At 37.4% G+C, this 71,689-nt stretch overlaps 1 protein-coding gene and 1 pseudogene across 1 annotated transcript; both read left to right on the forward strand.

Annotated features, from left to right (window-relative positions):
* Positions 1–15,185: 15,185 nt before the first annotated feature.
* On the forward strand, positions 15,186–59,821 carry DNMT3L (DNA methyltransferase 3 like). Its single transcript, XM_044669225.1, has 14 exons — positions 15,186–15,198; positions 15,537–15,674; positions 16,647–16,736; positions 17,295–17,339; positions 19,815–19,894; positions 20,012–20,124; positions 22,252–22,426; positions 38,534–38,621; positions 39,522–39,610; positions 51,815–51,890; positions 53,799–53,906; positions 54,384–54,523; positions 56,301–56,386; positions 59,677–59,821. The coding sequence occupies exons 1-14, from the start codon at positions 15,186–15,188 to the stop codon at positions 59,819–59,821; spliced, it is 1,386 nt and encodes a 461-aa protein (XP_044525160.1).
* LOC123239581 lies at positions 35,491–36,134 on the forward strand (annotated as a pseudogene).
* Positions 59,822–71,689: the final 11,868 nt, after the last annotated feature.

Genomic DNA, 71,689 nt, shown 5'->3' on the forward strand with positions numbered 1-71,689 from the left:
CTAGACAATTAAGTAATAGAAGTAGATAGAATGATGAACCTGCAAATTAGAAAGACCCATCTTTCTTCAGACACTTGCTTACTAGCTACTGTTAGTCTGGATAAGTCTCTTTAACTTTCTCAAACCTCAGTTTTCTTATCTATAAAAGTGGGGATTATAGCATCTTTTGTTTCATAGGATTATTGTGAGAATCGACTGCTTTAATATATGTAAAAATGTTTATAAACCTTAAATGTTATTTGTGATATTTATTGTTATTATCATCAGTTTCCAATTAAACTTAGAATAAGAGAATTGCAAAATCTTAGAATGGGAAAGGATCTTGAAGGCCATATAGTTCAATTTAAACATAAATAGGAATACTTTATACAACTTTCTCAGTCTAGCAGGTGGTATAAGTGGAAGGTAGAGGGGAATGGTATTAAAATAGTGAAGCAAGGACTAGTTATTTATGGTTTTTAAAAAAATAATCTTACCTTTCATCTTAGAATCAATCCTGTGTATTGATTCTAAGGCAGAAGAGTGATAAGGGTTAAGCAATGAGAGTTAAGTGACTTGTCCAGGGTCACACAGCTAGGATGTTTCTGAATCCAAATTTTAAACCAGGACCTCCCTGCTCTGGCTTGCTCTTAATCCACCAAGCCACCTAGCTGCCTTCTTTTTTTTTAAACCCTTACCTTCTGTCTTAATCAGATACTGTATATTGGTTCCAAGGCAGAAAAGCAATAAAGGCTAGGCAATGAGGGTTAAGTGAGGTCTGGCTCTCAATCCACTGAGCCACCCAGTCTTAGTTACTTACTTTTGGCTATACTTTCTTGTTCTTTGCTCCTAGCCTCATTTTCTCTTTAGAGAGAAAAATGAGCTTGTACCAGTCATTGCCTCTGAAGAATTTATATTGCTCTGTTTCATTGTTTCTTAATATCTATATCTATCTATCTAGTCACCTATAACCTCCCAGCTGTATTTGAGTAATGAAACATATAGATCAACAATATAACAATAATACAACAGCAATATTTAACTAATTTGTCTTAAAACAAGGAAGAGAAACTAACCTTGTCTCAAGTTTCTTTTAAGTTTACTTTAATGTCTATGCCATGATTATAATATATTTATATTAAATATATAAGTTATAATACCTAAACCATAGTCTTTAACATATAAACCATGATTAATTGTTAAAATATTTATATAATGGTTGAATGTTGTATTGGGGTTGGGGGTCATTATGAACAAGAAGGTATGAGATTGAAAATTGCTATTATCTTCTAGAGCAAGATCATAAAATCTCTGGCTGAGAGCTCATAGTCAAAGGAAGGAAATTTTTTTTAATGGCCAGCACAGCACTCTCTGTCTGTCTATTTGCCCCTCTCCCTCTCTTTCTCCATAGAGATAGAGATAGAGATAGAGATAGAGATAGAGATAGAGATAGAGATAGAGATAGAGAGATATAAATCAACCACAGTGTTGCAAACTTACTAGTAAAGTAAGTCAGATATCAATCGTTACCCATGGCCTGGAGAAAACTACTACCTAGAAAAGAGTAACTGAGGTTGGCTAGAAAGTCCCACCCCATGGGAGAAATAGTTTGACCCAAACTAAGGGGCATATATGGGGGGAAGGGGGGGCAAGGCAAAATTGGGGGAGATGAGTAACAGTGACCAATACTTCTGACAACTCACTATCCTTTTAAGCCAAAAAAAAAAAAGGGAGAGAAAAACACTTTTACATAAAATTCTCAGATCTTCCAGGTGAGAAATACATACATAGAACTCCTAGACCTGTGATGGTAAACCTATGGCACATATGCCATGTAGAGTACTCTCTGTGAGCACTCAGCTGCCCACTTCCCTACTCCCTGCCAGAGTTCATGCCCCACCCCTCTGCCCAACAGTCCAATGAAAGGACACATGGAGGAAGGTAGGCAACTCACAGGTGGCAGAGCTGGAGAGGAGCAGAGCACTTGGGCCACTCCCCTCCTCCTCTCTACACTCCCTGAGGGCATTCCTCACTTTACCTACCTCTCTGCCCAGCAGCCCAATGGGAGCACTTCCTCCCTCCCCTGTGTGGGGTAAGGGGGCAGAGCAGGGCACGCCCTTCACTTGTGGACGGGGGTGGCAGGGAGGAGCACAGTGTTCTCAGGGCCAGGTGAGGCACAATACATGGTCTCTAAAAGGTTCACCATCACTGACCTAGACCCTTCATGTCATAAGAACACCTGATAGAAGGATTGCTACCGAGTTTTCAGCTAGAGGAAGCTGCTTTGACCTTTTACCTACATTTGCAGTAGTCAACACTACGGAAAGAGGGGACTTAGGAATTGGTTATGAAATTCCTTAATTTGAAATTAGTATTCCCTTTTTAAAAAGTGATCTTTTTCAAAGAAGAAAGACAAACCAAAAAAAAAAAAGTAGCAAAATGGCTTTGGAGTGAAGTTTTTCTTTTCTTGGAATGTTAATGCTACTGGAAGCATTGACTGAGAATATGAGAAAGATCTTAATTCATATCATGCTTATTAGGTGACATGCTGCAGAATGCCATCCTGTTTTAAAGGGGCACAGTAAGCTCACTTGGAGAAAAAATATTTGAACCCTGATTAGTTAATGCCACTGAAATTTGGCAAAAAGAAGAAATAATAAGAAAGGGTTCTTTCACTACAGTCACATGTCTGGGGGTGCTTGTGTTTTCTTTTTTCTTCTGTAAAGATATTATATTTTCCCAATTACACATAATAACAATTTTCTACATAAATTTTCTGACAATATGTGATCCAAATTATTTCCCTCTCATCCTTCCTTCCCTCCCTCTTCCCAGAGGTGGTAAGCAATTTGATTTGGGTTATACATGTATTATCATGAAAAACATTTCCATGTTGTCCATTTTTGTAAGAGAATACTCATAGAAAAACAAGCCCACCCCCCCAAACAAAAACCCAAATAAACTAAAGTGAAAAATTGTATGCCTTGATTTGCATTCTGATTCCAAAAGTTCTTTCTCTGGAGATGGATAGCATTCTTTGGCATAAGTCCTTCAGAATTGTCCTGGATCATTGTATTACTGAGAGTAGCAAAGTCTATCACATTTGATCATTCCACAGCATTGCTGTTATTGTGTACAATATTCTTCTAGTTCTGCTTATTTCGTTCTACATCAGTTCATATAGGTCTTTCCAGCTCTTTCTGAAATCACCCTTATGGCAGGATAGTATTCCATCATATACCACAATTTGTTCAGCCATTCCTCAATTGATGGACATCTCCTTCATTTCCAATTCTTTACCACCACAAAAAGAGCTGCTATAAATATTTTTGTACAAGTAGGCCCTTACCTCACCCTTAAAAAAAGTTATTTTAGCGTATAGAACTAGTAGAAGTACAGTAATCAATGCCTATATATGCATTGCTTTTATAGCTCTTTGGACATAGTTCCATATCACTCCCCCAGAATGGTTGGATCAGTTCAAAACTCCACCAACAATGCATCAGTGTCCCAATTTTGCCACATTCCCTTCAACAATTTATCACTTCACTGTAATATTGGCCAATTTGATAGGTGTGAAGTTGTACCTCAGAGTTGTTTTAATTTTCATTTCTCTAATCGAGAGTGATTTAGAACATTTTTCATATGATTATAGTTTTGATTTATTCATCTGAAAACTGCTTGTTAACATCCTTTGATCATTTGTCATTTGGGGAATGGCTTGTCTTCTTATAAATTTGACTTAATTCTCTAAGTATTTGAGAATTGAGTGAGATCTTTATCAGAGAAATTTCTTATAAAACTTATTTTTCCTAGTTTGTTGCTTTCTCTTGTGTTTTCTTGATGAGATTTCAGAGAACTCAGAAACTTGCTAATTCCCAACCTGAGGCATTACTTGTTCTTTAAGCTAAGAAAAAGTTCTTTTAGAAACTTGCCTTATATCCCTTCTGTAGAACGGTTTTTCAAATAATTGAAGACAATTACTATGTCTCCCTAAATCTTTTCTGATCCAGTCCTGAGCATGAGACACTGGCCTGGTTTGTGCCAGGTTTTGACCAAAACATGTGGTTTTGAGAATTATCTATATAATGGAGATAATGAAGCTAATGGAATTATAGGCTTTTATATTTGCCCTATTTAAAGCAAGCCCAAATGACTTAACTGAAGACAACAAAAAAAAACATAGAATGAGAAAAGGCATAACAATTTTAGGAATAGTTCCATTCCCTCCTCAAAAAAGAAATTGTGACAGCATCTGATATTTACAAAACTAAGAAAGCAGATGGACTCAGGAGGGCTGGGCGGTGACTTAGTTTATTGATTCATGGTGCGCAATTTATAGGGAAAATGGCTTAGACTAAGAAATTAGGTAAGCCTTTTTGCAGGAACAATGACTGGCAATGATTTACAAGATGGAAAAAATGGAAAAATGGATGTAGATTGCTTTAGTGGCTCTAAGCAGTGTTTTCTATAGGACAATAAATCATAGGTAACATGTCAATTCAACATGTCAATATATGAACCAGTTTTGTATAGAATATTTTATGTTCTTCTTATAGTAATCTTGCTTATTATTTTCTTGGCAGGACATCTAGTGTTTTGGGGAGAGGAAAATGTTTGCTTTTCTCATGTTGGGGAGCAGAAGTCTTACTGCTTCTAAGTTAATGGCTACCCAGAGACCTTGTAATCTGAGGTGCCCTGGGCTTGTTTCCACAGCCTTGCTGAGTGGAAAACCCCTGACTTCCTAACTATCCAGAAGTTTTATGTCCTGGGGTGCATTGGGCATGGAAGCCCCTGATCTTCTTATGCTGCTCCCACATCTGCTCCTTTTTTATTTAAATCAGACAAACGAAGCTGGTGTAAGTACATGCATGAAATCAGTTTTTGCTTTCTGAAGTGGATGCACTTGATGCCTGATTCTGTTAGTAATCAGTTCTTGGTTCCAATAAGTCAAGAAAATATTGACTTCTCCTTTACTTATAAGTCAAATTTGTTTAATTTTTCTAAGTGCCCATGCTTTTATGCTGCTTAGGATTATGTTCTGTTATGGAGTAAAATACTGGGCTTTGGTATGTATCTTTTCTTCTTAATGAAATCTGCAATAAGTGTTTGGTGTAAGATATTTGTACTAAGTCTTGCTAAGTGTGGATCTATTATGCTGTGCTATCTTCTGATGGAATGAATGTGAGGTGAGATTGAGCTAATAGAAGGGGGAATACACTTTGGAAACTTACATTTGATAAAGAAATAATTATACCTAATATCAGAGGGGGATTACATCATTGTTGGTTACATTTTTCAAGATAGCTGAATCACAATAGTAATAATTGGTTTGGGGTTAATACTTAAGATTGATCAGTCTTAGGGAGGCTTGTGTGGAAAATATAAGTAAGGTAATGGGGTCACCAGGGATATTATAAATAAACTAAGTGCTTTGTGGGAACACACTCTGGGATTTATGAGAGACTGGACCTGGACATTGAAGACTTGAACAGCCAAGCTGCTCCTAACTGACAAATGACAGTTAGCCAACTGTCGTTCTGGCCAGAGGCCTTGAATTCAACAGACAAGGTAACAGGATTTAACTGGGTTTAATTATGAACAACTAAAAGGAGGGATAGGAATGTCCACTCTAAAACCTTAACACCTAATAACAAAACCCACAGGGAAAGGGAAGGACTTATTACTACACTAACTTAGTTATCTAAACTAACAGGGCCCAAGGAGCTGTAAATGGAGTCTCTGGGTGACTGCCTCAGACCTGGAACCTGTCAGGCTTGAGTACGGCTAAGGGCTTTGTGGCTTTGGGATTCTCACTGCAATCCACTGATGATCTCTGGATACCAGGAGTCAAGGTGGTCTTAGGTACCAGGTTGTGAGGGAGTTCCTGAAACGCTGTCCACCAGATCTCAAACTTCTCCTTCTTCCTTTGGCACTGTAGATCTTGTCCTCTTTGCTAGATGCCACACCACACAAGATCCCAGGGGAAAATCAGGATGCAAGGTGTCCTTTTCCTCTGAGTGCTCCCAGGGCTCACCACAGTTTGTGTTAACCCCTAATGGAGTCCCTTCTCAGAGCCATGTCACTTCTTCCTGCTCCTTCATTCCAACCTGGAATTCCCAGCTCCAGCTCCTTCCTGCTAGGTACAACTTAATTCCTAATCACCAGCTAATCTAATCTTCCTCACAACACTTGCCACCTCCAGGGATTGCTCTGTCATGTGAACTGTTCTTCTGGTTTGCCTCCACATCAATGGGCTTTGGTGACTGGGTCTCAAGATCTATCTATCATCTCAGATAATCTGATAAGGACAGCTTAGTTGATTAGGAAGTAACTGGACACTGGAGATCTTTCCTTTAGCTCATAGCTGCTTCTCTGCTCTCTCTTGCAGCATGGAATTTATTATATATACTTCAAGACTCATTTCACACAAAAGAACCCCCTAAAACTTTGCGTTTGCGCAGAAACACAAATTATGTCACATCAAAGCACAATAAAGTTATAGTTTTACAAAGAATTTTCTTATGAAGATAATGCCGGATGAGAAAAAAGTCTCAAGGTTAAAGATGAGCCTCACTTTATCTAAAAGTTATTTTGCCTTAGCTTGCCACTCTGTGACCTTGGGACACCTGGAGCAATTAGAAAGATATGCAGCTTTACTCTGATGAGTGAAAGAAGGCTGGTAACTCATTAAGTGAGTGCTGGTTTACTAAGAACTTAAAGTTTTCCTAGAAGCTATAATGTTTTTCAGTAAGAAAAGGTGTGGGTCATAAAAGGGGTCAAAAGAATAGTCTCAGATTTTCATCTATTTAAGACTGTTTCTCTTATTGGCCTCCCACAACTGGGGTCTTGGAGCAGTCATCTGGGTTGTTTCATATTCGGCTGTTCCTGAGCCATTCTCTGCTACAGGTGTTCATTTCCTGTGTAAATAAAAACAAAACCTCCATCCCCAAATAATTCTGGGCTTTTGTTTGTTTGTTTGTTTTTGTAAATAGGTTACCCTAATTCATGTTCAATGATTATACAAATGAATTAACTTACAAGAGATTCATTGTAACTTCAATTGAAACAAAAAACTTAAGTAAGTAGTGGAACATATATGTTTGCTATATTCAAATTTTCAAATTTCTGGGGCTTCAATTATTATTTCACTTTGCCTTGATTATAACAATTTGCTTTGAAAGGAAAAGGCAGGGAAAAGATTATAACACTGTTTGACTTCAGGTAAGAGTTGGAGTTGTCCTTTCCTTTTTTTTTTTTTTTTTTTTTTTTTTTTTTAAACCCTTACCTTCCATCTTGGAGTCAATATTGTGTATTGGCTCCAAGGCTGAAGAGTGGTAAGGGTAGGCAATGGGGTTCAAGTGACTTGCCCAGGGTCACACAGCTGGGACATGTTTGAGGTCACATTTGAGCCTAGGACCTCCCATCTCTAGGTCTGACTCTCAATCCACTGAGCTATCCAGCTGCTCCTCCACTGAGCTACCCAGCTGCCCCCTTTCCTTTCCTTTTGAATGGTAGATACAGTCTAATGATATATTAGACAATATACCTGAATTCAAAACACAAAAACAATATTAGTTGCAAGTCCAGTGGTTTTTACCTTAAACAACAAATCTTACCAACTGTATCTTGGAGTTGAAAAGTTTCCAAAATTTACATACATAATGAAAAGTTTTAATTTTACAAGTCATGATAATCAATTTTTTTCCAATAATTTTCCCGTTTTTTCTAAGTTTCAGTGCTCACAAACAATGCTTAAACTATCTGGCAATTCTTCCCAATTTACATTATCTTTTGTACATCATCATAACCAATTTAACTTAAACTTTTGGTTTACAATACAAATCATATATCATTGCAAGTAAACACGATCAATTTCTAATAAATTGCTTCTACACATAGTTTACATTTAAACACATATTTTCAGTTTTTAATAGAATAATGTACATGTTTTGGTAACACTAAATATATAACAATTTTGTCAAAAATCCAATATTTTTGTACCTGTAAAATTTGCATGTTTTAACCGTGATATTAATTACTCTCAATGAATATTGATTTAATGCTTCAGAGCTTTCAAATGGATACCCCAAAATATTTTTAAATGCTTCACTTTTATACATAATTACTCATTAATAACTTTTATTTTAATGCATATTGATATTCAATGGCATTTCACAATAACAGATTACCAATTTCTTAATTTACCAATTCTTTTTGATGTTTTACATTTTTTACCATTTATTAGTAATATCTGCAGTTTCCCCCTTTTTTATTTTAAATTCGTACGCCAATTTTGGTGAATTAGGGAAGCATGCATTTTTGAACAATATTATGGATGCTATAAAGTTGCTATTAACTTTGTATTCATTTTTGCACTTTACAGAATTTGAGTTTGCACAAGTTTCTTAAGCAATTGGACAGTTGCGTGGTCACTATACCTCTCTGAGTCAGTGTTTCACTTTACGAGTGGCCATTCTATGTACTTTGTTCTTACACAAAATTACACTTTATCAAATCACATGTTAGTCCTTAGGTTATGAAGTTTTTCTCATACATTGCACATACTTTTAAAGTAACTTTTGTTTCCCAATCAAGTACAATGCTGCTTAAATTCCCAATTTATAATATACCAAATTCTTAATGCATATATTATTTTTAAATTTCCAATTTTTGAAAGCTTAATGTTTATTATATTTTATTTATTGCTTAATATAATAGTGTATATTTTAAAGTAACAATTTTACATGTTCACATGTCTACCCAAAATTTAGATCATACAAAATCTTCATATTACATCACATCTTTTAATAGGTTGATATTCGATTCTTATATACTTTATACTCATTTTTTACAATTCTCAAATTCAGTTTGGCAAGAATTTTTGGTAAATCTAATAGTTCAAAACTTTAATCATTATACATTGCAAGCCCTAATAGATAATTCTTTCACTATAGGTTTTGTACATTCCTGAATTTTGCTGAAATTCTATTTTTTACCTAGTGACTAAATATCACAATGAATGAACTTACATTGTACCATCAGTATCTATTCAAATCCTTAGCAAATATGTATTCTAATGGGTAGAGAAAGGGCCATGAGTTTTGGGAAAAGTGGGCTATGTTTTTTGGCTTCTCAAAACTACTTCCTGCTGAACTGGGGTGGCATAGATGACTCACTCTCGGCATATGATTTTCTCATGAACCAGTCTTTATCTAAAAGGATCTAATTTTGAAATGTAAGCCAATTGTATTGTTTTAATAATTTTTAATTAAGTTTTCACTAACATCAGTATGATTAATGGTAGGTTGAACTCACAGTTGTTTAAAGAAGCTTTTTCACTCTTGGGTTGTTTAGCTGGCTTCCTAAGATTGCATTCTAAAATTCTTAGTGATTTTCATGAAATATATCTCTCAGTATCTGTTGATAGAATTCAATGGTGGGATCAATTTGTCCCTTTTTCTGTCTTTTAGATTTCTACATGCCTTCTCTCATGGCCAGTGAGAAACGGAAGGAGAAATGTTTGGCAGATTAGTTTATTTAAGTCTTACTTTAATGAGAGCATAGAGTAAGATTTCTTTTTATTCAATCAATTAAATTTTGTTGAGTTTTAGGAGACTCAAAAGGTTTTACAATGTTGTTTCTGAATCTCTCAAACAGTCCCTGGTTTGTCTCCTTCATTTTTCCTGGGATAACAAAGGAGAGAAATAGAGGTAGCAAGATGTGTTGTGAGGAAGGTGCAAAGGACTTCTTTTATTTTCCCCAAAATTAACCCTCCCAGTGCACACATACAGACTACATATAACATAGATTCATGACACAGACATCACAGATTTATGGGACAAACATTTAACACAAGTCCCATCAGGGGGGGAAGCTGAAGTTTTTTCTGGTAGCTCCATAAGTCATCCACAGTGGGATGGTTTTCAAATCAAGGCTGGTGCTGCTTGAGGCAGCTTGGGAGAAATCTCTTATAGTTTTTTTCTTCCTGTTGGGGGAAAGTCATCTGAGGGGGAGCTACCTGTATCATTAGATGGGGCTGTGGTCAGCCCTTAGAAGGAAGGACCTGTCCCATTCTGTCAGTCATTGATTTACACTGATTTAACCAGTGGTATCCAAGAAAACGGCACCAGCAAATGGACTGGGAGAGAGCCTTGTTCTGTATATTTAAACAAATCCAAGAGTCCTTTTTGCTTTTTTGGAAGTAGGCCAATCTTTTGTATTGCCAAGGCAAATGCTACGCCCTGAATATGTGAGGGTCCTATGTCCCCACAAAGCTTTATATACTCATCTAAGGAGGCTTTATCTAAGTATCATTGGATGGCTGCCTTACAAAATGAATTAGCATGTTCAAAGATAAGTTGTCTGACTAAAAGTTTTTCTGCTACGGGGTCCTGAATAATTCTAAAGATTGTTTGCTTTAGTTGGGAAACAAATTCTAAAAAAGGTTCCTCTGGTCTTTGTCTGATCTTGCTTAGCTCCTGGGTCTTACTGGTGATGGGAAGTCTACACCAAGCTTGCAATGCAATGACTTTAATTTGCTGATATGCTAGTGAATTATAAGCCAACTGATTTTGAACTGCAACGTAAGCTCCTTGCCCGGTAAGCATGTCATAGGTAATTGCAAGCTGAGCATTCCTATTGTTTTCTGCCTGAATCTTTGCTTCATACTCATAGACAGACTTCCACAACAAATATTCTTCTCCTGATAGACAAGCTTTAGCTATCCTTTTCCAGTCTTTCAGGAGGAGAATGTTATTGGAAAGGGTCTCCACAGGCTGCTCTACTCCTGGGAAAGAGAAATATTATAGCATTTCATCATTTGTGACCTGATTTTTCTCTATGGTTAATTGTAATGGGAACCTCATAGACATTTTATCAGGGAAAGGGGCAGCAGAAGGAGGAGGACAATTGGTTGTCTTTCCTGGTGATTTTACCTTTGGTTCTGAGAGAAGTGATTCTATGCTACATTGATTCTGTTTTTCTTGGAGGATTTCCCAGAAAGTTTTCTGTAGAGCCGGGTTATTCTGCTGGAGTTTGGGAGTTTATGGTTGGGGTCTAATTTATAGTTGGGATCTAAATAGTCCCTCATCACTTTCATCTTCTCTCCCACTTCTTCCAAGGCTTCCATGACTTCTTCCCAAGTTTCTATGACATTTTCAAGCAATTTCTGTAATGGGGCATTGTTAACTTTTGTGCCTTTTGCTTGTAGCTTAGATTCCAAAAACTTCCAGAGCAAATCTTTCTTTTGATTTAGCTTGTCCCATGTTCTATTTCTATTTACTATGAGTCCTTCTGACCTAGTGAGCCTGCCTGGCTGTTAAACCTTCTTGGCTGTGACATGAGCATTGTGCAGAGATGGCAGGGACCCTGTACCCCTTAACTCAGGCTGTGAACAGGGGAATTCCCTTCCCCCTTCCTGCCCTCATGACTCCAGAGGCGAAGACTATTGTCCTTGGAATTCCTTTGAGATAGACAAAGAGATACACCTCCTCCATAACAAATTGTATATCTCAGACATCCATCTGTCCCCGAAACTATAAGGGTCACCCCCTATGTCTCCAGGCAGACCCCGATCAGATGACCAACACCCCCCCCACCGAATACCTGAGTGTTTACCACTCTAGAATCACATCCTCATCATGACACAGCATCACGTCCCCACAATTGTAAAAGTACATAATCCCCAGGATTGAGGGATTCAGGGGGAGCCCCCCATGGCTGCTCCACTCATGCTGTCTTGCTGGCCATTAATCCTATCTTACTAATAAATCTTTCTTTTTACTTTTAAGCTAAGCCTGGAGTCCTTTCATTCTTGAGAATGGTTTCCTTCCCGAACCCAGGGGTTCAGCAATTTGCACCCCTATAACAGCTGGACTCCTGATTAGTCCTTTTTACTTTTCCAATTTTTCCCCTGGTACTGGGGGAAGATTTTGTCTTACCTGTAATCCCTCAATGAAGGGTCCTCAATCCTCTGGGGGTCAGAATCTGTTTAGAAACCAGTTGTTAGGCCCACGGGGACCACCTGGTTGGGGGTCCTGAGAGGTAAGAATGCAGACAGACTCAGGAGGGCTAGGCAGTGACAGTTTATTGATTTGGGGTGCACAATCTATAGGGGAAATGATATAGGCCAAGAAATTAGGTAAGCCTTTTGCAGGAACAATGATTAGCAATGGATGTAGATTGCTTTAGTGGCTCTAAGCAGTGTTTTCTATAGGGCAATAAATCATAGGCAAAGTCAATTTGTTGTAGGGGGGCTTATGTGAACCCCTGGGGTTTGGGAAGGTTGCATTTTGCAAGAATGCAAGACTCCAAAACTTAGCTTAAAAGTAAAAGAGAGATTTATTAGTAATGTTGAATTTTGGCCAGCAAGACAGCATGAGTGGAACAACCTGGAGGGTTGCTCCCAGAATGCCTCAATTCTGGGGTTTTTATATTCTTTACTACATTGAGGACATGACTCTGGATCATGGGGTTGGGGGAGGTGTGCCAGAAGGCATGGAGGTGGTCCTCCTGATTTGGAGGACAAATGGATGAGGTGTTTCTCTTTGTCCATCTCAAGTCAGTGGGACAATCAAAGGAGCATAATCCTCTTAGGGTCAGATGTTCTGAGTTGGGAGTCAGGAAGGCTTGAGGGAGCAAAGGAATTTCCCTGCTAATAATTTGCTTGAGTTTCGGGGGGTACAATGCCCATGCCAAATTCAACATGTCAATGTATGAACCAGTTTTGTATAGAATATTTTATGTTCTTCTTACAGTACTCTTGCTTATTATTTTCTTGGCAGGACATCTAGTGTTTTGGGGAGAGGGAAATGTTTGCTTTTCTCATGTTGGGGAGCAGACTACATGTCTTACTGTTTCTAAGTTAATGGCTACCCAGAGACCTTGCAATCTGGGGTGCACTGGGCTTGTTTCCACAGCCTTGCTGTATGGAAAACCCCTGACTTCCTAACTACCCAGAAGTTTTATGTCTTGGGATGCATTGGGCATGGAAGCCCCTGATCTTCTTATGCTGCTCCCACAGGAAACATCTGGTGATGAAGACTCAAGCATAATCATCAAAAAGTCATTGAAAGAGGGGGCAGCTGGGTAGCTCAGTGGATTGAGAGCCAGGCCTAGAGACAGGAGGTCTATAGAGAGCCAGCGTCTACATGCAAAAAATGAGGGTTCTGAGTGGCGTTTACGGCGTCGGATTGATAAGACAGGAAAAAGAAAATGAGAACAACCAGACTAGTGGTTAGCCCATGCTGTTCTGAATTCTGCGGGCTTGGGAGTTTATTATATACTGATTTCAAACAAAGAACACAAAAAGAGTCACCGTTGTAAGGGGGTAATAAATCACACATAATCCATTGAAGTCTAAAGAATAAAGGTGCAAAGACAAATGGTCAAACTTCAACCACCAACTTAGTAGGGGATAATTCTGGGAGAGGAAATACCCCATGGAGATGCTCACCAATTGAAATCTGCATTTGGTCAAATGAAGTTCAGACTAAAGACGCCAGTTCCAATTTGAATATGCAATCTTATCTAAGTAACATTTGTTAGGATTTAGGTTTCTCAATTATCAAGGAAGGGAATCATCAACTCAGTAGATGCTGGTCTGCCACTTCAAAGCTCTCCAATAAGAATTCTAAGAAAGGTGGGGATCAAAAACTGAGTCAAAAGAGGAGCCTCAGATTTTTATCTTAGATGGCCCATTCTGTCTGTCCTGACATGCAGTGCAGAAAAATCATACACACAGTTTTACTTGCCGATGATTTTGTAATGGGATCCAGATAAAATATCTGTTACAGACTCTGTTTCTCTAAATAACTCCTAATAGCCTCTTGGAGGGATCAAGTTGATTTTGGATTAACCTACCTGCTGGTACCAGAGCTTTTTGGGGCTCAGGTGACCAGGACCAAACACAAAGACTGCCTCAGACTGGATTGGTCACGTAGGGAATCCAGATAACAGGCCCTAAATTTGATCCTATTTCTCCAATGGCTTTAATACATCGAACGGCTTCCCACAGAGGTCCTAGGTTCAAATCTGACCTCAGACACTTCCCAGCTGTGTGACCCTGGGCAAGTCACTTGACCCCCATTGCCTACCCTTACCACTCTTCTGCCTTGGAGCCAATACATAGTATTGATAAGGGTTTTAAAAAAAAGTCATTGAAAGAATAGGGAGTCAATAATGGTCTTATAAGAGGCTCTCCTAAGACTAGATATGTAATTAAACTAAGCTTTTGCTAGGACTCCTAGATCCACCTCTGTTCCCTGAAACTCTAGGTATTTTATAAGAAGGGAGGAAAGGAGGGGATTCTATGCAGAACCAGGGAGTTGCTAGTGTTAGGGATTCTCTTCACCAAGAGGAACAGGACTTCTTGGGAGAGGCATATCCAATGGCCATGGATCAAAGATAGAAGGCCAAATCGACAGCAAAGAAATACATTAGAATTCTAAGAAAGATTGTTAATAACAACTTTAGCTTTTTAGGGTACAAAATTTTGGGGGCTGCTGATAAAACACAGCCAATTAACAGCATTCTGTTAGATAAGTACTTTCTTGTAGACAAGTAGAATCTTTCAAGGAAAACGGCTAAAGCAAAGGAGAATCAACAAAAGGAAAAGTGTGAGGAGGGTTTCTGGATAAATATTTGCCATGCAGCTGACAGGAATTTATCAGAATGAGAAGACATTCTCTGTGAGTAGACATGATACAAGGGAAAGTAACCAAATACTTTTACAGTTGTGAAAGAAGTCCTTTTAGATAAAGCTGTGATGTCTCAAATCCAAGGACAAATAGTTGTTACAGCAGGGGATGGGATTGTCTGCTTTACCATGTTCTTCCATGATTTATTAATTATTTTCTCCTTACTTTCCAATATATTGGGCCACCAGGGGGTTGGGTTACTTCAACAATGTTAGCCAATTAAAATGTTATAAAATGATTTAAGTTGCTATTGTTTTATTTTATTTTTATTTTTTAAGGTTGCTATTATTATTATAGCAAGAAATTGGACATCTCTAGCCTGGAAGGTTTCAGATATGGCATATTTTAGATAAAGGAGGGAAGGGAGTGAAGAGTGAAGAAAAGGGGCAGGGCTAGGACATATCTGGCCTACATCAATCATTATCAAGAAAAAACAGTCTCAGTAAACAAATTTCAACACAACCTAATTGTATTTTCAAGTCCTCATTTCTCCACCTTTCCCTTAGGATGGCAGCAGACAGTAAGTGGGAGGGAAAGAAGGGAGATGGAAAGAAGAGAGACAGAAACATCAAGGAATTAATCCAACCAAATTTGATGCTGTTTTCATTCTGTTCCCTGCTAAAATAGCCATTTAAAGTAAGCCTCAAGCTATAAACTTCCTGAGCCCAAAATCTTCCTCGCCTGAAGCACAGGCGGACCCTGCTTCTGAGCAGCCGACCACACCCCTTTTCCCATAGGTCCGGCACTCTTTTTTTTTTTTATGACCACTTTACCCCATTAAACCTCTCTCATCCCTCCCCCATTCCCTTCTTTTATCTCATTGTTATAAGGGCATACCCACTTCTCCCAAGATTTTAGGGTTGCAGAGACTAGAGAGACATACCCTTAAAAGCATGGCCCACTCCCCCCCAGAAACGCTGAGTGACGTGATCCTAGTGGAGTCAGAGACAGATGTGGGGGAGCATCTGGAGGAGGATGGGCAACAGTGTGAAATAGGTAAGAAAATTGAAGGGGGCTTGTCTCTTGTTTCTGTAGCCTTTCATATCAGAATTGCAAAGGAAATTTGACTGAATCTCATTAAGACAATGGGAGGGCACTTTAGAGAAGGGAGCAGAGAGAAGCTGCATGGAAATCTAATTATACATTTATTATATATGATGTATTATGTAATACATATATAATGTACATGGCATATGTGAATATATATGTATATGTGATATATAAAATATGTGCTATTAGCATGAAATGTATATTATATATTTCATACATACGAAGTTTCTATTTCATATTAATTCTATATTTCATATGTGAATGAACTCTTATATTTCAAACATATGATATAACATTGTTTATATGATGTAATATGTATTTCATGCTAATAGCACATATTTACATATTCCTTTCAGGTTTGCTAAGCACTTTTCTTCACAATGATCTTAATGAGAAAACTTGGATTCCAAAGGTTTAGGATTTTTTATCTTAGATATTATGATATTCTATTAGATAGTACATGTATGTTAGATATTATGAAATGTTCTGCAATCTCCACCTTAGTTATAGAAAAAGTATGTGAATTCTTTTTTCTGACATTATGAAAAGACATGGGAAAAAGTGTCACAAAATATGTCAATAGTAATTGATGTGACATTGCTTACACCAAGCTTTTTTTCTCCCTGTCAAAGAGTTGAAACCACTTTCAGATTCACTGCCTTCTTCTGTTCTCACCTATCCATCCCTGTGTGAAAGGAGGTAAAACTAAAGCACCATGTCACAGATGGAGAAATGAGGTTAATGGAAGAGGTTGAGTAATTTGTTCAAGCAGTAATGACAGAAAGAGAGCCAAAATCCACACTTTTGACTCACTAGATTTAGGAGGAAAATAGATTTTTTAGGAACAAATAGTTGTCAAGTACTTGATTCTTATTGTGAATTTGTATTCTCTTGGTTCATTTCCATTTCTTGTCACAGTCATAGAACTTGAAGAAGAAAGAAGCTCTGAGGTGATTTCACTGGATTCTAGTGAAGAGTCATTTGGCTCATCACCAAGACCCAGCAAAGGTTTGACTTTGAAAAAGTCCCTATCATGGAATTCTTTGAAGACCTTTAGTCCTAGGGCCTGGATTATATGAACATCTCCAGTCACCAAAAACAGGAGCAGAGGGGGAAACTAGCTGGCTCAGTGGGTAGAGATCCAGGCCTGGATCAAGAGGTCCTGGGTTCAAATATGGACTCAAATAACTTCTTAGCTCTATGACCCTGGGCAAATCACTTAATCCCAACCTTCTAGCCTTTATGGCTCTTCTGCCTGGGAATCAGTACTTAGTAGTGATTCTAAGACAGAAGATAAGGGTTATAAAAATGAAACGAAACAGAAACAGAATGCACAAAGGCTTAATATTTCAGATTTGAGTATTTAATATCCTAAAACAGTAAAAGAGGAAATGGCTGTAATATGCTGTTTCTTTTTGTGAATAGATGGATACATGCACACATATACAAATATACATCTATTTCATCTTCAGAGACATGAGAAATTTTTAATGTAAATGTTTTAGCAGCTTGTGAAAAAATTAAGATGGGGAGGAACAGATTTCCATCACCTGTGTTTTCTTCCAGGTCTTATTGCATATGAAGTCATGGTTAACCAGAGAAATATAGAAGGTAAGTTTTCCCAAATCTTCAACACAATTAATAGACTATCATAATCCACAATTATGATAACTCACCATCCACATTCTGCAAAGCATAAGTAGTGTAGTATAGTGCATGGAGTGCTGTATTAGGAATAAAAAGACCTAGTTTCAAATCCTGGTTTGGTCACTCCCTGTGTGAATAAGTCCTTTAACCTTTTTAAAGTCTCAGTTTTCACATCTATAAAATGAGAGGATTAGATTATGTGATACCTTCTAGCTCTATGATCCAATGGTACCATAATTACTATGAAGTGAAGCAAGATTTATGCTTATATCTATATCTACAGACATGTTGATATAATAGGAACAAGTAGGTGGTGCAGTGGATAGAGTGTGGGGCCTCGTCTTGAATTCAAATATGGCCTTAGACACGTACTAGTTGTGTGACCCTGGACAAGTCACCTAACCCTGTTTACCTCAGTTACTCATCTTTAAAATTAGTTGGAGAAGGAAATGACAAACTACAGTAGTATCTTTGCCAGAAAAAACCCATATGGGTTCATAAAGAATTGGACATGAATAAAACAACTGCAACAACAACAAATATATTGTATGTTATATATTTTACTTAATTTTGTTTTTGTTTTCAATTTCAGATTTTCTCTCTCCCTTCACCTCTTCTTCCTCTTTAAGATGACAAGAAATACAATACTCATTGTACATATAAAGTCTTGCAAAATATGTTTACACCTTAGCCATGTCCAAAAAAAAAAAAAAAGAGCAAGGAAAATAAAGAGAAAAAATATGTTTCAATCTGTTCTGAGCATCTGAAAATAGATAGCATTTTATAACATGAGTCCTTTGGAATCAGGGTGTTTCATTGTATTGATCAAATTATTAAGGCTTTCACAGTTGGTTATCTTTACAACTTTGCTGTTGTTGTGTAGATTGTTCTTCTGGTTCTGTTCACCTCACTTTGCATCACTTCATATAGGACTTCCCAGGATTTTCAAGCAAGTATATTTTTAACATTATGTTTTGATTAGCTGGGGTGGGAGGGAGAGTGGATAACTGTTTTTAATTAAAACAATACAAAAGGAGGAAAGAACAACTTGCCATAATACTTTGCAAAAAGGAGACAAGAGAAATACAAGAATCATGGGTCATTAGAAATGGAAGGAAATTTAGAGGTCAATTCTTTCATTATATAGAGAAGGATAAGAGAAAGAAATGGAATCCAGTAATTCAGTGGCAGAGGCAGCTCTTTTTCTAGAGTTATTATCAAGAATTCTTCTCATAATATCACACTGTTGCTTTTTGGATTGCAGAATCAATATTTTGGAAATGTAAATAAAATAATTTGTGATCAAGTAAGGCTATTTCTTCTCTTTTTTATGTAATGATTATCCAAATATAAAATTATTATGGAACAATACTACCAGATTTTTAACTTCTAAAGAAGTAAATGCTTTGATAATATAGAAAAGAATGCTAAATTCAATAAGGATGGCAGAGCATCCCCCAACTGATAAATGGGCAAGGGACATGAACAGGCAGTTTTCAGATAAGGCGATCAAAACTATCAATAAGCATATGAAAAAGTGTCCCAAATCTCTCATAATTAGAGAATTACAAATTAAAACAACTCTGAAGTGCCACCTTACACCTAGCAGACTGGTCAATATGGCAGCAAAGGAAAAGGATAAATGTTGGAGGGGATGTGGCAAAATTGGAACACTAACGCATTGCTGGTGGAGTTGTGAATTGATCCAACCATTCTGGAAGACAATTTGGAATTATGTACAAAGAGCTTTAAAAGACTAACTGCCCTTTGATCCAGCCATGCCACTGCTAGGTTTGTACCCCAAAGAAATAATAAGGAAAAATACCTGTACAAAAATATTTATAGCCACACTCTTTGTGGTGGCAAAAAATTGGAAAATGAGGGGGTGTCCATCAATTGGGGAATGGCTGAACAAATTGTGGTATATGATGGTGATGGAATACTATTGTGCTTAAAGGAATAATGAACTAGAGGATTTCTATGTGAACTGGAAAGACTTCCAGGAATTGATGCAGAGCGAAAAGAGCAGAATCAGAGGAACATTATACACAGAGACCCATACATTATGGCACAATTGAACATAATGGACTTCTCTACTAGCAGCAATGCAATGATCCAGGACAATTCTAAGGGATTTATGAGAAAGAATTCTATCCACATCCAGAGAAAGAACTTTGGGAGTAGAAAAGCAGAAGAAAAACATATGACTGATCACATGGTTCAAAGGGGATATAATTGGGGATATTGACTTTAAATATCCCTACTCTATTGGGGATCACTCTATTGCTCCATATTATCACTCCATATTAATAAAATGGAAACAGGTTTTGAACAATGATACATGTAAAACCCAAAAAATAAAAATAAAAAATAAGGATGGCAGAGGAATGTCATTGTATGTACACATTATATTTTAAACATATTAAATGTCTATTTTAGACATCTGCATATGTTGTGGAAGTCTCCAGATTCATACACAACATCCCTTATTTGATGGAGGAATGTGTTTTCCATGTAAGGTAAGCAGACATGATAATTATGGCAAAAGGAAGTACAAATTTAATAGAATATGCATTGATTACATTTTTGAGAACCAAAAATATTTTCATAATTGACCTGAGTTATTCTTTCCCAAGGACAACTTCTTGGAGTCATTCTTCTTATATGATGAAGATGGGTATCAGTCTTTCTGTACAATCTGCTGCTCAGGGGAGATATTGCTAACATGTGAAAACCCCAATTGTAACAGGTAAGAATAAGAAAATATAGTCTAAAAAATGACTGAGTTCTGTTCTTACATTACTTGAAATGGACCAAGCCAAGAGGATCTTGCTAGTGTGAGAAAATTGCCCATCTTGCCCAGAAGCTAAACATAGATAGCATTCTTTCTTTTCTTCTAGCTTCTGCTCCCCCAGATCCTTTCCTTGGAAGTTGTCCATTTCAATATCAAATATTTAGTGTAATATCTTAGAAATAAGAAACTTTCTTTAAATATTTAAGTATATCATTCTTATGTTTTGGCTGAGGGAAAAAAAGTCTATTTTATTTCCACCTACTACAGTGGAAAGAGTGTTGAATATGGAATCAGATGCTGGGTTTGAATCTTAGCATTTTTACCATGTGGTTTCCTGTAAGTCACATCCTTCTGTTTCCTCATCTGTGAAATGGAGATTGCAGAATGGAATTGGACTAAATGATGATGATTATTATTTGATGACTTTTATGATCACTTACATCGCTAAATCTTTGATCATATGACTGAAGAGAAAAATGAAAAAGAGTGCCATAGCCAACTTGAGAAATCTATGGCAGTCTGCAGAATAAAGTATTAGTTACTATGAGTGGTATAACAGAAAGTTTACTACCTCCATCATCTCCTCTTCTCATCCCACACATCACTATCAGATTAATCTTCCTGAAATACCTCTTTGACTATACCATATCTCTGCTAAAAAGTCCTCAAAAATTCCTCATTGCCTTCAGAATAAAACCCAGACTTCTTAACCTGTCATTTAGTGCTTTCCACCTACCCTACCTACCTTTCAAGACCCATTTCCCATTTACCCTCTACATTATCCCCATTACTCTCTACATTACCTTCTACTTGGACTTTTTCTGTTTTAGCAAAATTGATTTATTTATTGTGCCAAAATTTACCTTATATTTAACAATATCCATGCCTTTCTTTATTAGATTCTGAAGGTTTTACTCCCATCTGAACACTCAGTACACACAGGGCATACCAAAAGTCTTAGTACACTTTTATATTGTTAAAAGCTTAAATTTGCACTAAGATTTGGGGGGCATCCAGTATTTATCTAAAGCAAAAAGCTGCTTCAAATCCAACTCAGTTTCTTCTTCTTTAAAGCCTTCCTTAACTGCTCTAGCCCTAAGAGTTCTCTTTCTTCTTTTAACTCTTGTGAAAAGAGTCCGTATGCTCTATTTGGCAATTAATCATACTTGTTTAGGATGTGTCTTCCACTATTGCCTTGAACTGTTGTTTGCAAATTTCATATTTAACTGTTCCAGAGTTTAGTTTCTTGTCTCCCCAGATGGTTTATAATAGGGATAGGGAGGGAATATTATTCCCTCTATCCTTCTTCAAGCAAAAAAAAAAACCTGGCTCATTGCTGAACAAATAGTGAGTACTCAATTAATATTTATTGATTTTACTTGAAATATAAAATATGATCCCTCAACCCATCTACTTGCTTCAGTATTAAAAACAATAGATTCAGGAATTATAAATTGGGGTTACCCAATATAAATTCAGATTGGGCACAATCCCTTAGTGGGTTACTAATGAGCAAAAGTACATTAGTGGGGCAGCTAGGTAGCACAGTGGATAGAGCACCAGGCCAAGAGTCAGGAAGACCTAGGCTCAAATCTGGCCTCAGACACTATCTAGTGTTGTGACCCAATTGCCTAGCCCTTGCAGCACTTCTGTCTTAGAAGTGATATTTACAGAAGGTAAAGATTTTTTTTAATTCTCTGCACAGATCCTGAACTTTTTGACAGTCAGGTGATTTGGAAGCCTGATCAAATATACCTTCTAACAAAATAATTCTAAAAAACAAATATACCTTCTAATAAAAACAATTGTTTTTAGTTCTGTGCCCTAATATTACTTACAAATTGTTTAGATCTCTCCTCTTTGCCTTCCACAGCTTCATATCCACTTCTGCCCCCACTGTAATAGCTTCTTATTAAAAAACAATTGCTCAAAATTTATCCTTTTTTAAGGAGCCCTTCATGTGCAATTCTGCATGTGATTTTTGTCATGCAGAGAAGAGCAAGGATAAAGAGTCAATCAGTCATGGAAGTATTTCTAAGTATCAATGGGCAAACTCTAACAACTATGTTTTTTGTTTTGTAGGTGCTACTGTTTTGAATGTATAGATGCCCTTGTAAATCCTGGAAGTTCAGCAAAATTTCAAGCAATGAGTAACTGGATATGTTTCTTATGTCTACCTTTGATCTCGGAAAATGGGCTTCTAAAGAAGAGGAGGAAGTGGCGAGAACACCTAAAGGATTTCTATGATCGAGAGTCTGTAAGGAACTTTAAAAATCAATAGATTGAATAGAAGAGATTTTTATTAAGATTGATAGACCTAAAATGTAGCTCGCTCTTCTTGCTCTCTGAATCCATTTAGTAAATATTATATTTTTAATTTTTTAAATACATTTTCTTTCTTTTCCTTTCCCATCTTTCTCTTTTCTACTTCTTCGTGAGGTTCCATTATATGGTAGTATTATTAATAAAATACAAAATGGAATTTTAATAGTTAATAATTTTAACTTAATACTTAAGATTTCTACAATTTTTTTTTCCTTTACAACCCTGATGAGTAGGAACTTCCAAACAAATGGGAAAAAGTACTTGTTGGAAAGACAGAAATTTATCTTTTGTTGTTCTTAAATTCCAGCAGGTGGAAGCAAAGACTAATCCACTGGGCTTTTACCAGGTATCGCTGTCACTGTGATCTGCTTCATTCCTAAAGCAGAATCCAAGCAGATTCTCAGAAAACAGACTTTTCTAAGACAATGGAGGAGAGTTCTTAATATGCTTCTAAATTTAGTCTTCCTTTGACTCAGAGGAAGGGTGGAAATAACTGACAAAAATGAAAAAAAGTTAGACTTTTTATGTTTGACTAACAGGTTCTTTGAAGAAATAATTAGGGAAGCAACAATAGTTTCAATTGCAACATAATTTGGGAGTTTTGCCTGATCTTAATTCATTATGCTGTTTCCATTCTTTGGGACTTCCAATTAAGTACAGTATCTTCTTTAAGCCCACATTTTTATCTTCGGTCTTAGAATGATACCATGTCAATCAGTTCAAAGTCAAAAAAGCAATAAGAGCTAGGCAATTGGGGTTTAAGTGACTTGCCAAGGGTCAAATAATTAGGAAATGTCTGAGGTCATATTTGAACCCAGGTCCCATGAAAATCAACTTCACGAAATGAGGAATGGCTAGACTGTATTTTCTCTGAAAAATGTGTGGAGGTTTCAGTAGACTGAAAAGTCAATATGAATCAAGAGTGATATTTCTGTCTATTTATTAACTCATTCATTCTTTTACTTGTTTACTGCATGGCGCTGTTTCATAGGTAACTTCAGAGGTGGGCAGCCGGGTGGCACAATGGATAAAATGCCAAGCCTGAAGTGTGAAAAACTCAATTTCCTAAGTTCAAATTTGGCCTCAGACATGTATGAGCTGTGTGACCCAGGGACTCACTTAATCCTGTTGGTCTCAGTTTCCTCATCTATAAAATGAGCTAGAGAAGGAAGTGGCAAACCAGTCTAGTATCTTTGCCAAGAAAACCTCAATTGGGGCCACAAAGAGTTGGATATGATTGAATGACAACCCTCCATCTCCCACAATGTCAGGGAATGACCATTCCTTAATAGTGGAGATCAGCACTTTCTAATGTTTCAAAGCTGCCTGGAGCTCTTGGACTGAAATGGTTTGCCTACGGTCCTAGATCTTTATCCCTTTCACCATGCTGTTCCCCAAAAGCGGGATATATAAATTAGAGGACAACCAAGACAGTGAAGAACCTTAAGATCACTCCCTATAAAGACTGGTTAAAGGAAATGGACATGTTTTATAGTTTTTTGAAGGGCTGCTAAGAAAACAAAAGGAGGAAATAAGCATTTATTAAGCACCCACTATGGACTAGGCACTGTGCCAAATGCTTTACAAATATTATTTCACTTAATCTTCTCAACAATCCTGGGAACTAAGTTATTATCCTCATTGTATAATAAGCTGAGACAGAATTGGCCAGTTACACAGTTCATAAGTGAGGTTTGATTTGAACTCAGCTCTTCCAGAGTCAAGACCTAGAGTTCTATTCCCTGCACCACCACCTATTTGTTTCAAATCTATTCTACTTGTTCTCAGAGATGAAAATTAGGAGCAGTGTAAGGAAGATTTCCTTACTTCAAACCTAAATCTTTCTTCATTGTTACTATTAATTTATCTGTTTGTTGGTTACGTTAAAATCCTCAGGTGTCTCCCTCCCTCTCTTCCCTCTCCACAGTAGAGAAGGCATCATCTGTCCAAAAAAGAAAATATATATATAAACTATATATTTCATGCTTCTGTTTTGTGGAGATGGACATTCACAAATTATTCTTCAAACATTAATTCTATACTTGTATATAATCTCTTGATTCTACTTATTTCACATTTCATATTTTCATGGAGGTTTTTCCATGTTCTTTTGAAAGGAGACTGCTCATCATTTCTTACAGGAAGTAGTATTCCATCACAATCATATGCCACAACTTCTTTAGCCATTCCCTAATTGATGTGCATCCCCTCAATTTCCAGTTTTCTGCTATCATAAAGAAAGCTGTTAAAAATATTTTAGAACAAATGGGTTCTTTTCCTTTTCCCCTGATCATCATGGGAAACAGACCCAGCAGTGGTATTGCTGGGTCTAGTGGTACATACAGTTTTATAACTCTCTGGGCATAATTCCAGATTGTTCAAATTTAAATCTAAAACTTTGAAAGTTCTAAACAATTAGAACTATACAAAAATTATAATTTTACAGATATCAATAATTCCCTGTCAGACCTTCTCTGCAACTTATAGACTTAAAGAGTTGTCTAGAAAATGGAGAAGTTAAATGATTTGAACCAGAGTCTTCTTAGCTCCAAGGCCAGCTCTCTAGTTCTTCACTAATTTCTAACAGTAGCCACTGAGTCCTAGAAAAATATTTACCTCTCAAGAATTCTTCAGCTGTAGCCCAGTGATCAGTGTTCCTCCAATGGAGAGAGTTCCGGATTGCTACTCACTCACTGCTGAGATTAATATGTAACTCAAATATTTGGGATAGGCTTTGCAGACCCAGCACTTGTTAACAGGTCATTAGATAGATTATTGTTGTTGTTATTATTATTATTCTCACTTGGTATACAAAGGCTTACCTTCTTACATATGTTTCAAATGCTCCTTATAAAATGATTGGAATCAAATTTGTCCTCAGATACATCCTAGCTGTGTGACCCTAGGCCAGTGATAGTGAACCTTTCGGAACCTTTTGTGCCATGTCCCACCCTAGCCCCCCAGACTGGGTGCCATGCCACATATACACACACACCCTGGAGACCAATTGCCCCACCTCCCACTGCCTCATCCCAGACAGGGATGGGAGAAAAGGAGGTAGTGACCCAGGCTCTCTGCTTAGGAGAGGGAGTAACACTTCATTGTGCTGTTGGGCAGAGGGGCAGGGAGGGGTGGTAGAGAGGGTTAAGGAAGCAGCTCCACCCAAGTCCCTCTGCCTTTCTAGTAACTAACTCTAGCCAGCAACAGCACACATGCCCATAGAGGTCTCTGCGTGCCATCTTTGGCATGCATGCCATAGGTTTGCCATCACGGTCCTAGACAATTATTATTGTTACTAGACATTAGATGGATAACCTATCTTATACCTCAATAGTCTTTCCTCATGCTCTTCCAGCTATTTCCCAAATAAGATTAGATCATGCAGATTCATCAATACTTCCAAGAAGTCCATTTCAACAAGCAGAGTTCTTCAAAGAGGCAATTAGGGAATCGTAATTATAAAATTGTTGGGAATCATAACTGTTCCTGAGCCACTGAAAAGTGGCAGAAAGATCTTTGGAGCATGTACTGGTTTTGGTAGAATTTCACTGCACATCTTCTCCTTATCCTCTTCTGTCACAGGATCTGATACTTCTAGGTCCAACACTGAAAAACACTTGGCTACCCAACACACCTTTTCTCCTGTCATGGTGTCCTGATCTACCTTACTTTTTTTTCATTCAAAGTCCAATAGTTCACACATACCCAAATACTCCCTTGCCTTTTCTAAGCCTCTACTCTGAGCAAGGCACCTGGACTATAAGACTCTGTGGTGGGGTTCTTCCTTCTTGAGTTCATCTATCTCTGAGAGAGTAGTTTTCCGAGACTGTTCTCAAAAAGGGCAAGAGTTAATGATGCAGGTTGTGTATGTTTCTCCGTAGATGCATCCTTCTTATGGAGAGAGATTATAACATTTCCTATGCTGAGACTCTTCCTCAAATAATCCTTCTGCTCCTCAGCTGCTGGTCTCCAAATTGAACTTCTCCAAGTTTACTCTTTGATCTGAAAGATCCAATGTTTCTTTGAGGCCCTGAGCCAACACTGTCCTTTTTCTTTTTGTAAACTTCCTAAGAATGGGTGGTCAGGATATTTGAGTATTACTTCCTGCTTTTGACACTCTTTCAGTTGGTTCCAATCAACAATGAAATTCCAGAGATATTTTCTAAGGCTGGACTTATCAAGGCCACAGTATTCCTCTTCTTGCTTATACCCACATCTTCTCTAAAGGAACTTAAACTCATAATAACAAATACCTTATAAAAACTAAAATGAATAGCTCCTTCTCACTTAGTATACAGAGACTTACCCTCTTACAATTGTTTAAATATTCCTTACAAAATAATTGGAATCAAATTTGGCCTCAGATGCATCTTAGCTGTGTGATCCTGAGCAAGTCACTTACCCCCATTTGCCTAGCCCTTGCCCTTCTGCCTTCGAATTGTTAATAAGAAAGAAGGTAAAGGTTTAAAATCAAATAAAACGATTGGACTATATCTGTCATTTGGAATCTACAGTCTGGTATAACAACGTACTTTACATCTTCAACTTTGCTATTAATGCTCCAAAAAACCAATGGGTTCAGGTGGAAAGGACTTATGAAAGTTTGGTAGGTTAAAGATTAAGGGCTGAATCTGATACAGTCACCATTCTGAACCCCATTTCCATTTCTGGATGCCAGTCTAATGTTCTTCTTCTTGTTTATTGATAGTCATTTCAGTCATGTCCAATTCTTTGTGACCCCATTTGAGGTTTTCTTGGCAGATACTGGAGTGTTTTGACAGTTCCTTCTCCAGCTTATTTTTTTTTCACATCACTTTTAATGTCCTTCAGTATCTGCCAAAATCAGTGCTGAATTTGCCTCTTAAGCATTCCCAGCATTCATATCTATCATGTCCATTATTGTAGCATAAAAAAGCTTGTCTTCTTGGGGTACTAGCTATTGGTTCTTTTCATAAAGCCACTGGCATTCCTTTTGCTTTCTCAAGTTTGGCTCTATGCACTGGTATGTAATCAACAAATTTTGTCTGCCATTTGCTGAGATCTAGATGATTTGAGTAGTCCTCTCTTTGGTTTCTATGGTCCATACCTGAGAAAAAGCCAAAGGAAAAAACAGAACAGCCTTTGACTATGAAGAGATTCTGTCTAAGTCTCACTATCCTTTATTGTCTTTTTCTGTTTTTTCTTTACTAACTATATTAAATCTAAATAAGTGATCTACTGCCCTTGGCGTGCATGTATTACTAGTTGCATCCATAGCTTTCCTTCCTTGGGTCAGTCTAGCACAATCCATGCTCTTCATGGACGTTGCTCCTTTAATGCTCTATGAAACAGCTTCTTCAGCTAGATGATTACTAAGAAATTTCACAGAGCAATCATATTTACTCTGAGAGCCACAAAACTTGCAGTCCAACATTGGCAAACATTTATGACTACCATGTTGCATCTTCAAATAAAAAGAAGTTAAGGCAAAATTCTCTAAGACTTTTCTTCTTTTTTTAAAAATTATTTCTCACTCCTACATCACCTCCAAAGTATATTGTAGCCAAGACAAAAAGGCTTCCTTTCTTGGTGTCAGGAACATTTCCCTGGAAAATACCCCATTCCTCCTTATGGAGCACATTTGAAATTGGCTGACATCCACGTCCTGGGACTAGATAGTCAGTCATTAACTTCTTTAACTCCTTTTTTTTTTTTAACTTATTTTTCTATCTTAGATTTGATATCGAGAATCAGTTCCAAAGCAGAAGAGTGGGAGGGGCTAGGCAATGAGAATTCACAGTCTGGTATAGCAATGTACTTTACGTTTTCAACTTTTGCTATTAATGCTCCACAAAATCCTATGGATTCAGGTAGAAAGGACTCATGAAAGTTTGATAAATTAAGAAGTAAGCGCTTTGGAGTCTGGTATAGTCACCATTCTGAACCCTATTTCCACTTTCTGGGTGCCTTGCCCAGGCAAACTGAGGCCAACAGGGTTAAGTTATCCAGGGCACACAGCTAGGAAGTGTCTGAGGCCAGATCTGAATCCAGGACTCCCATCTCTAAGCCTGGCTCTCTTTCCACTGAGCCATCTACGTGGCATTCATTGACTCCTGAGTGTCTTTTCCTTGAGCAGGTTTCGTTCGCTGCCCATTCTTCTTCCCCCGCCCCAAAAAAGATGTTAATTTCATCCACCTCCTTTTTTTCAACAATGAGTAGAGGGAAGGTAGTAGCAGAAATAATAGTTAGAAATTAATTTTCAAAGATTTTTTTAAGATGAGAGTAGAGTCTATTTATAGGCCAGTTGATTTGATTTAGCTTCCTGGGGAAAATTCTAGAAAGATCATTAAAGAAGTGGTAAATCTCCTTTTTTAATTAAACTTTATTTAATTAATTAATTTTGAATATTTTCCCATGGTTACAAGATTCATGTTCTTTCCCTTCCCTCTCCCCAACCACCTCCCATAGCAGACTCACAATTCCACTGGGTTGCTAAATCTCTTTTAAAAAGGAAAGTGGTGATTATAAAGATCCAACTTTTCTTCAGTAAGAACAGATCATACCTGGTTAACTTCATTTCCTACTTTTTATAGAATTAATAAACTTCTAGAGGAGGGGCAGCAAGGTGATGCACTGAATAGAGCATTGAGCTTAGAATCAGGAAGACTTCCTGAATTCAAATCTGACCCTAGACACTTACTAACTATGTGACCCTGGGCAAGTCATTTAACCTTGCTGGCCTCAGTTTCCTCATCTGTAAAATGAGCCAGAAAAAGAAATGGCAAACCACTCTAGTATTTTTGCCAAGAAAACCCAAAATGGAGTTGTGAAGAGTTGGACACAACTGAATAACAAAGAAGAGGAAATGCTGTGGATATCCTTTATCTGGATTTTTAAAATATTTTGATAAATTATTTCAGATAGGCTTTGTGGAGAAGATACAGAGAATCAGATAGATTTAGATTTATAGCTGACTGGATAACCAGACTCAGAGAATACTTCAGTACCAACATGGTAAGATGACTCTAGTGGAGGACCTCAGGGATCTGTATTTGGCCCTGTGCTATTTAATATTTCTATAAATGACTCAGAAAAAGGTATAGAACTATAGATGATAGTCTCATTCCATCTGCAAATGATACAAGGCTGGAAGGGATAACAGAGTAGGGGATGACAGAGTCAGAATCCTAAAGGATATTGACAAGCATTTGGGTTGAATTTAATATGATGAAATTCTATACAGATAAATATAAAGTCTAGCACTTTGGTACAAAATATAAACTTAACAAGTGTAATATTAGGGAGCCCTGGGTAGTCAGCAGTTGTTCTAAAAATGATCAGGGGATTTTAGAGTACTACAAGCTCATTATGAGTCAGCACTCTGATGTAGCCTGCCAAAAAGTTAATTCTATCTTGGGCTGCATTAGAGAGGGGCATACCTTCCAGGCCTGGAGAGAGGGTGTCTGATCATAACTAGCCCTTTTCAAACTTCATTTGGGGTACTGGGTTCAGTTCTGGGCCACTGCTGCTTAAGAAAAATATTGATAAATTGGATAGCATCCAGAAGATGGCAACCAGGATGGCATAATCATCATAATAATTTCTGATCTTTATATAAGTGCTTTTTATAATATTATAATAATAGTTTTATATATACCTTTTTATCTTCACAATAACTTTGGAAATAGGTGCTCTTCATTATTATTACTTATTTATTAATTATTAATTATTAGTAGTAATAATAATATTATTAATTATTAAAAGTATTACTCTCATTTTCCTGATGAGTTAACCGAGGCAAAAAGAATAAGTGATTTGCCCAGGGTTACGTTGCTCAGTTGAGATTTGAACTCGGGTATCCCTGACTCGAGGTCGTCTTCTATCCATTGCAAGACCTAGCTGCCTCTGTAGGAAGATTTAATGCCGAGATAGGGATAAGGAAGAGCAAAATGTGAAGTGTGGAAGTAATTCCACAAATGGCATTATCAAAACAAAATTCATCAATAATTTTTTTAAACTTCTGGTAAAGCAAAATATGTTTAAAGGGGGGGCAGCTGGGTAGCTCAGTAGAGTGAGAGTCAAGCCTAGAGACAGGAAGTCCTAGGTTCAAACCCGGCCTCAGCCACTTCCCAGCTGTGTGACCCTGGGCAAGTCACTTGACCCCCATTGCCTACCCTTACCACTCTTCCACCTATGAGTCAATACACAGAAGTTAAAGGGTTTAAAAAATATATATGTTTAAAGGATATTCTTGAATAAGATTTCACATTTGTAAAGACCATGCAAAAATCACTGAGAAACACAATGGGAAAAAATAAAGCAAAAGAGGGCAAGATTGATAATGTGCTGAACTTTTAGTCAGTAAGAACTGGATTCAAATTCTGCCTCAAATTCTTAACAGCTATGTGACCTCAGGCAAGTCACTTAATCTTTTAAATGAGAGGTTTGAAACTGATGACTTATAAAATTCCTTCCAGTTCTAAATCTAGGACCTTGTCCAGCATAGAATCCCAATGGAAGGATTTCCTATAGACCATGAGCTTCCCTGGATGTTCCTCTTTGCAGGTTTACCTTGGTTTGATTCTTTCAGACCCTGGAACGTGACAGAACCTCCAAGAGAGATCTATTAGTCATTCAATAGAGTTTGGCCTAATGATTCACACAGGAAACATCAACTGATATGGTTCCATGTCACTCCCTGCAAATTGTCAGATGAATATAAACAGGAACAGTCATTATTGAGAGGGTGTGGGAAGACAGGCACACTGATGCTCTGTGCCTGAAGCTACCATGTAATCTAACCATTCTAAATTTCAAGTTGAAGAATTATGAAGAAAAAAAAAAAGCAACTAAACTGTTCATACTTTTTGACCTAGTCCTAACAAAGAACTGGAAATAAAGTGGTTGCCTATTGATTGGAGAATGGCTTTTCTTTTTAAGCCAGGCACATAAATATAACAAAATATTATTTTGAAGTAAGATATGGTGAATCCTGGGAATTCAAAGAAACGTGAGATTTATATGAACAAAGATGAACAAAATATGCAGAACCAAGAAAGCAGCATATGTAATGACTGCTGCAAAATAAATTGAGTCTTAAAAAGTTTTTGTAATCTGAGTAATGGGAAAACCAATGAAGATCCTTGTTGTTGTTGTTCAGTCATGTCCAATTCTTTATAACCCCACTTGGGGTCTTCACAGCAAAGATAGTAGACTGGTTTGCCATTTCCTTCTCCAGCTCATTTTACATATGAAGAAAATGAGACAAGTTCAGTGACTTGCCCAGGGTCACACAGTTAGTAAATGACTGAAGCAAGATTTGAACTCAGGAATATCTTCCTGACTCCAGGCCCATCAGTCTATCCACTGTCCCATCATGCTGCCCAAAGATAAAAACTATCTCCTCTCTCGTGATAGAGGGGGTATGGAACTATTAGAAAAGAATATGGACCTGCATTGTCAGGCTAAGTTTTTGTATCAAATGTTTTTGATTAATTAATTATATTTCTTTGTCACAAAGGAAAGCGAAATATAGTAACAGACTAAGAAATGACCATAACTTATTTTTCATTTTTTTTATTTTTATTTTTTTTAAACCCTTAACTTCTGTGTATTGGCTCCTAGGTGGAAGAGTGGTAAGGGTAGGCAATGGGGGTCAAGTGACTTGCCCAGGGTCACACAGCTGGGAAGTATTTTTCATTTTTTGAAAAACCCTTACCTTCCATCTTAGAATCAATACTGTGTATTGGTTCTAAGGCAGAACAGTGGCAAGGGCTAGGCAATGGGGATTAAGTGACTTGCCTAAGGTCACACAGCTAGGAAGTGTTTGAAGCCAGATTTGAACCCAGGACCTCCCATCTCTAGTCCTGGTTCTCGATCCACTGAGCCACCCAGCTACCTCCAGAAATGACTATAATTTAAAGACAAAAAACATAAAGAAAACATTCTTAGACAAAAAACCAACTCGCTAAAGAATATCTATAGTTCAGACTATTCTGTCAGAATATATATGTGAGACAAATACCGAAGATGTAAATGAATCAGACCCCAAATTGAATAAGAATAGATTGATCTGACTTACATTTAAGAAACACAGTAGCACTTTTAGTGACCCCCCCCCCCAAGGTTTTAAGATAAAATCCTGACTTTTAAAGACCATTGTTCTTCCACTGATGCTGTGGGCCTAGGAACCACGAATGCCATCTCTGAAAACATCTCAAATTCAGTTCTCCTAAAAGGATAGTAGGAAGACTATGCTGACTGTACATATATTGTAATCCATTACCTAAAATGAATTGTGCACAGGTGACATTAAAAATCATTTAAGGGAAGCAGCTAGGTGATTCAGTGTGGAGAGCGAGATCTAGAGACGGGAGGTCCTGGGTTCAAATCTGGCCTCAAGCGTTTCCTTCCTAGCTGTGTGACCCTGGGCAAGTCACTTAACCCCTGCTTTTTAGCCTTTAGCGCCCTTCTGTCTTGCAACCAGCTCATAGTATTGATTCCAGGATGGGAAGTAGGAGTCTTAAGTAAATTAATATCATTATATAAATGTGTAGTTAAGAGGGCTGGCTAGTCATGTAGTAAGAGGAAAGCATACTAGATGGTTCATGTTTTCTACTGGTATTCATACAATGGTTTATTATGTTTTGTCTTGTTTTAAACCCTTTTTTTCTGTCTTCTGTATCAATTCTAAGACAGAAGAGCAATAAGGGTTAAGTGACTTGCCTAGGGTCACTAAGCTAGAAAGTGGCTGAGGTCAGATTTGAACCCAGGTCCTCCAATCTCCATTGCTCTAACCACCATGCTACCTAGCTGCCCTAGTACTCATATATGTTAAGAGACTTAGAGGAAAGCTTTGAGCACAGTAGGTGAACCTCATATTGAAGATTTGAGGAAGGATATGTGTAACTTGTTGCACAGGACAAGAAGGTTACAGATGGGTTGTGATCTGAAGAGTGGGGAGAAGTTGACAAGTAGATAATAATAATAATTATTACCATTTGTAGAGCCCTTTAAGGTTTGCAAAGTGCTTTACAAATATTATTTCATTTTATTTTCACAATAGCCCTGTGAGGTAGGTGCTATTATTATCCCCAGTTTACAGATAAGGAAACCGAGGAAGACAGAAGATTTTTTAAATTTGCCCAGGGTCATCTAGCTAGGAAGTCTGAAGTAGGACTTGAACTCAGGGCTTTCTGATTCCAAGTCCAATGCTTTATCCTCTGCGCCATTAGGGCTCCAGCGAAATATTGTTGTTTGAATCAATATCATCCTGCCTCGTGCATAAACTCATATGAATACTCACTCAATCAGGGACAACCCAGAACTTAACATACCATATTTAGAAATTGGCCAAAGAGATTCCTTACCCTAGTACTCACAGCTGTCACATCTGGCTTCTATTAGCATGGGAAAGGACAAACAACTGCAGCAAAGGACAGTGTGAGCTGTTTTCAGATCGTCCCTCTGAAAGCTGTGGAATTTGCTTGCAAGTCTCAGAGAGTATAGTCTGAATTCCTTCCACACAGGATGAAATCAGAACAGCTGGTCTCCGGACTACATATTTTGTGTTAACTATTTCCCAAAGTTATAATGCGTTGAAGATTTCCTGAACTTGTAGGATTTATTACTTAGATAGAGTAAATATCATACATCTCACAGAAATCTGGGAAATATAAACTGGAGTTTATGTCTGGAGACATTTTCTCTTTCAACCATAAAAACTCTGCCCCTCTGTACTTCCCCAGTGGATGAAGCAATAGGCTCGGAGTCAGGAAGACTTGAGTTCAAATCCAGCCTCATACCCATACTTGCTGTGTGACCCCTGGGCAAGTCACTTGTCCCTGCTTCAGTTTCCTCAGCCATAAAAATGGAGAAAATAGTAGCTCTTCCCAGGGTTGTTGTGAGGTTTGAATATCTGTAAAGTGCTTAGCACATAGTAGGCACTTAACAAATGCTTGTTTTTCCTCCTTTGCATCTCCTCTGCCCTTAAACTGGTGTTAGGAATAGCTATAGCACTCAGTTCATAGAACTAGGACTAGAAAGGACCTCAGATCCAACCCTGTCATTTTACAGAGGAAGAAACTAAAGTGCAGAGAAGTAACAGTCACTGAGATAGTAAGAGTTCTAGAGAGAACTTGAATGAATCCTAGGTCCTCTAGCTCTGAGAATCAGTGTTCTTTCCAAGATTTAGCACCACTCTGGGGAAAAATTTGAACAACCAACAGCCATTCATTAAGCACCTACTTACTATATGTGTCAGACCCAGGGATAGGCATTGGGGAATCAAAGACAATAGTAAAACAGTTCCTACCCTCAAGGAGTTTTTCAAGGGAGACAGCATAAGTATATGGGTGTTTGCAAAATTTACACAAAATAACACAAGTTTGGGGTTTTGTTTTTTTGGAGAGGGAGCACTCTTTCTTGAAAGAAATCAGGGAATTCAAGAAGAAGGGAGGAGGGAGGACATTCAGGCATCAGGTAGATGGTACAAAGGCATAGAGATGAGAAATAATAAAGCAGTATGTGTGAGGAAGACCAAGCAGGCAGCTATGGCAAGAAACTGGAATACAGAGTTCAGGGAGTAGAGCAGTATCTAAAAAGGCAGGAAAGTTAGAGAGCACTCATGTTGTGAAGGGCTTTAAATGCCCCACAGAAACATTTATGTCTCATCCTAGAGGTAATAAGGAGTCACTATGATCCCAAGCCATAATAGGAAGTTTAGGGAGTAAGTAGCTAGGTGAGATGATCAAATCTGTACTTTAGGAAAATCACATTGACAATACTTTCTGCTCACTGAAGTTGGAAGAGAAATGATACAGAGACCAAAAGTCCAGGCAAGAGGTGATGGGGGCTTGGACTAGGAGAGTGGCTGGGTGGATGGAGGAAAGGGAGCATACACCACAGATATCAGTCAAGAGTAAGTGAGTTAGGTCTCCGGGTGTTTGAATCGCACTTCCACCATCTTTCCATCGTTCAGTCAGGAGGAGACAGAGACGCTTCTGGAAGAACATCACAATGGCCACCCAAGGAGAACCCCAAGTACACTTCAAACTTGTATTAGTTAGTGATAGAGGTACTGGAAAAACTACATTTGTAAAATATCACTTGACTGGTGAATTTGAGAAGTGTGTAGCCACCTTGGGTGTTGAGGTCCATCCCCTTGTGTTCCATACTAACAGAGGTCCTATTAAATTCAACGTATGGGATACAGCTGGCCAAGAGAAATTTGGTGGTCTGAGAGATGGTTATTACATCCAAACTCAGTGTGCCATTATAATGTTTGATGTAACATCAAGAGTTACAAGAATGTGCCTAACTGGCATAGAGATCTGGTATGAGTTTGTGAAAATATCCCTATAGTGTTGTGTGGCAACAGAGTGGATATTAAGGACAGAAAAGTCAAGACGAAATCAATTGTCTTCCATAGGAAGAAGAATCTTCAGTACTATGACATTTCAGCCAAAAGTAACTACAACTTTGAGAAGCCCTTCCTTTGGCTTGCTAGAAAACTTATTGGAGACCCTAATTTGGAGTTTGTTGCCATGCCTGCTCTTGCACCTCCAGAGGTTGTCATGGACCCAGTACTGGCAGCACAGTATGAGCAGGCTTTACAGATTGCTCAAACAACTGCACTCCCCGATGAAGATGATGACCTGTAAGGGAATGAAGCTAGAGCCCAGCGTCAGAGGTCTAGTTTTACAGGCAACTGTCCTGGGATGTCAGTGGTGTAGCGTGTTTGCCACTTTATTATATAGCTGAGCAGGACATGTCCTTAATCTTTGGGATGCTGAAGGAGATGAATGGGCTTCAGAGTGAATGTGGCAGTTTAAAAATATATAATTCATATTTTGGACCTGCGTATTTAGCTGTTTTGGACCGCAAATATGTCCCCTTGAGTTTCAAATGTAAGACTGCTGCAGTCCCATCACATTATTCAGTGGTGAGTCTTGTTTGTTACTGTCATTCCCATTCCTTTTTTCGTTTAGATCATAATAAAGTTGTATTTCAAATATCTAAGCAAGTGAGCTCTTATCCCTTGTTTACAAAATAAGCATTTTAAAATCTGTTTTGTATGGTCTATGGTAGATAAATACCATGTTACTATTTAAATGGCCTTTACGTTTTTATGACTAGTTGTTTTTAAAACATCATCATCAGTTAAGATACATTTGAGTCATACATTTCACAAAGTAAAGATAGGTGCTGGACAGGTTAAAAAAAACCTTTGCTACTGTTAGATGATTGGTTACAACTTGGTAATATAAAGTTTAAAAGTGTGAGCATATTTTATTTAGACAGTAATTAAAGGTTTTCACACTAGCTAGTGTACCTAAGGTGGTTTTTGGAAGAAGGATAAAGTTGAAGAATAAAATAATCACATGAATATTCTATCTTTTTCCTGTGTATGAGTTGTCAATAGAATAGAATTTAATTTGTATCAATTGAGTATTAGTTGAATGCAGCTTTTTAAAGATTATAATGCTTAGCATACATGGGAATGGTAATCATGCTTTGAAAGGGTGGTTTAAAGTGATTATGAAATAAGCTAGACTGTTAACTTCAACTCTGATAAGTTTTAAATCCACTGTAAGCAAAGTATTCTTATTGGGAAGGAAGCATTAATCAGGTAACTGCTGGGATGACCACCACTGGAATAGTGAGAAAATGGACCATTTTCAGTGATGTCATTCTAAATTGAAGCCTTGGAATGAGTTTTGTATTTTGGGTTCTATAATAAAAAGTTCTATAAAAAAAAAGTGAAGCATTTAAAAAAAAAAAGAGTAAGGGAGTTAGCAAATGCTACATATGTTCTAAGCACTATGCATAGCACAGATGTTATAGAGATAGAAACAAAAGAAGATTTGGCAAGAGACTGGATGTGTGAAATGAGGAAGTGGGAGAAGTCAAGAATGAACCCAAGGTTGGGAACTTGGGTGACTCTAACAATGGTGATGTCCTCAAATAATGATAGAGAAATTCAGAAGGAGGAGGAGTTTAGGAAGAATTATAAATGAAATTGCTAAGTTTGAGATGTCTATTATGGGACAACCAGCTTGAAATAAACACTAGGTGGTATATAATGTTAAAACGGGAGCTCAGGAGAGAGAGTAGGGCTGGACTGAGAGCTCTCAGAGTTAACTGCCTACAGATGACTCATTGAAGCCACTAGATGATGATGTCATCAAGGGACAAAACATAAAGAGAGAAAAAGATGGCCAGGGACACAGACTTTGGGTATATCCACAGTTTGTGGGGCTGACATGGATGATGAATCAGCAAGACACAGAGAAAGAGTGATCAGACAACCGCCGATGAATCAATGAATCTCTTGCTTTTTTCCACTGCCTCATGAAATGTTTTCCTCACGACTGTTTATTCATCACAGTTTTACAATTGAGGAAATTGAGGTTTAGACAAGTGGTGATATAAAACTAGCAAAAGTTGGAGTCAGGTTTCAAATCCTAGGTTCCTCGATTCCAAGTCCAGTATTCTTTCCATTATATTTCAGTGGGGTCAGATATGTACTCACACTCCCCAGCAAGCAGCCAGTTTGTGTTGTTCCTGATTCTATGTAAAATCTTGGGTGAAAAAAGTGAACTATTTCTTTGTCATTTAGAGGTTTCAAGCATGTCTGACTCTTAATGAGCTCATTTGGGGTTTTCTTGGCAAAGACACTAGAATGGATTGATATTTCTTTTTCCAGCTCTTTTCACAGATGATGAAACTGAGGCAAACAGGGTCAAGGGATTTGTCTAGGGTCACATGACTAAGTGTCCAAGACCAGACTCGAACTCAGTAAGATGATTCTTTTTGATTCCCAGCCTAGTGGGAATTCTATGCTTTGCACCACCTACTTGCCAAACTATTTATGACCTGATTCAAAATCACTTTTTTAAAAAAAATCTAAATTCTCAAAGATAACATTGGTTTATTTTTATGAACTGAAATAAATGGATATATTGTAAGGAAGGGAAATTGTATGGTATGTGGCCAAATAGACTATACACCTTTCTAAACTTATTTCTCTATTTTTTTGTTTGTTTGAATACTAATATAGCAGAGACCTCTGGAAATGTATAAAACTGTACCCGCATGGAAACGAAAACCAATCCAAGTCCTGTCCCTTTTTGGTGATATTGAGAACGGTAAATGTGTTTACAATCTTATCCAAAGTCATTATCAGTTTTAAAATTTAAAATAAATTTCATGTTCTATTACGACCTATTTGATAAGCATCGTGTACATACAGAGTCTGTGGGAGATACTAATAAAAGAAAATTGATTGTCTACCTAATGGATACTTGACAATGTGCCAGTTACAAAAGGAACAGAAGGCATGTCTTTTCCATATAAAGGAAAAAGAGGAAAATATATTTTGTCAAATTATGTGTGCTGCAATCCTGAATTGCATGGATCACAGCTTATAATAGCCATTAATATTGTTATAGGGATAATAATGATTCATTTCTAGCTTTTACAATGCCAGTTCTTCACAAGAAGCCTGAAAGGTGGCACAAATATTAATATCCTCATTTTCCAGATGAGGATATTGAGGTTCAGAAAGAGATTATAGGAAGATAAATTTTAAGCTAGAAAGAATGTCAAAGGTGATCTAATTCAACAGTCCTAAAAGCATGGTCCTCAAACCCCTGGCAGCTCTGTGGAAAATGGATCAAAGAGGAAAGAGACAATTGGGAGACTGTGGCTATAGTGACAATAGGGAGACTGTCCAGGAAAGGGATGATAAGGACTAGAGTGGGTTCAATTTGAGTAGACAGAAGGGGACAGATGCAGAGATGTTGAGAAAATAGAATCTGCAAGACTAGTAACTGACTGGATATGAGACATGAGAAACTAAAGAATGAAGACTGATTCCTGGGTTGTGAACTTTGGTTGTGCCCTTAACAGGAACAAGGAAGTTCAGAGGTTTAGGTAAAAAGTAATGACTTCTGTCCTGGATGTGTTGATTTTGAGTTACTTATGGATCATTGAAGTAGAGGTATTGGAACTTAAACTAAACTATTCCTTCTTTCCTCCCCATGCAGAACTAGTCAAGTTTGGATTTTTGGGAAACAATTCTGATAATGGAATGCTGAAATATTTGGATGATGTGACAGATGTAGTAAGGAAAGATGTAAGTAAAATAAAGCTGCATGTGGTTCACTAATTTGAGAAATCTGGCAGAGCCTAGTCAAGGACCAACACACAGACCACACTCAGCAACAGATTAGGAAAAGGTCACTGAATGTTGTAATTTATTCCTTAATAGAGGTTTGGTGGGAAAAGGGAATTACTACTACTATATTTCTAGCTAAGCACCCCAAACCTAAACCTTCATGAGAAGTGTCTTCTCAGTGTTTGATGATCTACTCTAATTCCATCACCTCTCTCATCTAAAATCCCAGAACCCTAAATGCTCTCTAGCCTACACTAACCAAACGTCTTTTGATAGTTACTTGAAGTATTGGTCTGTGGCAGATTAGGCAGGGACCCAAGGGAAAGATCCCAAGTCCAGATAGACTCAGATCTCCCACTCACATTCAGCTGCAAATGACTGGATGTTGAGTCAGCCTAGTTTCAGGTTCAAAAATCTTCTCCAAAGGGAAATACAGGTCTCAACAGCAAGGATAGGTACAAAAACTCCACCAGGTCTTTTGGCAGCAAAGCCCTCCAGATGCTTGCAATTGGCAAACCCCAGAGAGACTAACTGCTCCTGAGTTTTTCAACTCAGCCCTCTTTTTAGCATTCCAGAATCGCTCTCAGTTGGTCTCATGCCTCTGCCCTCTGCAAACCATCATTTCTTATCTCTTCCTTATAACAGGACTCATATGAGATGTTGCATAATAAAGGGAGAAACCACTATCTTTTGCTAACGTATATAATGCCGTGTCTTAAAGTACATGGAAAGTATCCCTCATTACTTCCCCTAAAAAGCTGAAGTTCAGTGATGAAATCTTAGCCTTGCATCTTTTACATCATCAGAATCATGTGAACATTTAAAATGAAATCCATGCTGTTCTTTGGCTATTGCCAGTTACTTCTTCCATAAGTTTCTATGGCCTCATAGAATAGTACAGTAGAATGGTGCAAAATACTCATTTATGGATTCATAATATTTAGAACTAGTCCAGTCACCTGATTTTATGGAAGTCCAGAGAGACTTGCCCAAGTTTACACAGAGCTACTAAACAGCTGCGTTAGAGTACAAGCATTTATTAAGTGCTTACTACATGTCAGGTACTGGGCAGCTATGTGGTACAGTGGACAGTGTTCCAGATCTAGAATTAGGAGGAGCTGAGTTCAAGTTTGACCTCAGACACTTACTAGCTGTATGACTCTGGGCAAGCTATTTAACCCTGTTTGCCTCAGTTTCTTCATCTGTAAAGTGAGAGAAGTAAATGGCAAACCACTCCTGTGTCTTTGCCAAGAAAAAATCAAATGGGGTCACAAAGAATCAGATAAGACTGAAACAATTGAACAGCAACAACATGTACCAGCCATTGGGCAGCTAGGTGTCACAGTGGGTAGAGTGCTGAGCCTGGAGTCAGGAAGAACTGAGTTCAAATATGGCCTCAGAAACCTCCTAGCTATATGACCCTGGGTAAGTCACTTAACCCTGTTTGCTTCAGTTTCCTTATCTGTAAAATGAGCTGGGGAATAAAATGATAAACTACTCCAATATTCAATATAAAAACAAACTAACAAACACAAAAACCAAATGAGGCAAGGAAGAGTCAGGCATGATTGCACAACAACAACAAAAATGGCCAGGCATTGTGTTCAGAGCTTTTAAAAAATTATCCCATTTTATCTTCAAAACAACTGTAAGATGTAGATGCTACCATCATCCCCACTTTACAGTTGAGGAAAAGAAGGCAGACAAATATTAAGTGACTTACCCAGGGTCATACAGCTAGGAAATATCTAAGGTTTGATTTGAACTCAAGGCTTCCTGACTACAGGTTCAGAACGCTATTCTTTGTACCACTTGGCTACCTGGGGAACAAATACCCTCCAAAGTCTATGATATGTCTTCTTTTAATACATATCAAGTAAACAATAAATTTTCAGTTAATGTATATTATTGTGTACTAGAGTTTCAAGGTTAGCAAATCAAACTGCTATTAGTCAGATTAAAAAGAGTCTGAGGAGACTTAGTCTCAGAAAATAATGTTTAACTTATGATTCTACCCCTTACTAGGTGCACAAACTGGGACAAATTACTTCTGCCAAGCTGATCTTTAGTTCCTTCTATTAAAAAAAAAAAAGGGCGGGGGGAATAATAATGCTACCCTCACAGGGAGACTGGGAAGAGAATACTGAGGCAGCAGGGTGGCACAGTGAACAGAGCACTGAGGCTGCAGGCTGGGAGACCCGAGTTCAAATTCTTATTCGGACACTAACACTGTGACTCTGACTGGGCAAATCACTTTTGTCTGCCTCAGTTTTCTTCAGCTATAAAATGAAAATAATAACAGTACTTCCTCGTGTCATTGTTGTGAGAATCAAATGAGATATTTGAAAGATGCTTAGCTCAGTGCCTGGCACATAGTCGGTGCTATACAGTTGTTTATTCCCCTCTTTACTTTGTCTAACATAAATAATATTAAAATGTGTCCTATTTTTAATAGTTCATTGTTTTGAAGTCCACCTTTTCAGGGCCCCATTTGGGGTTTTATTGGCAAAGACATTGGAGTGGTTTGCCATTTTCTTCTCCTCCCCTTCCTCATTTTGCAGATGAGGAAAGTGAGGCAAACTGAGTTAAGTGACTTGACAAGGGTTACCCAGCTAATAAGTGTTTGAAGCCAGATTTGAGCTCAGGAAGATGAGTCTTCCTACTTCCCAGTCCAGTGCTCTATCCATTGCCCCTGACAAGTGATAATACAATGACAATAGTGGGTTGCATTTATATAGTGCTTGCACTTTTTGCCAAGTAATTTCCTCCTAAGAATCCTTTGAGATAGATTTTACAAGTATTATTTTCCCATTTTTACAAACAAATGGAGAAACTAAGACTTAGCAAGGGGAAGTCACTTGCTAAAGCTATTGCAATTAGAAGCGTCAGAGCTGGAATTCAAACCCAGGTTTACAGAACTCTTTCTAGTCTATATCATGCTGAATTCTCAGACTGCATCCTCCTTAGGTCTCACTGAGCAAAAAGGGGAAGAGGAGCAAGGGTGGTGGGGATGCTACCCTTGAGATCAGTTTGCCAGTGTCATGGAAAGTGCCATCTTAAAGAGATCTCTTGAAGAAAGGGCCAGTCTCCAAACTATAGAACCTTCTCTCAGCTCTAGAAGGAGAGGGATTATCATTTTTTCCATTACTAACTTCTTAGTGTAGTTTTGGAAACCACGAAGACAATTAGTTTGCTAGATCCTTGGTCTAGAAATCCTGCCCTAACCCAGGGTACCTTTCTATTTATTGCCTTATCCTTTTTCATTTCGTAATAAGATTTGCTAAAATGTACTTAATAGTCACCAAATTAATATGTGTAATGGAGCCAGTCATTAGAAAATGCTACATTAATTCTCTGTTTCAAATCTTGCACCCCTTTCCAGGAAGAGTGAGGGGGTGAAAGTGAACTCATGCCAGAGTTAGGAAGCACTTAGACCTTAAGGGAAAAAACAGTGGAAGTGGGGGAGGAGATAAGAAATCATAATCCAATTCATAATCCAAGCAGCTAAACAGAAAACTGGACTGAGATGTTTAGCTTTAGATGAGCTTAACAGAAAGATGGGCTCTGGGGCAGCCAAGCAGGAACAAAAAATGTTTGCTGAAATGAGTCAAAGAGGCAACACCTAAGGGCTCCCTGGGTGTGTACTATCAGTTGAACTACCATTTATATATAGTTTGGGGATTTTAGAAGTCAGTTTAAGTAGGTTTCAACTTCTCCAGGTAGACATAAATAGTGGGAACAGTGAGGCTTCTCGTGGTGAGGACCAAGACAGGCTGAGAAGGTTTGAAAATGGCAAAATGGCCAAATCCAAAAGGTGTGATTCCATGTCATCCTAAAATGTGGTCTCTAGTGGGGGTGTCCCAGGGATCTGTGCTTGCCTCCTCCTGTTTAATATTTTGATCAACGATCTAGATAAAGTTGAGATGGAATGTTTTTCAAATTGCATATGCCACAAACTTGGGAGGAAGGACTAGTAGCCTAGCTAACTAGACTGAATCTAGGAAGATGAAATGTAATGAGATTAATGGGGGACGAATTAAAGTATTAATCTTAAGTTCTTCCAAAAATCAACTTCCCAAGTAGGGAATGGAAAATATAGCTAGTTCAGTTTCAGAAGTTCTTTTGCAGAGAAAAAAAATTGAGAAGCAGGAGAGAACATCATATTGAATAAGCAAAATGTTTATGAAGCACTTGCTACACACAAAGCACTGTGCCAAACACTATTCAAACTGGAAAGCAAGAGAGTCCCTGCCCTCTGGGAGCTCCCATTCTAACACATATGGAAGATTTCAGTTGCAAGTGAGATCAAAAGGTGTCATTGCTTTTAGGATACAGCAGCCAAGCCAATGGTAATTTTTCTTCTTCATCATCATCAATCCAAATTTCAGTTGGCTCAATAGTTCATCTACCCACTGGTTGTAGTGCCCAAAAAGGTAGGAGTTGATAGACTTAAATCACAGAATCATCTCGAGTTAGAGGACATGAGTTCAGATCTTGCCTCTGACTTATGTGCATTATGTGGGCAAATCATTGAATTTTCTTGGCGTTAGTTTCCTCATTTATAAAATGATGGTTTTATATGATATGGCTTTTGAAATACTTTCTAGGTCTAGATCTATGATAGCTCTAACTACAGTCTCAGAATATATACACATACACTATAGGTATATGCATGTGCATAGCTATAAATATAGATATAGAGGTCACTGTGAATACATATATACATAAAGGACTTTGGTTGAGTTGACTAGTATTGTGTAAGGGTTTTCTAGGGTCCTATAGTCAGTGTAAATGCTGATGGAGTACCAAGATCCCTCACAATAATATCTCCCTACTTCAGACATAAGCTCTAGAGCATTTAGCATAGTTTGGTTTTATTTTCCTCTCTCTTCTGAGGTCAGCTTATGGGGCAGGGTGGCACAGGCTATGAAAGGATGGCCCTAACAATGACCACCAGCATCTATAAGTAAATGTAATTTTAAATTTAATTTTCTATGATTATTCATGAGTGTCCAAGTAGATCAAGTAGGCCACTTATTGCTTAAATTCATTCAGTACTTCTTCTACCTTGAATATTCAATGGAAGGCTTTAGCAAGTTTATGAGAGGGACTGTCAGAATAGAAAACCTGGAAATCAAAAAAATGGTAGGAAGGGCACTGAGAATATAGCAGAAAGAACAATGGATCTAGGGTTAGAGGAGCCAATTCAAATCCCCACTCTGATACTTTCTATCTGTGTGACTTTAGGCAAATCACTGAACCTCATTATAAATGAGTATTTTTCATTTTTCGGTCATTTTTGCAATCTAATCTGACTCTTTGGGACCCCATTTGGGTGTTTTTTTGGCAAAATTGCTAGAGTGGTTTGCCATTTCCTTCTCCAGTTCATTTTACAGATGAGGAAACTGAGGTAAGATGGGATTAAATGACTTGCCCAGGGTCACACAGCTAGTAAGTATCTGAGGCCAGATTTGAACACAGGAAAAAGATGAGTCTTCCTAACTCTAAACTGTGTCCTCTATTCCCCTGCACCAACTAGCTGCCTCTATATCTCAGTTTGCTCATCTGTAAAATGAGGGTTTTAAACTAAAGAGCCTTTGAAAGTCCTTCAATCTCTAAACCTAAGCTCTCAAAATCTTGCAAAACTGTTGAAGCTCCTCAGGGAATTCATAGGTTAGAGGATTTATTCATAAGATGGATTTCATTTTACCAGCATTCATTGCTACTGCCCTACAATCTACTATGTGCTATAGCAATTCTGTCTCTTCAAATTGGCACTTCTCTGACTTGATAAGTAGTTGATATTTTCATAGGTGCTGAAAAAAATTCAGGACAATGTATAGTATTGGTGAGTTCTTGGACTCAAAGAGGATTTTTTAAAAAACTAGACATTTGATTTCACTGCAGTAGGGAATTCCTAGTGAGAAATTATGACAACCGATGCTGTTCAGCACCTTCCACATCAAATATAAGCCTCAGAACACAGTCAAACAGCCACTTTGTGTTGGAGGTAAACTTGAGCCAAGGCCATCCTGCCTCCAGATCAACTCTCTAGACACCCCCCCACTAATCCTAATCTTAACACTAATCCTAATCCATATTATGATGATTTTTCCCACAATAAGATATCATCAAGCTAAACCACCATCCCTCAGGTCATGAAGTGACATTCATGAGCTGCCTAAAAATGGTATGAGAGGGAAGAATTGTAGAGGATAAATAGCATACCCAAAATCAGCCTATTACATATCTTCCATGTTTTTGCATTCCTCCCCTTTCTGGATCTGGTTTGAATTGGTTCATTTTAACAAACACTTATTAAACAATTTGTAAGGTTTAAAAGTAGGAGTTTGACAAAAGTGAGGAGAGCAGTTGAATAAAACACGTAGTTTAATTTGAGAAGAGGTACAGATAGAAAATAGAAAAGGAAGAAAGGGAGATTTATTATTCTAATACCCTATGACTATACCTAAATTCCCAATACTATCTAAAATTTCTAATAACCTACAATCTGTCTTCTGAAGACAGGTTCTTCTTGCCTGGTAAAGACCACACCTGCTCTAACCTACACTATCTAAAATTGATTCACTAACTACCTATCTTCCTAAATAATCAACAGCCACCATCCATGAACTCCTTCAATCAGTTTCTATCACCCAGAGATAGACCTGCTCTCTCCAGATCTGGAGACAAAAAGTCCCAACTGCCAGTGTTCCTTCCTTATCTCTCCCCTCCCTGGTAACAGAATCTTCAGCTTTGGCTCACTGACTCCTGTCAGTTCTGATCCACTTAGAAACCCTGCTCTCTTGCCTCTTAAAGAGACAGAGGGAGAGATTAAGAAAATCCCTTTAACAAGCTACTCTGTGAGGTATTATGTTTAGTACTGAGGATACAAAGACAAAAACAAAAATCTTTGTTTTAAAAAAGATTATATATAATACTTGAAATAAATAACTTGTATACAGAGAAGTAAATATTAAGATATATACAAAATAATAGGTGCAACTAAGTGACAGAGTGGATACAATGCTGGAACTACAGTCAAGAAGTCCTGAGTTCAAATCCAGCCTCAGACACTAGCAGTGTGAACCTGGGCAAGTCACTTAACTTACTCTCAGTTTCTTCATTGATAAAATGAGCTGGAGAAGACAATGGCAAACCACTCTGGTATCTTTGCCAAAAAAGCCCAAACAGGATTTACAAAGAGCTCACACAACTTGGGGAAAAAAAAAAGATGAAATAATAATAGCTCATATTTATAGAATGCTTTAAGATTTACAAAGAGTCTTACAAATTTAATCTCATTTTATCTTCACAACAACCCTGAGAGGTAGATATCATTATTACAGCTGAGGAAACAGAGGCAGAAAGAGTTGCCTAGGATCACACAACTGATCAAACAACTCTAAAACTGGATTTTAACTCATCTTTCAGAATCTACAGCCAGTACTCTAGCCACCCTGCCACATAGCTGCCTCTTAGAATAAAGAATAGTGGGCATCTGGGTGACTCAGTGGATTGAGAGCCAGTATTGATTCTAAGACAAAAGGTAAGGGTTTAAAAAAAAAAAAAGTATGCAGAACATAGCATAAAATAAATAAATATAATAATTGAGTGAGTACTAAAAAACGGGAAAGTCAAGCAAGGTTTCTTATAGGAGGTGACACTTGGTCTAAGCCTTGAGCTGGGGGATTCAGAAGGTGGAGATAAGGAGGGAAAACATTCTAGAAGCCCAAGGAACAGCCTTTGCAACAGCAGAGATGAAAGATGGCATGTTCTACACGGGGAAATAGTAAATAAGGCCAGATTCTATTTTTTTCTCTATTTCTACTCTTTATTCTGAATAATAAGAAAATCTAACTGGTTGGAATTGTTGCTCTTGGAACCAGGTTAGTAATTCAGTGGCACAGCCAACTCCCTGGAACATACTAGGTGTGTCCCCAAATTCCTGAGAAGAGGACTCTGCTTTGGGATTTGGTAATGGGCTGAAGCTAGAAACAGCACACATCTGATCTAGAAAATACTCTTGATGGCTCAAAGAGTGCATTTCTCTGAGATTCACAGTGTCAAAATTATAGAAAGCAAGCCAATAGACTCAAGTGGAAAAAGAATGGAGTAGAGAAGTATTTAAACTGAACAATACAAAATACCTCTTCACCCAAGTCCACAAGTTACAGGTTTGCATATGAATGGGTTTGCTAATCATCTCAATTGGAGGACCTGTAGAAGAGTGGATATATTTATCTTTGTCCTGGAATAAGACAAAAATGCCAGATGTCCCTTCCCCTGCTCAAGGAAATAACAGAGATTATCCAAACCTAGTAAGTTCAGAGGGTCAGGTAAGGACGTAAGAGAATTCTGGAGAAGTCATGGTTCAAGAGGAGATCAAATCCAGTTCTCAAGTGCAGAAAGCTAGATAGGAAGTCATGAATTGTTTCTGGGAACATAAAGGTTCAAGTGTTTATGGATGCAAGACAAGGGATTGGAACATAATCAAGAAAAACACTGTATGGGATCCAGCATCAAAAACTAATATTCTGTCACTCCAGGAAGCATTCCAATACATTACCCTCTGATGATGGCATCTTTTTATTGTAACCATACCCATCTTCAGCAATATCTGCATATCTTGTGGAGGAGGATACTTGGATATGGCAAACCCAAGGCCAAATTGTTTCATGAATTATAAGGATATTATTTACTTCTCAACTTCCCTGACTCTCTTTGCTGTACATAGATTCACTTGATATCTTGATTCTTTTATGCTTTAAAAGATATTTTAGCCAGCTGTGAAACAAGTCAATGTAAGCTCACTAAGAACAAATTATATAGGACTAATCTTATTTACTAAGTAATATAACACACTTGAAGCATTTTGCAAACCTTAAAGCATTTCATAAATACTAGCTATTATCATTATGATTTAATTTTTGATGTGGTTACTGACCTGGAATTTTATATTGTAGATATAGTACATATGCTTTTCAGAAAGTAGTTTCAGTAAATTTTCATTCAATTCAACAAATATTTGCTCAGTACCTACTATTTACGGCATTGTGCTAGGCTCTGGCACTCCAGAAACCAAAATTCCTGCCCTTAAAGAGTTAAATTGGGGAAAATACATTTGCATGTTAGGTGATTTGGGGAGGCTTATTGCATTAACAACTAGGGGGAATCAGGGAGTAACTCTTGTAGGAAGTGAACCCTGAAAGAAGATAAATATTCTGAAAAGTGGAAATGAAGATGGAGTGGATTCTAGGCCTGGAAGAATACATGTTTAAAGAGATAAATAATGGAAAAACAAGTTCAGGGAACAGCAAGTAGGCCAATTTGGCTGGAATATAAAGTGTGTGAAAGGAACTCGTAAAGTAAAACTGGAACTCTTAAGTTCAAGCAAGATTATGGAGCACCTTGGATAAAGTAGTTGATAGAGCTCTGGGCCTGGAGTCAGGAAGGCCTGAGTTCCAATGTGGCCAAAGATATTTATTAGCTATATGACCCTGGGCAAGTCACTTAACTTCTATCTGTTTCCTTATCTGTGGTACCTGGCTCCCACAGTTGTAGGGAGGATCAAATGAGATAATAATTACAAAGTGCTTAGCATAATTCCTAGCACACAGTAAGCACCATATAAATCTTAGCTATTATTACTAATAGAGATAGCTTTGGCTCAGTGGGTAAGAGCAATGGGCTTGGAATTAGGAAGACCTGAGTTCAAATCCATCCTCAGATACTTCCTAGTTGGAGAAGGAAACATCAAACCACACCAGTATCCTTGCCAAGAAAACCCCATGGATAGCCAGAGTCCATGGGGTCACAAAGAGTCAAACTGACTGAAAAACAAATAGCTCATTATTATTATTATTATTATTATTATTAGCCTTTGTCTATGTCAGTTTCCTCAATGGAGATAATAAAAGCTCCTATCTACCAAGGTCATTTTGAGGATTAAGTGAGATAATATTTCTAAAAAGCAATTATTGCAATGTTTGACACATAATAGGTACTTAATAAATTCATAATCCATCTCCTACCACCACCTTAAATGCCAAGTTAAGATACGTGTATTAGCAATAAGAAGCTATTGGAGGTGGTTATGCAACTGAATATCATGGTCAAACCTGTGTAGATCCATAACTAGAAATTCATATGGCCCCCCCAAAAAAGTATTTGGGAAAGGGGATGTGGGATTTTGGGGGGAAATTCAACTGAAATGCAGGAAGGCATCAGTATCCCCTTCAGGCAGTGCAAACCCACATCATTTGTTTGAAATACCTTCTGAAAAGAATGAAGTGGAAGGCAGCTATGTGGCTCAGTGGATAGAGAGTCAGACCTAGACAAATAGAGAGCCAGACCTAGACATGAGAAGACCTGGGTTCAAATTTGGCCTCAGATACTTCTCTAGCTGCATGACCCTGGATAAGTCACTTAACCCCAATTGCCTAGCCCTTACTACTCTTTTGTCTTGGAACTGATAATTAATATCAATTCTAAGATAAAAGGCGAGGTGTTTTTTTTTTAAAAAAAAAGAAAAAGAAAAGAAAAGCATGAAATGGATCCTTAAGTCTGGGTTGCCATCCATGATGAGGCCCCCATAGATTACTGCCACATTGGGAGGGCGGCCAATTCATCCCCTGATGCGTCTGATCAATGTTTCTAATGTATGACTTTGGACCTTCAACTCCCCTAATTCAAAACGGATCGTGGACAAATGATATGTTGATGAAGGAAGAATGTTCTTAATTGGAGGGTTGCAACAATGACATTACTCTGGAGATATAGCTAAGCAAGGGATATGGGGTGGGTGAGAAAAGAAGCTGAAAGCACTGTAGACCAAAACTCCAATTGGCCTGCCTTATTTATGGTTCTTGGCATGTACTTCAGAAAGTTTCTGTTGACAATTTCCCAAGTAGAAGATGGAAGAGGGTGCCCATTCACATGAAAAACAGCTTAGGGGTTTTTATTGGCCTCAAGATCATTATGACTCAATACAATGAAGTTTTCATTCAGTAAATGAATGCAGCATTTCAAAAATATACAACTTTAGTGGAATGAGTTTGTCTCTTGAAACATAATCAGAACATTTCTCTGACTTGGTAGCTTCCCTTTGAGAGCTATAGGTGATTTTAAAAAAAATTCAACAATCAACAGTCGATTTTGTGCTGAATTCCACCCTTTTATTAGTTTGGTTGGTTCTGGAACAGACATCCAGCCCATTGCACAACCAAAGGTCAGTGTCACAGAGAAGTATCAAAAAAAATGACTTTGGTAGAGAAATGCAGCATTAGGCTACATTAACCAGAGTTCAAAGTCAAGTGGACAAAGTCCATCCATGTACTGCCATGATCCAAACCACTATATTCAGTTTTGAAAGCTTTATTTTAAGAGGAATATTGACAAAAAAAGTATGGTGGAAGATTAAAGGATCTAGAAGCCCTTCCCTATGAAGTTAAAGGGATTAGGCATGTTTAAACTAGAGAAGAAAAGATTTAGGGAATGCATAATAGCTGATTTTATATTTTGAACAGCTCTCAAAGGGAAATGGGACTAGACATGTTCTGTAAAGCTCTAGAAAGCAGAATTAGCTGTAGTAGGTGATGTTACAGAGAGGTAGAGTTCAACTCAATATAAAAAAAGGGTTTTCTGACAATTAAAAATGGAAAGAAAAGGCTTTCTTCATGAGGCATCTAATGATTAATAGCCAGGGAAATATAAACAAAGGCTTGAATCCACTGGAAGGGATTTCTTGGGAAAGGACCTTGGTAGAATTTGGACTTAGAGAATCTCTAAATTTTAAAAATCCCAAATCTAGAATTCTGTGATTCAATAATCTATTCTATGTTGAGAGGACCTGGGTAACCTATGCTCAAATCTAGCCTCACATACTTCCTAGCTATGTAACCCTGGGAAAGTCACTTAATCCTGATTATGTAGTCATAGCCACTCTTCTGACTTAGAATTGATACTAAGGCAGAAGATAAGGATTTAAAAATAATAATAATCTATGCTATGTTTGTTGTCACTAATATAATGGTATGAAAGAGAAAAAGATTTCATCACTTATCACACATATGCTAGATATTAATATATACCTTTTAGTAGTCTTGAGTCACATGTTGAAATAGAGAAATTATATGTTCTGAAATTTTTGTGTTTAATTAGGTAGAAGAATGGGGACCGTTTGATTTAATATACGGTTCTACCCCTCCAATTGGTCAAATCTTCAAACATCCACCTGGTAAGAGATATTTTGAGACATTAAATGACTATCTCCTGCAACTGTCTTTATATACATTGTCCCCTTATCTTCTTTGCCATTGTTCCTTTTTTCACCCACCTGTTAGAAGTAATGGATATGGTGGTACAAGCCTATGATCCCAGCCAAGGCCAGTAGATCTTTTGAGTTTGAGAGTTTTGACTTCTATTGGGCTCAGCTCATAGGGATGTGGTGGTGAACCTATGGCACACATACCAGATAAAGCACTCAGAGCTCTCTCTGTGGATACATACACCGTCACCCCAGCACAGACTTTGCCAGAGTTTGTTACTAGAAAGCCAGAGGAACATGGGGCTGGGCTGCTTCCCTCCCTCTCTACATGTGTGCCTGAGGACATTTCTCACATAACCTACCACTCTAAAAGGTTCGCTATCACTGCCATAGTGTATCTACACTAAGTTGTGCTCTAATAAGTGAGTCCCCAGGATGGGGTTGTTTGAGGAGGGGTCAACTAGCCTATGTCATAAACAGAGCAAGCCAAAACTACCCTGAGGAGGATCAGAGTTGGATTAGCCTACTGAGAAGCCCCTGAATGTCTACCTTAGCTGAGGCAAAGAAACAATAAAGAAAAAGAAAAAAAAAAGAAAAAGAAAGAAAGAAAGAAAGAAAGAAAGAAAGAAAGAAAGAAAGAAAAAAAGAAAGAAAGAAAGAAAGAAAGAAAGAAAGAAAGAAAGAAAAAGAAAGAAAGGAAGGAAGGAAGGAAGGAAGAAAGGAGGGGTTGGGAGGGAGGAAGGAAGGAAAGAAGGAAATATATGAATAGATCTAAGATTGCTATTGTTTTTAACTTTCTTAACAACTTATTGTTATTGGTCTCAGGATAAAATACACAATTAAATATGATATCTAGGAATCTTAAGAGTCCATTGCTGAGAAAAAAAGGAGTTTCCCAGGAAAGCTAGACAAGCCAGGCAATGCTGAAAGCAATAGACATTTCTTTTTGATGAGTTGATGAATCCATAAAGGGAAGGCCCCATGACTTAACTGGAGACAACCAAGAGAATATCAGAGAAAGTCATCACAAGAAGTGGGAAAGGTATTAGGGCAGCTTCCATAGGACTTCTACATTGAGACTAAAACATACAAAGTAGAGGGCAGCTGGGTAGCTCAGTGGAGTGAGAGTCAGGCCTAGAGACAGGAGGTCCTAGGTTCAAACCTGGCCTCAGCCACTTCCCAGCTGTGTGACCCTGGGCAAGTCACTTGACCCCCATTGGCCACCCTTACCAATCTTCCACCTATGAGACAATACACCGAAGTACAAGGGTAAAAAAAAAACAAAAAACAAAAAAAACATACAAAGTAGAGCTGGAAAGGAGAAGGGAAAGGGCCAGATAAGACCAGTCACAAAAAGAGAGGGAGAAGACAATTGTCTTGAATTTCTGAGTGCCAATTCATTCTATGCTTCAGGGTAACTTGCTTGGCTTGGGAGTTTGGAGATAGAGATAATTCCGCCCCAGGATTAGAGATGCCCATATTTTTATAGGGTAGGGAGGGGTTCTGCTCAAGAAGATCTGATGTTTCTAGCTTGGAAAAGAAGATTCTAGATATAAGGGATTTTAGAGAAGGAACAGGGAAGAAATGAGGGTTATCAGGTAGAAGGAGCCATCCCTTCCCCATAGGTAGAGATTGCTAGGGAATATATAACCTTTTGGGGAAAGGGGGAATTTTGCTGAAATGCTGCCTTTTGCTCTCTCCTACTTCATTCTACAGAGAGAGTCGTTGCACAGTAATAAAATGATCCTCAAAATATAAAACAACCCAATCAGAAGATTCTCACAGAGTAAATGCCTTCTGTTTTTAGGAATTAATCTGGCTTTGTTCCCTGTAGAAGGAGAGTATGTATGTGTTACCATATCTAAATAATGCTTTTAGTGTTTCAGTTTGTACCAATGCATGAAGAAAATAACTCATATCACTCCCCTTCACTTGGTACAGAGATGATGAACAATGGATGCAAAATTCTGCACACTGTCAAAAATGGTCAGTGTTTTGATTTGTTTCAATTATCTTTTTTGTCTGTTCAAAAGAAAGTTGCATGCAAGATATATTAGGAAATTAAAATGATATGAAATAATAAAGCATCAATAAAATATTTTTAAAAGAATTCACAACAGCCATAAAGTTATCAAAAAACTCAGTGGGGTCTATTTTCTCTGGTACTTTACTTGAATGGATTTTACCCATTCCTTTTGTCATGGAAAGGCTAAATGTGAGGAAAGCAATGAAATAAGAAACTAAGATCCAACCAAAAGTAAGACTATAATTTATTATCTAGCATCAGATAATTCTCTTTTCCCTTTGGCTCTATCATACCCACTCACATTTTTAATTCATCCTTTATTTTCAGGGTCTATGTTGCCACTTTCTCATAATTTTCAGAGAAAGGCATTCTAAGATTATGTCATTTGTTTCTTTTCTGAATAATAATTCTCTTTCCTTATTTTCTGCTATTCCTAGTATGGTACTTCCTCCAGTATTACCGAGTCTTACAATATGGGAAGCCTAATATGAACAGTGAAAAGCCGTTTTTCTGGATGTTTGTGGATAATTTGGTCCTGACCGAAGATGATAGAGAAATTGCTTCTCGATTCCTTGAGGTATAAAGAAGCTGTGTCTCAAAGTCAACTAACTAAAGAAATAGAATCTTTTTTCTAAAGGACCCCCAAGTCTTTTCCTTATTTAGTAACATAAAGTTTGCCATTATGTACTAGGAAGTATGTACTCTTAGGTGCTATTTGTGGACACACCTAATAGTATAAGTTATTCGCCACAAGCTAAAGGCTAAAGCCTTATTATCTTTGACCTGAAAATGTTGCAAAAATATAATCTCAGTTTCTAGTAGTGAGGTATTGTTCTAGAGTATCATGAATTTAGCTTCTTGATTCTTAAATCTTATCATAATCATAGATGTTGGCCTATATGGAAAAGGTGGGCATCATAACTTTATGTGGATGTGGAATATCCTCCAAAATTACTTTTATAAAAATAATATAATTCTTTCCTTGAAGAGACAATATCATGTTGTTTCTCTTCCTCCTCCTTCTTCTTGCTCTTGTTCTTCCTCCTTTTCTTCCTCCTGCTCCTCCTCACTTTCTTTCCCTTTCCCTTTTTCCTTCCCATCCTCCCCACCTTTGTTTGTCAGGATATTTTTCCATACCAAATATCTAAAAATCAAAAAATATGGCAAATATTTTTAAAATTTTGATTCACACTAAGTTCTGGATGATCTTATCTTCCTCACTGGCTCATGATTCCAATCTATCTCTGTCTCATCTTTCTTTGACACTAGTTCAATCTATAATGATAATCCTTTCCACTTCAATGATTTTCAGTTCAAGATTATGAGTCATAATCTTATATGAACCTTCTGACTCTTTCCTTCTTAGACTTCTTCCTTCCTCTTTCAAGAGTCTTCCTCGGTTAGGGTTTAATTTCTTTTGAAACTATTTCTCTTCCTGGTTGTAATTTTACTTTGAAGAGGTAAAAAGTCAAGTATAATGAATATATTATTCATAGCTATGAATACCCTATAGGAAATAAGGAATTTTTGCCCTAATTTATATTCTAATAAAAGGAAAATATTTAAATTCAACTCTTTTTTCATGACTAGAAAAACATAAAGAAAAAACATAAAGTAAGATATTTTAGTTTGGGGTATTGAGATGCAGATGCAGGTCTATAGCACATTGGGAAGACTATGTGAAGAATTTATGGAAGGCTGTGGACAAGAATGGCACAAAATAAGTAGGGATAGTTAGGGTGCACCTCTGCTCTGGTGATGGTAGTGTCCACATGAATGAGATCATGACGTATCATTGTCTCTAAATCTTGCTCTAGCATTTGGTCTCTATTTTTTAAAATGTGTATAACAGTGTCACTAAGACTTAGAATGATTATGATGTTTTATACTTTACAAAACTCACTTAAAGATTTAAGAAACTGAGATAGCCATCATTTAGATCTGGAATCAAGTTTTCATGTGACATTATTCAAGTCATATATTTAGCATATCACAGTGGTTCCTATTAGGGAGTACAGCTTCTCAACACTGAGGATATAAGGGATGCCAGTTTATTAAGCTGCTTGCACAAAGGATTGCATCCACATTTAAATAATTTCAAATGAAAGCAATTTTCATATGTACTCCTCATGGAGTCATCTGAGTAATGTAAACAGAACATTGAGTTAATTTATCAGATTTTGGATAGTCTAGTCTAGACCCTGGTGAACATATTTTGAACAAAAGAGATTATTCTACTTTTGCACTGCCTGTAAAGTCACTCAGATCATGATTTAGGATAGGGCATGTGGGAGAGGTTGTTACTTACTATTTAACATATACTCATACATAGTGACATTTTCCCATTTGTTAAGACTGATCCGGTGACTATATATGAAATGTGTGATGAGATGGTCGAAAATGCAGTCCTTATATGGAGCAACATACCACCCATGCAAAGGTGATGTAAAATATGGATTTTTAATTTTTCTTTTCACTATTTATTTTGAGAAATAATGAAATCATATTTGATGTTCAGTCAAACTAAGTGGAAACAATCAGGAAAGATTTTAAAGACATAGGATACTAATTATAACATAGAGCCAATATAGAGTGCAAAGGTAGTTACAAAATCCTTTCTGAGAAGAAACTTCATAGATTTCACCCCAGAGTCATTGACCTGGATTACGTGCCCTCCTCTTAGGTTGCTCTTCTCAGTTTTATCCTGAAATGACCTTATCACTGTCCAGTATCCCAACCTCAAAGGTAGTATCAGGACATTATAGCCTCCATAATTCCAGTACCTTATTTCCCTGAGATCTTGAAAACAGAGAACTTTTAGTGATGCCTTTTGTTTAGAAAACAGTTGTGGCGATCCTTGGTAATCACCATACATGTCATTTGTAGTGAGGTTAGAGCAATTTCTTCTGAAGCTTCCAATGGAGACAACATGGCACAATGAGTAGTGTTGGACTTCTATGAAACTTACTAGCTCAGAGACCCTTACCCTCACTAAGCCTCAGTTTTTTTTTCCATCTATAAAATGAGGATAATAGCACTTTCTTAAAAGGGGTGATGTTAAGGTCAAATAAGAGAATGTATATTGAGCAATTTGCTAATCTTGAAGTCCAATATAGATGGTAGTGATGACAATCCTAACATAATGCCCCATCATGGTATGAAGGTAATCCTAAATTCTTCCCAGTTTATCTGAGTTGGAAAAAACTATATGTCTTTTAGGTGACAAAACTCACAAACTCTGTCTACTATGTGAGAGAGGCATTGCTATTTGCCTTGGCAAAGGCAATACATAACCTGAAAAAATTATGGATTATTGATGTAGTTGAAGTATTATTCTAAGCAGAAGAAAATTGCCCACTGAACCAAACCTATAATTTTCTTCTCTTCCTCATCCACTCTTTTTCTCAATGAAAGATTGGATTTAATTAGTGTTAGATTTGGTGGGGAGAGAGACAGAGTAGAGAAGATAAAGAAGATAGCCATTCCAACTCTTCCCCAGGGTCCTATGACATACCAACACATTCCATATGATCTTTCACTGCTCTTAAAATACTCTAACTTGGACTACATAAGAATCCTACAGCTCTCTACTGGAGCTAGATAACCATGGTGTCCTTTATGATTACTATGTTTGGAATTTGGGAGGAGGTGATGGGAAAGATTATAAGCAACATATTTTCATTGGGTTTGCAACAGTAGCCCAGGACATGAAAAATTATTTCCCAGAAAAAAAGTTGGATCATAAATTCTCCTCTTTTTAAGGAATTTTTTTCAGAACTTTTTTTTATTGGTTGGAGAAGACAAAATCCACTAAAATCAGCATATGAAATCTTTCTAAAAACAGCAAAAGACCAGAGAGGAACTTTTCATTGGCAGCCAATTCCAAAATGAACATGCCGAAGTGGTTATTATTAAGATGCTTAATGACACTATCCCCACACTGAGACTTTACACTTAACCTAGATAGGTAAAACATAGGTGAAGAAGGATGGAAAGAAGGAAAGAAAAGTCAAAAGCTCCAACACAATCTTTTTGTCCCTTGACCTCACATTGCCAAGTACAGAAATTGCCTATTTATACCAAATGGTCTGAACCAGAAGCCAGAAGAATGAACTAAATGAAACATAGTATTAGGAAGATTATATTCAATTATATAGTTCTTGAAAGTGACTGACATCTAACATACTCAAATATCCCCCCAAAGATAGTTGTTCTACTTTTATATATTCAATAAAATACTATAAACTTTATACATATGTGTGTTTCCTAATGTAAAATATCTCAAATGTTAGGATTATTTATTTGTTGATGAGTATGTGGAAAAAGAATCCTGAACCAGCCATTTTATAGAGAAGGAAACTGAGACCAAATGAGATGAAACTACACTTCCAAATCTGTGTAAACAGTGAAATATTACTAAAACGTTGGACTTCTGACTATAGTTCCAGTAGTCTTTCTATACACCAATTTTGTATCAAAGCTATTTACTTCATTTGTTCCTGAGTAAGGATTACCTGTGATCTTTTATTTGCCCTAGGCTTTCTTTTCTTATTTCTCTTTTATTTTGTGTTTGTTTGTTATTAATTAAGTAGGGAGCATCCCATGACTGATTTCAGGATTTTTTTTTTATGAAAATGAGGATAAAACTTTCTTGGGAAGCCTGAGGATATGAGTTAGTCAGTCAATCAACAAATATTCTTTAAATGCTTACAGTAGGGGCACCTAGGTAGCTCAATGGAGAGAAAGCCAGGCCTGGAGACATGAGGTCCTGGATTCAAATTTGGCCTCAGATACTTCCTAACTGGGTGATCCTGGACAAGTCATTTAACCCTAATCGTCTACCTCTTATCACTCCTCTGCCTTGGCACCAATGTTTCATATTGATTCTAAGACAGAAGGTAGAGGGTTGTGTTTTTTTTGTTTGTTTGTTTGTTTGTTTTTAATGCTACAGTGTGTTTAGCAATGTACTAAATGCTGTGGATGCAAAAAAAACAAACAAACAAAAAAAAAAGTTAAAACATCATCCCTGTTCTGATGGAGCTCACATTCTAATGTGGGATAGAAAATTCAAACAACAATATAGAGACAAAAATGGAAGGTAATCTCAGAAGGGAGCCAACTAGGTGGCACAGTGGATAAAGTACTAAGTCTAGAGTCAAGAAGACTCATCTTCCTAAATTCAAATCTGACCTCCTACACGTATTAGCTTTGTGACCCTGGGCAAGTCATTTAACCCTGCTGACCTCAATTTCCTTCTCTGTCAAATGAGCTAGAGCAGGAGATGGTAAACTACTCCAGTAGCTTTGCCAAGAAAACCCCAAATTGGGTCAGGAAGAGTCAGACATAGCTGAACAACAGCAACCTCAGAAGGAAATCATGTGGGCCAGTTCCATATGAAGAGAAGCACAGAACTTTCCTATAAGCATCACATGTTTCAAGTCAATTTCTGACTACATAATATAAAGAACACTTACACACTTCCACTATTCAGTTTTTTAAATTACTGAAGAAAATTAGAACCTATAAATATTGAGTCTTAATGTGTTTCAAATTTTTTTAAACATTTTTGGCACCATCCTGCTCTCCTAGTTTTTATTCCTATCTCTTCTTCATTCTATCTCCTTCCCACACCAGTCCTCAGTTCCTTCCTGTTTGGGCCCGGGGGTAGTGTCATTTGCTTGTTTTACAATGCCATAATAACTTTTCCATTGTTTTTGTTTGTTTTTGTAGCAATAATTCACCTTTGACTTCAGACTGGGATTTGTCTCTGCTAACACAGGACATACAGAAGTTGGAGGCTTCTTCTCTGAGGCCAGCTGGGCTTGTAAATAAATATTTTCTCCCTCTGAGAGAATATTTTAAGTGCTTTTCCTAAGACCATACCTCTTTATGTCAAGTGCATGATTCACCATAATGAAAAAGATTGTTTCTTAAAATATAAATGTCTGCCATCATTCTGCTTTCATGTGTTTTTTGCTTCTTTTCTTACATAATCTTTATTATTTGCTTAGTTATTGCTATATTTTGTCTTATCTTTGTTTGTTGCTTTGTTTTACTTATGAAAAGGCTACCCTAACTCCAAAGTTGTTTGCCCACATTACTTAATATCAAAAAGCCTGAAAGTATGACTTTTCTATTTTCTCTTGTTAAAGATTTGTTATATACATTGAAAAATCTCCTGAAACTATTTTGTGTGTCATAACTTAAACACTTTTTATATTATATATCTAATATATACATAAATATCTTATATACATCTAATAAAATATATTTACTAAAAGACATTAATCAATTTTCATGTTCCTTATTTATAATTATAGTACAATTGATAGCATTATATCAGAGCATTCCATTCATATTGGTAAAAGTCAATCAATTCAAATGTCTCGGATTCAAATACTGTCCCTGTGACCTATAATTTACATGATACTGAGCAATTAATCCCTTCATCTCTCTGGGTATCCATTCCTTCATCTTTAAAGTGAGGAGGTTAGACTGGATGACCTCTAAGTCACTTCTAGGAATAAGTCTATGATCAAAAACTGAAGTTTATGTAGGATCATGGTGTGAGCCTGGAGTTCAGTGTATACTAGAGAATATAAAGTCCCCAGCATTTACATGTGTGCCTGGGAGACCCAATACTGTAAAAATATAGATGACTATACCACTATGCCATTACCGAGGGGATTAGGAGGTAAAGGGAAGAGAAGGAAAAAGGAAGCTGAAATCTCTCTAAAGGCAAGAAGTGTCAGTAGTCAGGGACCAGAGGGTATAGATGCATGCCTAACTGGAGCTGCTACCAAAAGAGGTATGGCTGTCTTCCTTTTCTAAGAACTAGCAAGTGGGGTAGCTAGGTAGCACAGCAGATTGATAACATGCCAGGTCTGGAGTCAGGAAGACCTAAGTTCAAGTCCAACCTCAGATACTTACTAATTGGGTGACTCTGGGAAAGTCACTTAACCCTATTTGCCTCAGTTTCCTCTTTGGAAAAGGAAATGACAAACCACTCCAGTATCTTTATCAAGAAAACCTCACATATGGTCATGAGAAGTTGAACATGACTGAAACAACTGAACAACAAATACAAAAAGTGATGTTTCCCTCTTCAACCTAATTGGAAGTTGGAAGTAGGGCCTCTGGCCTCCTTATCTCATCCAGATTGGAAGCTCAGTGGCTACAAGCGGTTAGATTAAGAGCTTTGACCTACTCCTTAGGCAGCCTGGTATCCCTCCTGCTCTCAGAGGATCATTATATTTATGCCAGATTTAGTGCAACTACCTGTTTATCTTAGCATATTCCAGATTAGAACTCTAGAGATCAAATTCCCTGTTTATATGTCTTCCCCATTAGACTTGGAGCTCTTTATGAGCAGGGATTGTCCTTTAGCTCTTTTTGTATCCCCATTTCTTAGCACAGTGCCTAAAGCATATTAGGTGCTTAACAATTATATATATATATGTATATATATATACATAGATATGTAAATATATTACTGTAGGACAGTTGAGAAGGTGATTGTAGTCAAGCACACCCAGAAAAGGAAACTTCCTTTTTGAAACACTGAGATTTCTCCAGATGGAGGCTCAAAAATGAACCAAAAAGATTTTTTAATAAATATTATTATAGCTCCCTGAAAGTAGGGAAAATATTAAGTCCCACAAATCCTGTCCTTTACAGGTTCTGCTGGGTATAAATGAATTAGCAGTGTTAGGAAGAAAGAGGCTTGGTAAATAGAAACTCTCTCCCAAAACTCCTCTGAAGCAAGATTCTACAGCAACTTTCCTTTCTTTTCACAGAACAGAGAGAGGCATGTGACTACCAGAGAGTCATGCCTGAAGGAAAATGTTGGGAAAGAGTAGCTCTGCCCACATGAAGTTTGGGTGCCAGACAGAGGGAGCAGCTATTTCTTCTCTTCTGCCAAACACCTCTAATCACCAAGTCATTAACAAAAGCATATGACCTCATCCACATTTACAGCCTTCCTCCCATTTGTTTTCTATTCAAAATCACTCATATTAACTGCAGCCAAATTATGTATTTGCAATATATTATGTGCAAACTGAAAAAAAAATCAATATTGGAAAAGAAAAACAAGAGGGCAAATGAATGTAGCAGAGTGGGGTCATGAGTTATTCAGAGAGATTTCTGATTCTTCCCAGCCCATTTTAAAGAAGCCTTGAAGAAGAAACCTACGGAAATTTAAAAAAAAAATTCACCTTACATCATTTGCAAAATGTTACAAAGATTAAAGAAAGAAGAACATACCCATTAAGAAAAATTAGCATTGAATCACAACCATTTTAAAGTAAGGTTTAGTACCAGCAGTGAATTTTGCCAACCTAATAAAAGCTTCGTGGTGTTATTCAGGCATTTCAGATATGTCCAACTCCACATGATCCCATTTGGAGATTTCTTTGGCAAAAATACTGGAGTTATTTGCCACTTCCTTCTCCATCTCATTTGACAGATGAAAAACTGAGAGCTTCCATGTAAAATAAAAATATTACAAGAAGCCAAAAAGAGACAATTCAGATATCAAGGAGCACCAATCAGGATCACACAGGATCTGGAAGCCTCCATACTAAAAACCTGCAAGGCTTGGAATATGATATTCAGAAAGGCAAGAGAATTGAGTCTATAACCAAGGATCACCTACTCATCAAAAATGACTATATACTTCCAGAGGAAAGTATGGGCAATCAACAAGATAGAAGATTTCCAAGTATGTGCATGGAAAAGACCATGACTAAATGGAAAGTTCAATATCCAACAACAAAAAACAAAGAGAAACATGAAAAGGTAAATAAGAAAGAGAGGGGAAAGAAAGAAAACACTTATTTTAAAATTTGCCTCTTTAAGGACTTTAATAAGATCAAATTATTTGTATTCTTATATGGAGAAATGTTATGTGTAATTTTCAAAAACTGTATTCACTATTATAGTAATTAGAAGAATTATTCTTCTAGGGAGAAGTTGGAGCACTAAATGGTCTAAGATGAGACAGGGTGGGGAAAAAAGAAGGGGGTGAATAGTAGATGACACCAAGAGAAACTTGAATTAATAAGAAAAATAGGATATTCTATACCACACAAAGAGAGCATGGGAAGGGGAGGGGATGAATACTATTATAAGAAGGAGAGGAAGAGAGCATTAAGAGGCAATATTTAAACCTTACTCTCAGTGTAATTAACCCTGAGAGGGAAGAGTAGCTATATCCATTGGGATATAGAATTCTATCTAAGCCTACTGAGAAAGTCAGAAGGGATTAACCAAGGGGGGCAGGGGAGTGGCAAGGTCAAAAAAGGGAGGGGAGGAAAGGGGGGAGGGAATTCATTAGGCCTTAAAAAATAAAAAGAGGGGAATAATAAGGGAGGGGCAGCTGGGTGGCTCAGTGGATTGAGAGCCAGGCCTAGAGACTGGAGGTCCTAGGTTCAAGTCCAGCCTCAGACACTTCCAGCTGTGTGACCTTGTGCAAGTCACTTGACCCCTATTGCCCACCCTTACCACTCCTGGGCCAAGGACAGTCCCTAGCCTGGATGAAAAAGGAAGAGGGTTGGGCGTGGGGCTAGCAACCCCACCCTGTAAAAACTACATCTGCTAAAGAAACTGCAACCTAAAGTAGGGGCAGCTGGGCTAGCTCAGTGGATTGAGAGCCAGGCCTAGAGACAAAAAGGTCCTAGGTTCAAACCTGGGTTCAGACACTTCCCAGCTGGGTGACCCTGAGCAACTGTGTGACCCATTGCCTACTGGTTGTGGCCCTATGCTCCTAGAATGGAGTCCCAGGATAAAAAAATAAATAAATAAAATAAGGGAGGGGGTGGAAAGGGTAGTAAATCAAGGGAGGGGACAAGGGGGACCGATTCAAAACAAACCACTGGTTTAAAAGAAATAGCATAAGAAGAAGGGGTAGAACTAGGAGAGGATACCAAAATGTTAGGGAATATATAACTGATAATTATAACTCTGAATGTGTATGGGATGAACTCACCGATAAAACAGAAGCAAATAGCAGAGTGGATTAAAAACCAAAATCCTACCATATGTTGTCTACAAGAAACACATATGAGGCAGGTGGACATACACAGGTTTAAGGTCAAGGGTAAAATCTTTTGGGCGACAAATGGGAAAGAAAAGCAGGAGTGGCAATCATCATTTCTGACAAAGCCAAAATAAAAATAGATATGATTAAAAGAGACAGGGAAGGCAATTACATCCTGATTAAAGGCAGTATAGACAATGAGGAAATAACAGTACTCAACATGTATGCATCAAATGGGATAGCATCCGAATTCCTAAAGGAGAAACTGGCTGAGATCAAGAAGGAAATAGATAGTAAAACCTTACTAGTGGGAGTTCTAAATATTCCTCTTTCAGATCTAGATAAATCAAACCAAAATATAAATAAGAAAGAGATAAGAGAGGTGAATGAAATCCTAGAAAAATTAGAGTTAATAGATGTGTGGAGAAAAATAAATAGGGACAAAACCAAATACACCTTCTTTTCAACTGCACATGGTACATTTCACAAAGATCGACCATGTACCGGGGCATAGAAACATTGCAAACAAATGCAAAAGAGCAGAAATAATAAATGTAACCTTCTCATATCATGATGCAATAAAAATAATAATTAGTAAGGGCACATAGACAGGCAAATAAAAAACTAATTGGAAATTAAATGACATGATTTTCCAAAACCAGTTAGTTAAAGAAGAAATCATAGAAACAATCAATAATTTCATTGAAGAGAATAACAATGATGAGACATCCTACCAAACTCTGTGGGATGCAGCCAAGGCAATACTCAGGGGGAAATTTATATCCTTGAGTGCATATATTAACAAATTAGGGAGGGCAGAGATTAGTGAATTGGGCATGCAACTCAAAAAATTAGAAAGCGAGCAAATTAAAAATCACCAGCTAACCCAATTAGAGATTACAAAAATTAAAGGGGAAATCAATAAAATTGAAAGTAAAAGAACTATTGAATTAATAAATAAGCCTAGAAGCTGGTACTTTGAAAAAACAAACAAAATTGGCAAAGTACTGGTCAATCAAATTAAAAAAAGGAAAAAAGAAAACCAAATCATCATTATCAAAGATGAAACGGGAGACCTCACCTCTAATGAATAGGAAATCAAGGCAATCATTAAAAATTATTTTGCGCAATTATATGGTAATAAATATAGCAATCTAAGTGAGATGGATGAATATTTACAAAAATATAAATTGCTTAGATTAACAGTAGAAGAAATAGAATGCTTAACTAATCCCATATCAGAAAAAGAAATTGAGCAAGCCATCAAAGAACTCACTAAGAAAAAATCCCTAGGACCAGATGGATTCACAAGTGAATTCTACCAAACCTTCAAAGAACAACTAATTCCAATACTATATAAACTATTTGACATAATAAACCAAGAAGGCATTCTACCAAATTCCTTTTATGATACAAATATGCTATTGATCCCAAAGCCAGGTAGATCAAAAACAGAGAAAGAAAACTACAGACCAATCTCCCTAATGAACATAGATGCAAAAATCTTAAATAGAATACTAGCAAAAAGACTCCAGCAAATGATCATGAGGGTTATTCATTATGATCAGGTGGGATTTATACCAGAAATGCAAAGATGGTTCAACATTAAGAAAACTATCCACATAATTGACTATATCAACAATCTAACAAACCAAAATCACACAATTATCTCAATAGATGCTGAAAAAGCCTTTGACAAAACACAACACCCATTCCTATTAAAAACATTAGAAAGTATAGGAATAGAAGGACCTTTCCTAAAAATAATAAACAGTATATATCTAAAACAATCAACAAGCATCATATGCAATGGGGATAAATTAGAAGCCTTCCCAATAAGATCAGGAGTGAAACAAGAATGCCCATTATCACCTCTATTATTTAACATTGTACTAGAAACACTAGCAGTAACAATTAGAGAAGAAAAAGAAATTGAAGGTATTAAAGTAGGCAATGAGGAGACTAAGCTATCACTCTTTGCAGATGATATGATGGTCTACTTTAAAAATCCTAGAGAATCAACTAAAAAGCTAGTAGAAATAATCAACAAAATCAGCAAAGTTGCAGGATACAAAATAAATCACATAAATCATCAGCATTTCTATATATTTCCAATACATCATAGCAGCAAGAGGTAGAAAGAGAAACACTATTTAAAATCACCCTAGATACTATAAAGCAGCAGTCATCAAAACAATATGGTACTAGCTAAGAGACAGAAGGGAGAATCAGTGGAATAGACTTGGGGTAAATGACGTCAGCAAGACTGTCTGTGATAAACCCAAAGAGCACAACTTTTGGGACAAAAATCCACTATTTGACAAAAAATGTTGGGAAAATTGGAAAACAATATGGGAGAGATTAGGTTTAGATCAACATCTCACACCCTACACCAAGATAAATCCAGAATGGGTGAATGACTTGAATATAAAGAAGGAAACTATAAGAAAATTAGCTGAACATATAATAGTATACCTGTCAGATCTATGGGAAAGGGAAAATTTTAAAACCAAGCAAGACTTAGAAAAAATTACAAAATGTAAAATAAATAATTTTGATTATATTAAATTAAAAAGGTTTTGTACAAACAAAAACAATGCAACAAAAATCAGTAGGGAAACAACAAACTGGGAAAAAACTTTATAACAAAAAACTCTGACAGAGGTCTAATTACTCAAATATACAAGGAGCTAAATCAATTGTATATATATAATGGCTCTCTTTTTTTTTTAATTTTAAACCCTTAACTTCTGTGTATTGACTTATAGGTGGAAGATTGGTAAGGATAGGCAATGGGGGTCAAGTGACTTGTCCAGGGTCACACAGCTGGGAAGTGTCTGATGCCGGATTTGAACCTAGGACCTCCTGTCTCTAGGCCTGGCTCTCAATCCACTGAGCTACCCAGCTGCCCCAATCAGTTGTATATATAAACCAAGCCATTCCCCAATTGATAAATGGGCAAGGGACATGAATAGGCAGTTTTCAGATAAAGAAATCAAAACTATCAATAAGCACATGAGAAAGTGTTCTAATAATTAGAGAAATGCAAATCAAAACAACCCTGAGGTATCACCTCACACCTAGTAGATTGACTAAAATGATAGCAGGGGAGAGTAATGAATGTTGGAGGGAATGTGGCAAAATTGGGACACTAATGCATTGCTGGTGGAGTTGTGAACTGATCCAACCATTCTGCATGGCAATTTGGAACTATGCCCAAAGAGCTCTAAAAGACTTCCTGCCCTCCATTCAACCATAGCATTGCTGGGTTTGTACCCCAAAGAGATCATAGATAAACACACTTGTACAAAAATATAGCCACGCTTTTTGTGGTGGCAAAAAACTGGAAAACAAATGGATGCCCTTCAATTGGGGAATGGCTGAACAAATTGTGGTATATGCTGGTGATGGAATACTATTGTGCTCAAAGGAATAATAAACTGGAGGAATTCCATGTGAACTGGAAAGACCTCCAGAAATTGATGCAGAGTGAAAGGAGCAGAACCAGGAGAACATTGTACACAGGGGCTGATACACTGTGGTAAAATCAAATGTAACAGGCTTCTGTACTAGCAGCAATGCAATGACCCAGGACAATTCTGAGGTATTTATGGGAAAGAATGTTACCCACATTCAGAGGAAGAACTGCAGGAGTGGAAACACAGAAGTAAAACAACCGCTTGAACACATGGGTGAATGTGGACATGGTTGGGGATATGACACTAAATGACCACACCAATGCAACTATCAATAATATGTAAATAAGTCTTAATTGATCACACATGTTAAAACCAGTGGAAATGCATGTTGGATATGGGGGGGTGGGGAGAATGTTGGGGGGGTGAAGGGGATAGTAAGAACATGAATCATGTAACCATGATAATTTTTCTAAAAATTAAATATTACTAAGAAAAAAAATTTTTTAAAGAACTTAATGAATGTCCCAAGATTGCTCTAACTCTTGTGTGCTGGCTTTGGCACTGTAGGTAGTATATTTTGGGGGGCATTTTAGTGAGAGCTATTTCACCCCCTTATCACATGGAAATGCCCAAATCCCACATATCTTCAGTGCTGCCCCCTATTGTGGGGTCCCTTCATTCATCTGGATTTGGTTTTTGTGTCCTTTTGAGGAGTTATGTGTATGTGGGTTAGGAGAGATTAAGCAGCTGCTTCTACTCTGCAGCTATCTTAACCCGGAAGTTTCTCTCAATCACTTTTAAAAATCTAGACAACCAACACAATAAATTAAGCCCTCATTTGCTTCTCTTTCCTATTTCCAATATGTAAATTCTCATTGAAAATGAATAACCTGTTCTCCAAGTTTATCCAAGCTGGCTATAGCACACCCTAGCCTAGCTGCCTCTTTTGCTTTCTTCTTCCTTTCCTGATCATAGGTAGCTGAGATGGACACAATCTAGACTTAAAGGCAATTTTATGAGTCTTGAGAGATTATGTCCTAGCATCCTAGCAATTAGATATATCCAATTGTGGAACAGGAGGTAATAAGATGGTGGCAGCAGGGACAACTAGGTTATTAAGTAAATAGCCTGGCATGGAGTCAGGAAGACTCCTCTTTCTGAGTTCAAATCTGGCTCCAGACACTTACTAGCTGTGTGACCCTGGGCAAGTCACTTAACCCTGTTGGCCTCAGTTTCCTCATCTGTAAAAAGAGCTGACAAAGGAAATGGCAAACCACTCCAGTTTCTTTGCCAAGAAAACCCATAATGGGGTCTTGATAAGTTAGTAGCAACTGAAATGACTGAACAACAAACAGTGAATTATTCTTCCAGGCAGCTGGTAACAGAGGTGGAAAGATCACTTATTGGAGATACTTTAGACAGGGTTGGACTAAACGGCCTCTAAAATTCAGTTAACACTGAGGTTCTACATTCAATCAAATTACATAGACCTATCTTAGTTTTTATTCTAAATCTATTTCCTGTGATCTTATGAAATGATTACTAGAATTAGAGTGAAACACAGCCCATTTCAGATACTTTTTGCTATTTTATGAGATAGCATTTCTAATAGAAATACATGATGTCCCAAAAGTTTCAGTGCATTATTAAATTTTAATAAGTTTAAATGATCAGAATAAATAAGCTTCCCTTCCTACCTTGTCCATCCCCCAGGTATCATCTAAGGGAGAATTAAGTATAGAAATGCCTCCAATTTATAGACACTTACTGTTTTACCAGTTAATTTGTGTTAGTGTATTAGAACTCAGGATACATCTTGTAAATGTTACAATAAAAAAGCCAAGTTGCTGCTGGCCCAAAGAGAATGTTACACAGTACCTTCTCTGTTTCCACTAAGAGATTTTAAGTGTTAATAAATTTCAAAGTATCCTAAGATTTTTAGAACACTCTAATCTGTATACTATCTATACACATATAGCCAATTATATATAAGTATAATATATAATATCTACATATACTTACATACAGTGGCATAAGTTGGAATTCTTCTATTCCTACTAATTCCAACTCTTTCACTGGCCACTTAAAATATTTTATAGCAGAGGTTACATGAGCAGACATACATTACCCAGAATGGGTTTGAGTTTTTTCTTTTTCCCATTGACATAAAAACCAGAACACCAATTTATTGAAAACATTTAACTACATTCCCAGACCTAGTAGGGAAAATCTAGCAGCCCTTCTTAGGTGAAGTTCATTACATTTTCCCTGAAGGATTTATTTACCAAAACTTACTATAATCTTGGGAAGACTATAAAGAAGTGTATTTGAAAAGGTTTATAAGGAGAAATAAAATTGTTTCCAAATGTACATTTATAGTCTAGGAATAACACCTGGACCAGCATGAGGACAACAGGAAACTCTGGATTGCAACTCAAAGTAAAGGCTTTTTTTGAAAGTGATACTGATGAAGCCTTGGACTGTAAATTTCAGGTTTAAGAGGAGAGGAAGCACAAAATATCATAGAATAAGACTGTGATGGATGAGATCTGGGTTTCTGTTGCAGGCCAGGGCTGAGCAAGCTGGCCCTCTGGGAGTTTAGGAATGAAATGAGCCAATTGTAGTACATTGTTGTAGTACATCTGACAGTTAACAAAAGGATATTTACTTAGCCAGAGCAGAGAAAGGACATTCATCAAGGTCACTGAGATGATTCTGCTGAGTACAACTTTCCAGCCTCTGACTTGCCCAGGCTCTTTCCAAGCATGGGAGGATGAGCTGGAGCACGAAATCAGTTTGAATACCTTTTAAGAATAATGGCGAACTAGGGAATGAGAGGTCTGTCCTTCTGAGCCACTGGGTTATGTTCTGCATAATGCAGTCCCCAGCATGGACTTCAGCAAAGGATGGAATTTAAGACAATTTCCTGTTTGCTTACTCTTTGGCAAAGAGGGCTCCTTTTTTTTTTTATTATTGACTATTGAGGCAGACCTAGATGTGCTTACAAAAAAGCACTAACTGACCAAATCGAGTCCTTTTTCCTGGTGGTGATCAAAGGAAAACACTCTGTAAGCCTCAAAGTGGGGAAAGAAATCTCAGGTTAGTATTTCACATGAATCAAAGAAATACTTGATGCACAGATTAGGAGGAAATAAGCACCTTTGCCATTCCATAACTCTAACCTATTGTGAATTCTATTTATTGACTATGAAAAAAAGACCCATCTGATTCAATAGAACAAAACAGGATGGTGAGAATAAGCATTTATGTAGCACCTGTTATGTGCCAGCAGGCAGCTAGGTGGCTCAGTGAAGTGAGCACTGGGCTTGGAATGAGGAAAACTCAATTTCATTAGTTCAAATCTGGCCTCAGACATTCACTAGCTGTGTGATCCTAGGCATTTAACCTTGTTTGCTTCCTCATTTGTAAAACGAACCAGAGAAGGAAATGACAAACCACTCCAATATCTTTGCCAGGAAGATCCCAATGGAGTCACAAAGAGTTGGACCTGAGTGAAATAACTGAACAACAACATTATTATGTGGAAGGTGCTGTGCTACAGGCTTTTTTTTTTTACAGATATGATCTCATTTAGGGATTCATTATGTATATACAAATAAAAGGAAGATAAACATGTAAGAGATTTGTGATTTCATTTATATTGAATCTTCTTTTTCTTTATATATAGAAATTCTTGTCTTAAAAGAAATGTTCTCTCATTTAATCTTCACAACAACCTTTCAAAGTGGGTGCTGTTATTATCCCCACTTTCTACTTGAGAAAACTGAGGCCCAGGGAGCATATAGGCTCAAGGCCAGTAATTATCTGAGGTCACATTTGAACTCGGGTCTTCCTGATGCCCAGTGTTCAACTCACTAGCCCCACCAGCTGCCTCTACATTACTTTTCAGGCTTTTTTTTTTCCTTTTTTTTTTTAACATTTATTAATATTCATTTTTAACATGGTTACATGATTCATGCTCCACCTTTCCCCTTCAGCCCCCCACCCCGCACCCCACCCACCCATGGCCGATGCGCATTTCCACTAGTTTTGTCATGTGTCCTTGATCAAGACCAATTTCCAAATTGTTGGTAGTTACATTGGTGTGGTAGTTTCGAGTCCACACCCTCAATCATGGGTTCAAGCAGTTGTTTTTCTTATATGTTTCCTCTCCTGCAGTCCTTCCTCTGAATGTGGGTAGCTTTCTTTACCATAAATCCCTCAGAATTGTCCTGGGTCATTGTATTGCTGCTGGTACAGAGGTCCATTACATTCAATTTTACCA

The sequence above is a fragment of the Gracilinanus agilis genome, chromosome 3, assembly GCF_016433145.1.
Source record: "Gracilinanus agilis isolate LMUSP501 chromosome 3, AgileGrace, whole genome shotgun sequence".
Lineage (NCBI taxonomy): Eukaryota > Metazoa > Chordata > Mammalia > Didelphimorphia > Didelphidae > Gracilinanus > Gracilinanus agilis.

Excerpts from the sequence above, each read along its gene's own strand:
- DNMT3L (XM_044669225.1), top strand. Across the intron at positions 38,622-39,521 it reads TTTTGGTGATATTGAGAACG|AACTAGTCAAGTTTGGATTT; the intron begins GTAAATGTGTTT and ends CTCCCCATGCAG. Across the intron at positions 56,387-59,676 it reads AACATACCACCCATGCAAAG|CAATAATTCACCTTTGACTT; the intron begins GTGATGTAAAAT and ends TTGTTTTTGTAG.